The 72,089-nt window shown below is 39.5% G+C and overlaps 2 protein-coding genes across 3 annotated transcripts in view; both read right to left on the reverse strand.

Moving 5' to 3' along the window:
- Positions 1 to 708: 708 nt before the first annotated feature.
- BLMH (bleomycin hydrolase) lies at positions 709 to 48,914 on the reverse strand. Its single transcript, XM_025476231.3, has 12 exons — positions 48,703 to 48,914; positions 48,171 to 48,368; positions 45,313 to 45,422; positions 44,478 to 44,619; positions 43,813 to 43,901; positions 42,281 to 42,373; positions 24,813 to 24,968; positions 23,756 to 23,914; positions 23,572 to 23,639; positions 21,629 to 21,746; positions 18,576 to 18,645; positions 709 to 1,656 (listed from the first exon to the last, which is right to left on the reverse strand). The coding sequence occupies exons 1-12, from the start codon at positions 48,713 to 48,715 to the stop codon at positions 1,505 to 1,507; spliced, it is 1,368 nt and encodes a 455-aa protein (XP_025332016.3). The 5' UTR covers positions 48,716 to 48,914; the 3' UTR covers positions 709 to 1,504.
- A 20,289-nt stretch (positions 48,915 to 69,203) lies between these two features.
- TMIGD1 (transmembrane and immunoglobulin domain containing 1) overlaps positions 69,204 to 72,089 on the reverse strand; it is a 12,538-nt gene continuing 9,652 nt past the window's right edge. For both annotated transcript variants that reach the window (XM_025476230.3, XM_025476229.3), the window contains exons 5-7: positions 70,931 to 71,034; positions 69,871 to 69,911; positions 69,204 to 69,321 (exon numbers count right to left, since the gene is read on the reverse strand). In XM_025476230.3, coding sequence (XP_025332015.3) covers positions 69,318 to 69,321; positions 69,871 to 69,911; positions 70,931 to 71,034 — 149 coding nt within the window. In that variant the 3' untranslated portion in view covers positions 69,204 to 69,317. The remainder of the gene's footprint in view (positions 69,322 to 69,870; positions 69,912 to 70,930; positions 71,035 to 72,089) is intronic.

Below are 72,089 nucleotides of genomic sequence, written 5' to 3' on the forward strand. Positions count from 1 at the left end.
AAGATCGAATCCCATGTCAGGCTCCCGGTGCATGGAGCCTGCTTCTCCCTCTGCCTATGTCTCTGCCTCTCTCTCTCTCTCTATCATAAATAAATAAAATTTAAAAAAAAAAAAAGATCTGTTCTAGGGTTTTGACATGATGTGTCTAGAAATGGGTTTATTTATCTTGCTTGGAACATCAAGGGTCTACAACAATATTGTAAACACTTCGATTAAAGCTTGGGTCTTTATCTAATGTTATCTTGGAAAGTGCTTTACCAGACAATATCCCTGGTAGGACTGAGAAGATTCTAGGAAAGCCAGAAAGGTAGGGGGCTCAGGCACTGATGGAAATGCTGATTAGGATGCTATACTTATTTGCTTTCAGTGAAAGGGAGATGCAGTCTCAGTAAATCACATACTCTCCAGCCAATTCCAAGGCTGGACTCAACAAAGCTTCATTTCTTACTCTTATAGAGACCCTGGATCTGGATGAAAGAAAGGGCTAAGTGCAGGGACGCAAGCTCTCTTAGATGCTTGGAAATCCTCTGCAGAAGCTAGTGAGGATCGGCACCAGCTGGCAAGGATTATCTATACCACAGAGAAACTGAAGCAGGGAAGCCCTGAACTCTCTAGCTGTTTTTCCATTTTGAGGAATATGAGTCACCTGGTTGCCTCCCTTTGTTGCTAAATAAAGAAACTCTTAGATAGATCAAATAAGCCACTTACTCTCATTTAGCAAAGTGTTTTATTCAAAAGCTTCTCAGCACCATCTAGTTGTCAGAAAGAATGGTATCACCTTTTCCTACCCACCCAACTCCCAATTCCAGAGGCAGAAGTTAAACCATTTGGCTAGAGCTCCCCCTAATGATTATAATTCAGATCATGATAAAGTTTTAGTTGTTCTCACACTCCTCTTTCTCTAAGCCTCTACTAACCCTGCTGGAGTAGAGCTGTGCTCCCTCACAGTTCCAAACAATAGGAAGGAATCATGTCAGACTTGATCAACCTCCCTTTCCTGGGTTATTAGAGGCACATAAAATTACCTTGAAAAAAAAAATGAATTTAGTGACTGCCATCTAGGAAGGACAGTGATACTGTCAGGCAGCATGCAGTTTGAAAGCTCAAATCTTAGGATAACCCTCCCCCAACTCTACTCTAGAAACAAGGAGCATCAGGTCCATTTTCTCTCCATATTCAATCGCTCATCCTCTCCTGTCTTATTAAAAGACACTAACTACACCAGACCTGTTTTGACAATTAAGACAAACAATTACATCTGATTAAAATGCGAAGAGATCCTGAGCTGTTGGAGGTGAGGAGAGTACATAGTGTGACCTGATCTTTCCTTTAAGAATATTTTGTTTCATCATAAAGCACACTTCTCCAAAGAGGTTCCTGGAGGAGAAATCCAAGAGTCTGACTGTGTCCTGTGGGAACCTGTGTAACTTTGGCTTCAGTCCTTGGATCTGTCTTTTGCAGCTACTTCAGGTCCCAAAGGAGGAAGAGAGTGCTGGAGGCAGCATCACTTGGCCAAAGCCCCCATGGGGTCCCAGGCTGGCAGGACAATGGGCTCCTGCTCTAACACGGCTAGCACCTCTTCAGGGACATGCTTCCTGTCCACCACCACTTCGTAGACATATTCAGAGAACCACTCATCTGTCATGCACAGGTAACCTGGAGAAAAGAACAGAAGCCTCGTGAATGCAAAGGGCAAGGGGCAAAGGGCAGGAACCCTACTGGCACTATAAAAAAGTGTCTTACAAAACTTGTATTTGCACATGTTTTTCAGCTTTCCCATCTATATAACCTCACTTAATCTAAGTCTTACTAACAATTCTGTGAAGCAGACATGACGGGCATGCCTATACTTTTATCAATAAGAAAACTGGGTGACATTCCAGAGTAAGTAAATGACAGGCTCCAGTCATGCAGGTAAGGTTCAGACCTGGGCCTCAGATCAAAGACGTTACCATATCTGGTGCTATTGCACTGGCCAGGCTGTCTGGGCTGAAGATGAGCACATGGCCCCAGAAGACAGGTGGAGACGCTTCGTGTTCATATAGCCCACACCAAGGGGATTAATCTCTAGGATCAGAAGGGCAAGCACACTAGTTCCATTCTTACCCTCCCCACCCTCTCAGCATTACCGGCTCATCTCCTACCTTCCTCCCTACTGTAAATTCCTACAACCAGTTAATAAGCTGCCAGGGGAAACCTGGGGCCAGATTAGCCACTTATTTGCAGATGATAACACATATGCAAGTTACACAGTCTTTACTTTCCTAGTGGGAAATCTGTGGTGAAGTTCAGGCAGCACTGGAAGGCCTTCCTCAGCAAGTCCCTGGGGTTTCTGGATCTCTTTAGTGGGGAGGGCTGTAGAGAGGCACAGTTGTACAAGCGCCCCAGGTTGAAAGTGCAGGTGGGACAAAACATGGTGTCACCAATCTATCCATCTTAGAAGCCTGCCTTTTCCCATTAGGAAGAATAACCCTGTATCTCAGGCTCCACTAGGACAAAACAAATTCCCCTTCAGGAACATACATCCAACAAATCTAAACAGGCAGGGGGAAATGCTTGGGAAATGCTTCGCTTGAGCCACAGATGATATAAAGAGCAAAATTAAAATGTGAGACTAAAGTGTGTGTATTTAAAACAAGAACTGGGGATCCCTGGGTGGCGCAGCGGTTTGGCGCCTGCCTTTGGCCCAGGGCGCGATCCTGGAGACCCGGGATCGAATCCCATATCAGGCTCCCGATGCATGGAGCCTGCTTCTCCCTCTGCCTCTCTCTCTCTCTCTCTCTCTCTCTCTGTGACTATCATAAGTAAATAAATAAAAAAATTAAAAAAAAATAAAAATAAAATAAAACAAGAACTGGTCAAGGAGAGAGCACAGAGCACAAAAATGTGAATCTACATAGAGGTACTGTGTGCACCTACACATCCAAGGACTCAGGGGCACTAGCAGTTATCATCATCATCATCACCTATCTTACTGTATTTGGCACCTGTTCTGTACCTGACACTTGAGCCATTTTTCTCTCAAACTGTTTGTACAAATCTGTATCTGTGCTATATAGTTTCTCACTACATAGGACCAAAAGAAAGGAAGAAGATATAGGTATTTCTCCCAAGGTAGTCCTCTAGTGCAGTAGTTCTCAAACTTCTAGGTCCCTGAATCCAAATGACACACTCTTAAAAATTACTGAGGACCCCCAAAAATGGTTTATGTAGGCAACAGCTACTGATATTTACCATATTAGAAATTAAAACAAAAGTTAAAAATACTAATTCATAAGAATGAAAAAAACATGAATATAAATAATATATTTTTAGGAAAAAATCATTATATTCTCCAAAACAAAATAAACTTTAGTTAGAAAAGTGGCTTTGTTTTCCAATTTAATGTCTGGCTTCACAGAAGACAGGTGAATTCTTTTATCTGCTTCTGTCTTCAATCTGTTGCAATCTGTTCTCTGGCTGAAGTAGAGGAAGCAAAGTCTGGCCTCACACAGATATGTTGTTGAAGGAAGACCTTGCAACCCTCCTAAGAGGGCCCTAGGGACCTGCACACTTTGACAACTGCTGCTTTACAGGCCAGACCGATTTAAGTACTTAAAATACAACAGGATGGCAAATCTAATTGTGTAAGCTAAATGGTGTAACAGGGGACATTATTTAACATGAAAACACAACTGTTTTGGTCAGGTGACCCGTACCCACTTCCCCTCTTCTCCTCTGACAGAAGCCAAAGACAGCTCCCCGTGATGTGGCACGGGATGTCTATCATCACCAGAAAATGCCCTGGCAAAGTGCTTATGGGCTCCCTCCAGGACGGGTAAAGGAAGGCATATTTGTCCATGATGCCAGCCTCCTGATCCAAAGCTCCTTTTCTCAACGGAAGGTCCTGACAAGGGAACACAGGTCCGTGTTGCAGCCTGGGCGGCTTCTGGCTCCTGGCTTGATTATAGACTCCCAAGTCCCTGGCTTTCCTTCTGTCAGTCAGTCGAGGACCTGGCTGCACTATCACCTATACTGCTACCAAGTTCTATCGACGGACAGACAACTCTGTCTACTGAAGAGCTAACTAGTACCATTTCCTGCTGCATCCTAAGTAACTGCTTCCTGAGAAATTCATTATCTGCCTTCCCCAAAAGGGGCTTTCAGGACAGGAAACCAGACTCCTAAACACCATGCCATTTGAGACAATAGTCATCCTTCCCCTTAACATAACGCAGGCTAAATAAATCCCTGGAGTAGCTCTGGGCAGTGAGGCAGGTGAAGGACAGAGGCAGATTCATGTAATAAAGTTCTGTGTCCTTATGACAATACTATCATCACACAATCAAATGAGTCTTCAAAGAATGCACAGAGAAAATGGACAATAAATACATGTACACTATCTTGTTCCAAAAGCAGATTAGATTAAGTCCTCACAAATTAAAGCTCCTATCAATTGCAATCCACCCTCGCAGTGTCCCTACCCAGAGGACCTGCCTTGATTAGTCTCTCTTTTCAGGATATGAGTTCTTTGGGGGCCCAGAAAAACCTCACGCTCTAGGTGGCTGCCAGGTAATTGCACCCTGAGCAGATAATGAACTTGGGGCTGCTGTAACTGTTGTATACTGTGTGTCTTGGGAGTTTCAGATTAAGATCAGTATGTCTGAAACCCAAGCAAGCACTGCGTAGGGGAGCAGCAAAATACCCATTCAGACAGGGTGTTTGGGTTTTTTTGGCTTTTTTTTTTTTTTCCCCCCTAGGCAGGTTTAAAGGTTAAAATTTTGATTTGAAGAAAGTTGCAGCTTCTAGCCTGTAAGCACTGTGGCCACTAGGAACATGCATTCCCCAGGGAAAAAGGAAAAGAAAAATCTGCAACCAGGATCCCAGGGTTATATTTAGGGAAACAGATAAATGGATAAAGAAATTCAGCTTTAGGAAATAGGTGAAATTACAGTTTGCTTAAGCTTTAAAGTGTTATTTACATACAATGAGAAAGAAATAAGTGAACAGTCCCTTATAAAACTGCCAATGTTTCTGTATTTGTTAAGAGAAAGGGTAGTGTTGGTCTGTAAAGGGAACAACAGTGTTTGTCGATACAGTTCTAGACTGATTAGGCCAAATTCACTCAGAAACAGAATAGTTTTGAAAAGGTTAGTGTAAAAAAAAAAAAAGAAAAGAAAAGGTTAGTGTAAGGGAAAGAAGATCTTTACCTGAGAAGAGTTTTCTGAAATTCTACCAGAGATCTTACATTTCAACCTTTCAGACTTGATTAAAGTGATAAATATATTATCAGTTATGAATTAGATGTATTTTTTGCTATCTTCTATGAGGTACTTTGCCTCACTAACACATGATTTGGGGTTGATGTGGTGTTTGGGGGGGGGGGGACTGTTTTTGAAAAAGGTGTGACAAAATCAAGTTTCTGTTCTGCTCTGATGGATGTGTCTGGCAGAAGGGACCTAAGGAGGTTGGACTCTCATGGCTTCATTAAGTCACTGCCAATCTTTCATCTGATGGTGATAATTCAACGTTGAAGAAAGCCTCCAAGAAAGGAAAACAAAAACCTCACTGGCATTTGTCTCATATTTCCAACTTCCTAATAAATAGTTTGAAACTGGACAGCCCGGGTGGCTCAGCGGTTTAGCGCCGCCTTTTGCCCAGGGCCTGATCCTGGAGACCCGGTTTCGAGTCCCACATCGGGCTCCCTGCATGGAGCCTGCTCCTCCCTCTGCCTGTGTCTCTGCCTCTCTCTTTGTGTGTCTCTCATGAAAAAGTAAATAAAATCTTAAAAAAAAAATTTAAAAAATAGTTTGAAACTACTTCACGGAACATTAGCTTAAAATGAAATTAAACTTAAAATGAAAAAAAAAAAAAATAAACTTAAAATGAAGTTGCAAAGACCATGTAACAACATGGAAAATATTTAAGCAATGAGAGTAAACTATATAAAAACGATATATCTAATATAATTAAAACCATGTTACAAATCCAGGTACACAGGTGAAGAAACCTTACAAAAAATAACAAATTGGTAATTTTATACAACGGGTTAGGTGATTTTCTCCTCAAAACTTCTGAATTAAGTCTTACATTGGTTTTTGACTCCCAAACCTAAAGATTACCCAAACAACGCTTATTAAAGAGATTTTGTAAACATGGGAAGAGGAGGAAGATGAAAAGGAAGAAAATGAGCAAGAGGTGGTTGAGGAGCAGAAGAGAGATATAAATTTAAGAACTGCCTACAATCTCACCATCTTGAGATAAGCCGTGTTCAGATTTTACATACAGTCTTTGATAAAGTTTCGGTGTGTGTAGATTCTATACATTTAATAAAAACAAGACATCACATATACTTTTTTATTACAAAGTACCACACAGGCTGGTTTCCACTTCATCTCTTTCCATATTAATTTAAAGAATACAACTATTTACATCATAATTTTTAAGTGCTGAATTTGGATGAGTAAACCAATGAATTTTAACCCATCCCCTACTGATGAAGTCTGACTTGTTTTTTCATGCTATAAATATTTTTGCAATTAAATCTTTGTACATATCCTTAATTATCTATTTAATTTTCTTAAATCTTCATCAATATTTGGTATCTATAATTACAAACAAATTGGTCTTTTTGGGTCCAATTTAAGCCTTTCTGTGTTTGTGTATTTACTTGTATTTATAGTTTTCTTTTGCAAACTTCCCATCTGGGGCCTCTGCCTATTTTTACCTGGTGTATTTCCCTTTTTCACAGGGATCGGTAATAACATGTCATATATTAATACATTAGCATGGCTGCACACATTTTTTTCTTGTCATGTCATTTTCCTTCTAATGTAGTCTGTGATGCTTTCTAGCCCACTCCACGTTTTTATTTTTATGAAGCCAAATTTATCAATCTTTTCTCCTTTACAGTTTTAACTTTGGTGCTATGCTTAATGAACATGTTTCTGCTATTATAATGAAAAATACGAGAAAAAGGTAGGTTAAGTGGTAGGAAAATATTAGAAGCATAGTCTAAATGAAAACCCATCACTCACTATGGCCTTGGCACAGTCTAGTCTCCAAGTATGAACATACATAATTTCTACAGATAAGTGATGATAATCTGTCAACCACTTCTGTTAGGTGCCCATTGTGTAAAGCAGCCTTAATATCTTTTATTTCTATAGGGTATGCTGTTAATGTGCAAAATGACACAATCCCTATGAAATGGAATTTGGCAATATCTACAAAAGTTCCAAATGCATTTACCCACCTTCACTAATGCCATTTCAAGGACCTTATCCCACAGACATACAATAGTTGCACAAATACTTTATGTATTTATGCACAATAATTAATACTCATTTAGCACTTACCATATGCTAGGCACTGCTCTAAGTATCATATATATATTAACTTACTGCAATATTGTTTGTAACAGCAAAAGACTGGAAACACCCCAAGTTCCATTAGTAAGGGAACTGGTTGAATAAACTATGGTACATCCAGACAATGGAAAATAACCAAGCTGTCCCGTTACGGAAACATACTGATATTGAAATGCCTCCAAGACATGCTGTTTAGTGAAGTGAGAGCAAGAGCAGGGTAATATGGTGTGTTACCTTTGATGCACTAAAACATGCTAAAAACATGAAACAGAAACTAAGAGAAATTGGTAACCTGAAAGAGGGGAAGGGGAAGAGAGTAGAGAGTGACAGGGAAATAAGATTTCCCTTGATATGCTTTCTTGTAATTTGATTTTAGAGCAGTGTGATTTTATTATTTATTAAAAGAATTACACTCTAGAAAGCAAACAAAAGCATAGACATAAATCTTTAGGGAGTTTCATTTCACAATGCAATTTCACATCCACTATCCTTTTTTTGTTTGTTTTTTAAGATTTTATTTATTCATGAGAGACACAGAGAGTGAGAGAGGCAGAGACACAGGCAGAGGGAGAAGCAGGCTCCATGCAGGAAGCCCGATGTGGGACTCGATCCCGGGACTCCAGGATCACAGCCCTGGGCCGAAGGCAGGCACTAAACTGCTAAGCCACCCAAGGATCCCAACACATTCACTATCCTTGTTTTGGTTTTAATCCTAAACAACACTACAAGGCAGAAAGGGTTGGTATGAATTGTCTAAAGTCATATAGCCAGTAAGTAAAGCCCGTATGCACACCTGGGCTTCAATATCAGAGTGTCTGCCATGGGGCTCAGCTTCCTCCTAGAGAGAGCTTAGAGACTTGGTAGTTATGGCTGAAGCAACAAGTAACAGCACGTAATCTAGTTCAGGTACCTGCTTGGTACCAACTCCACCTGCTCACACATTCACATCAATAGCCATGTCATGGCCCAGTTTTTGCTTATGAGGTATTCTGTATCTTTAAATCAAAGAGATGCCATATGATCTGGATGCATGTATTTAGAAGACAGAGAACAGGGTGGGCTGGATGTTAAAAAAGAGAAAAGGAACCAATTATGAGACAGACATTGGACAGTGATCTGTAAAGAGGCTTCTCTTCCCTCGAGTAAACACAGAAGTCTGGCTATATGGTGGGAACACATTCCTGAAATCTTTCAATAATAGAAGGGACACTCTTCTAGCTTGGTATTACCTATGACTTTTTTTTTTTTCCCCAAAAAAAACCCAACAACAACAACAACAACAACAAAAGCTAGAGAATTTACAGAGTGAAAAATATGGTAGGGAAAGAGGGCTGTTTTGGTTTATGGGTTGTATTTTTTAAAACCATCAAATCACAACCAAGTTCAAGTAACAGAAGCATCAAATCACAACCAAGTTCAATTAACAGAAGTTCAATTATTCAATTAATAAAGAGGAAGAGTCCTCTGCTAAGGAGTCCAGAAGGATCCCACCCACCTCTGCACTGAGGAGAGAAGGCAACGTACCAACCAGTCAGATTTCTCCTTCCCCTGGACCAGTAAGCACTATCCAGAACACACACAATTCTGCCAGATTTCTAATGATGGACATGAGAGCAAAGTACAGATTTAGGTGTCATCCAAGGGTTCTACTGTCCACTGAAACTCAAAGACTTCTCTTTGACCCCAAAACTGTCACTACTCCTGCTGCAGGTAAAGCTTGCTTTTTGATATCCTCAAAAGCTCACACTTTCTTGGCCTCATTCCTCAGACTTACCTGACGCATGCTCCACATGCCAAGGGCTACTGGCCTCCCACTTCCTTTCCAAAAAAATTTTTCTTAAAATTCCACTCACCCTTGAAGACTCACTAAGGGGCCTTCACAGTTCTAACCACTCACCATCTACCTTGCAATTTATCCCTCATTTTGCACTTATTTTTGTGTTTGTTTTACTTATTCTTTTTTTTTTTTTTTAAGATTTTATTTATTCATTCATCCAAGACACACAGAAAGAGAGAGGCAGAGACACAGGCAGAGGGAGAAGCAGGCTTCACGCAGGAAGCCCGACATGGGACTCAATCCCGGGTCTCCAGGATCACGACCTCAACCGAAGGTGGCGCTAAACCGTTGAGCCACCCGGGCTGCCCCTACTTATTTGTTCTTATAATAAATTACAAACACTATATATGGAGCAAGATTTACAACCTCAACTGTCCCAGCTCCAATCCTCCTGTCCCCTCCCTGTACCTAGCATTTGGAGGGATTAGTACGGCTGTTGGCTGATGTGGTAGATATAGGACAGTTGGGCTTCCATTCCCATCCCTCCTAAAGTTTCTAAAAACTGCCCAAAAGCCTTTTCCCTTGACTCATTTTCTGACTGCTCTGCTGTAGCACTATTCAGCACCAAGTTCTCCTTGACACCTTGCAGTTCCTTGACTTCTCGAAAAGCCCCCACCTTGGCTTCAGAGTCTTCCTATTGTCTCCCTATTGAGAGGGCTCTCTGCAGTTATCCCTTTCTCTGTCATTTGCCTTCTTGGAAAAATCATCTCTTCACTTCCCTTTCTGGGCCCACTGACCCTGTATCTTACAGTCTGAGGAGCACACCATGAATGCCACTTCTGTCCCATCACAGCCCTCTTCAAACCCCTTTCCTGTGTCCCTGGTGAATATCAGTTCCTCGGAGGGTCAGACATTCATTCCACCATAGTCTGTGCATGGTTCCCTGCATCCCATCAATAAATGTGAGGTGATGCTATTGCTAATGGTTTTTCCTCAGCACTAGGTTTATTCATCCCCACTGCTTTCTCTCACGAAACTAAGCCCACGTGATGAGCCATCCATCTGGTAAACTGGTGATGTAGTGCAATGGTCACACTATGATCCTGAATTCTTAGAGATCTGAAACTGGGGAAGCATGGGCAAGTTAAACAGCCCTCCTCTAGAAGAGAATATTTAAGGGGCCTTCTTGTTCTGCCTTCATTTGTCCAAAGGTAACATTAACCACAATAATAACGACAGCTAATATTTTTGAGCACTCCTTATATGCCTGCCACAATTCTCACAACAACCTTATGAGGGGGGTACAATTATTATCCCTATTTTACAGATAAGAAACGTACAGTATAAGTAGGTTAAATACCATGACCAAGGTCAGACCGCCAACAGGTGGGATTGCCAGGCCCAGGTGGTCTGGCTCCAGATCCTATGTTTCTTCACCTTTATCCTTCTCAAATCAATGCAAATACACCTTGGAGATGATCAGGTGAAAACAGTAGATCCTCTCTACAGGAGAAAGCAAATACATGCACAAAACTCTATGTTGAATGTGAGGAGATTTATCCCTAAAGCAGAGGCCTGTTACAGGTCAAAAGGAGCTATTGTGCCATTGTTTGTCCCCTCTCACAAATGGTAGCTCTTTCCTAGTCACACACTTTGATAAGGAAGAAGCAATCTGAGAACGCACACTCCCTCTGTTCCACATACATGTACTGTTTTTTTAGCCCGATTCATGCAGGCTCTCTGGTTAATAAAGATGGAAGAAAGAACTCTGATACTCCTATTTGGTAACAGCAGCACTTTTCCCAAGCTGGTAGAGACATGAAAACCCTGAGGCAACACAACAAATTTGTACCTTGCCCCTTTCCAGAAAGTTAGAAGCCTCTGCTTTTAGCTTGTATAATTTTCTCTTATTTCAGTATATTTAGCTCAATATTGCCTGTAATTTACGTAACTTGTACAAAACTGAATCTCAAACAGATCTGCATATACTACATTATCTTTTATAGGTAATATACATTTTTAGGGAAGCTGTCTTTGTCAAATTAAGAAATCTGAATCCCGGGGCACCTGGATAGCTCAGTTGGTTAAGCGATCAACTCTTGGTTTCAGCTTAGGTCATGATCTCATGGGTTGTGGCATTAAACTTTGGGATGGGCTTGAGGAGTATGCCTGAGAGTCTCTCCCTCTGCCTCTCCCCCAACTTGCATGTGCAAACTCACTCTCTGGAGAACAATCTTTTTTCTTTTATTTATTTATTTTTTTACAAATTATTTATTTATTCACGAAAAACACAGAGAGAGAGGCAGAGACATAGGCAGAGGGAGAAGCAGGCTCCCCAGAGGGAGCCTGATGTGGGACTCGATCCCAGGAACCCAGGATCATGCCTTGAGCTAAAGGGAGATGCTAAACCACTGAGCCACACAACCATGCTCCTATCCTGAGTTACTCTACCTCCATGCCATGAGGAAAAATAAATACAAATGCATCAACAAATTTTGAGTTCTTATAAAGATGCTATGAACTATATATACTGAGTACCTCTGAGAAAAATATGGAATACTCCTTAAACTCTTCAGAGTTACATACATATGTATGCAGCATACAGTTTGAAATATGCACTCATATATTATTTCATTTGATGGCTATAAACAAACTGTAGGACGTCATAAAGAAATAGAAATTATCCATGTTACTGATAGAGAAATGTGAAACTATACAAAGTTAAGTTATTGTCCAGGATCTATAATCAAGAAAGTAGTAACTGTCTCTTTCGGTTTCACGATAAACATTAGATGAAGGATATGATTTTTTTGCCTAGATTTGGACATACTATCTCCAAAATCATATGGTATAGTTTGGCTGGTGAGGCTAGTTTTCAGGAAGCAGCAGAAGTCCAGATATAACCTGAATCAGCCAAATAAATTTCTTTCCAGATAAATCTCTAATATAATATGACAACATCTCTTTGATGGAAATCAAGACATTCTCTTTTAGAAAGAAGCCTGGAAATGTCACTAAAATGAAGTCAGGAACAGAGAGGCTACTTGTAAGAAAAGATGAAGAATATGGGTTAAAAACAATTGTAAAGATTTATTTATTTATTTGACACAGAAATAGAGACAGTGCGTGCACACGCATGCACACACACAAACAGCGGGAGCGGCAGGAAGAGGGAGAGGGAGAAGCAGACTCTCAGCTGAGCAGGGAGCCTGACCTGGGGCTTAACCCCAAGACCCTGGGATCATGACCTGAGCTGAAGGGAGACACTTAACTAACCCACCCAGACGCCCCTTAAAAAAATGTTAGATGTTCATCTGAAAGGTACAAAAGCAATTTGAAAAATGAAAAACTAATTTTGGTTCAAAATAAAAACTAGGAGAGACAAAATTTTTAAAAGAAATATTTTCAGGATGCCTGAGTGGCTCAGCAGTTGAGCATCTGCCTTCAGCTTGGGGCATGATCGTGGAGTCCTGAGATCGAGTCCCACATCAGGCTCCCTGTGGGGAGCCTGCTTCTCCCTCCGCCTGTGTTTCTGCCTCTCTGTGTTTCTCATGAATAAATAAATAAAATCTTAAAAATAAGTAAGTAAAATATTTTCTGGGGCACCTGGCTGGCTCAGTTGGTACAACATGTGACTCTTGATCTTGGGGTTGTGAGTTCAAACCCCTTGCTGGGTATACAGATTACTTAAAAAAAAAAAAATCTTAAAGAAAAAAAAGAAATATTTTCTTTTCTACAGTGAAAAGATTTAGAAAATAATATTCTCCCTATCCTCACTCAATGGTTGTATTATGTAGCATATTAAGAAACCAGACTAAATGAACATTGAGAACTTTGCTATGATAATTCCATGTTCAGAATTCTGCTGTATCAGACTTTAAAACTAGAATACATCTCATGATTAAGTGAATCAACCATAAAGAAGTTCTATAATGACACTGGTTCACTAGGAAGACCATTCAAGAATTCAATTTATTGACTATCAGAAACACTTTATTACATGCATGCCAGAATTTGATAGTTATTGAAGTTGGGTGACAGGCACATGGGAGGTTCCTTAATACTATTCTGTTTACTTTATATATACTTGAAATTATGCATGATAATAAGGTAAAAAAATATAAAGCAGCATGGACACAATAATTCTGGGAAGTTATAGGTGGTTAAAGTTTTTTACTTGCCCAACGCACAATGTGTTGTTGTATTTCAACATAAACCTTCACAAGATATCCCATCCCTCCCTACTCATTCAGATCCGTAGCCATAATGGTGCTCCTCGGGCCCCTTCCCCTGGCATGGCACATTTACATGATGTCTCCAGATCCTTTATACTTTTATATGTCCCCCAACCACTAGTTTCTGATCACCAAAGATCATGAACTGATTTGTTGTTTCCATGAGTAGACCACATGCTGTTAGGACAGAGAAACTGAGAGGAAGCAAAGTTTAGTGGTTAAAAAAACAGGCTCTTGGCATCAGACTGTCTGGATTATAATTCTGGCTCCATCACTTATTAGCTAGATGACCTGCAGCTTATTTTGGTTTACAGTATACTCTTTTCAAGTGACTTACTAACTGAGAGAAGCACTAAAGGCTATTCTATTTTTAAATTCTTAAATGTTTTACCAAACTATTTTACTCTAACAAATAAGCCTACTGACTTTTCAAAATGAAAGACAATGTAACAAGTCCCAAGGTCTCTTCCTCATCCAGTTGTGAAATCAATTTTTTTTAAGATTCTAATTTTTAAAGTAATCTTTATATCTAATGTGGGGCTTGAACTCACAACCCAAGATCAAGAGTCAGATGCTTTAATGACTGAGCCCCTCCATTTTGTTGTGATCCATTAATGTACAAAATGCACAGCCAAGTATTTTAAGAAGCAAGTGAAAGAAGAAAGCCATGTTGGTAAAACAACATGTTAGACATGTGGTCCAATTTCAGTTCAGCTAAGAATGCTGGACTTCACCAAAAGGAAGTAACCCAAGGGGCCCAGTATGACCAGAATTAATTTCTCCTTTTACATCTCTTGGGGTCAGAAGGTACTTTTGTCCATTTTGGTAAACAGGTTATTCGATTTACTTCATCATCTCTGGCAAGAAAGGCCATGAACATGACCAATGGGGAAGACCAAAGCCAGGAGTGGGCAAAGGGCAACGGCAGCACGCCTAATTATCTCTGCTGTGTTTATATCTACACTGCTTTTTCAGAAACCATCAATCTTAACAGGCAGAAATAGAATAGAAACAAACGGTTAACAATGTTATCTACAGAAACAATCCCAGCAATGCTGCTTAAGATTGTTTTGTCTCCTGAGAGAGCACAGAGGTTCTGCCTCACATATGCTGGTCAATGCCCACCAGGATGACAGACAGGAGGGCCTTGCTGGGATGAATGTGTATCACCAGCATAATAACATACTACACATACTCTCCTAAGGTCAGGCCAAGTGTGCTAATTAATAAGTTAGATACGGTTTTCTTTCTTTCCTTACTGTTAAGTAAAAAGTAACATTGCTAAGGGGGGCCTGGGTGGCTCAGTTAAGCCACTGACTCTTAATTGGCTCAAGTCATGATCTCAGGGTTATGAGATCAAACCCCAAGCCCTGAGTTGGGCTCCATGTTAAGTGTGGAACCTGCTTAAGATTTTCTCTCCCTCTCCCTTTGCCTGCCCTCCCCCCCAAAAAAATTACTAAAAAATACATGAAAATAATTTATTTTGGCTTTGAGAACTACCCCCTACCCCCAATTAGCTCATATCTTTTTGCTCTACTGAAATGCTTTGCTCAGTTATTCAAGAACAACAAAAAAGTTAGTTTAATCTTCATTAGATAGTTGAAGATTTCACCAAGAAGGATTACAGGCAGATTATAGGGTGAATAAGACCTCAGCTCTCTCAATATAATGGAATTACTAAATTAGCAAAAATAAAATTTTTATTTAGTAGTAAAGGGGTACAGTTGATTGGGGAAAAAGAAATAACAAAGTGGCCCAGAATCTTCTTTAAGAGTAGGTATTTAGGGGCACATCTTGGTGGTGCAGGCCATTAAGCATCCAACTCTTGGTTTTGGCAGGGGTTGTGATCTTGGGATCGAGCCCCGAGTTGGCTCTCAAGCTGGCAGAGTCTGCTTGGGATTCTCTCTCCCTCTGCCCTTCCCCCTTGCTCTCTTGCTCTTTCTCATAAATAAATAAATAAATAAATGGTATTTAGGTTCAAAGTAATAAACAGTATTTAGGTTCAAAGTAAGTTCAATAACTTACACTGCAAACAGAACATTTGCCTGACTTAACAAGTGTTTATTCTATCTTAAATGGATATAACTGTGTAGTGTAAAACCTGAGAATTGTTTTTCTTTCTTTTTTTTTGTAATGCAAGGGCCTGACTTAAGCTTTGATTGCTAAGACATCCACTGCAGAGATGGCTATCTCAAATAAACACACTGCCAGCCACATGACTACATAAAGAGCCAGGCCACCTCCTTCCACTGAGGCTCCTTTGTTTTGGAGATCCTAGTTGATTTTGGTAACTGACCATTTAGGCCACTTGCTTCTTCTCTTCCCACACTTTAAGTTCCTGCTCTTATGTTTTAAATTCACCAATAAACAGTGAGCCCACGAAACCCGTCTCCCACCCTCAACTCCCATTAAAAGATAACTCCAGGCATGTGCATGCTCTCTGTCTACCTATAACACTGATGTGTTGGCTCCAGGTGAGCTGTGTAATTTCCAGGTTCTGTAAGCAATAAACCTTTATTTTTTCAAAATTTCCTGATGGTTATTGCTGAAGGGCATCTTGCAAACAAATAAAAACCACAAGGACTGATCAAGCCACAACATTGGTTATTGGCAGGCTGAGACTAACAAAAAACATACTACTAATCTATAAACCGAGTGACTGTTACAGATGGAAAAAATATCATAGAAGCAAGCCAAAAGATCCAGGCTCATCTAAACCATAACTTTAGTCCATTTCCTAAGCATTAACCTTTATGATAACAAACCCAATTACAGGGACCAAATTAGACCAAAAATGAAACAGAAGCTACAGAAGTGCATATGAAGCAATATCTTATGTTTTAAAATGTTACAAATATTGGGACGCCTAGGTGGCTCAGTGGTTGAGCACCTGCCTTCAGCCCAGGGTGTGATCCTGGGGTCCCGGGATCGAGTCCCACATCAGGCTCCCTGCATGGAGCCTGCTTCTCTCTCTGCCTGTGTCTCTGCCTCTCTCTGTGTGTCTCTCGTGAATAAATACAAATCTTTAATAAAATAAAATAATAAAATAAAATATTACAAATATCAAATCCTTCCAATTCAAGGCAAGCTATCCCTTTGCATTCATTTCTTTACTACCAATTTGCAGATGTAACTATATCATGAGTTATCTTAATCTTTCTGCTAGGTTTGTTAAGCTTTCTAACCTTTTCCACCTGATCCCAATGTGTATTTGTCTTAAAACTCATCATATAAGGAATCGCTAATTTTAAAAAATACCTTACTTTAAGTCATAATATAACAAGCACCATATAACCATAAAACAATCGCAGAAATCACAGAAGTACACCCAACTGCTGATGAACAGAAATGCACGAATAGCACTTGTATTTGTTTACACAGAAACACTGAGCTGCTGAGTTTCACAGCAGATCCCAAGGATGGTCAGCCAAAATTCACAAGGATCACATCACGGGGAGATGAAAAGACTGGGAATGACAAATTATATGGCTTTCAGGTTTTGGCCTGTGCTGCTGAATCACAGCATACTCAAGTTCAAAGCTCAATTTCTAAAATAGCAGTTTTCAAATAAAAATGACTGATGTCCCATGTGTTCACCCCCAAACCTCTGCACTCCTCCTCTTCTACCTCTTACCATTGGAAATACTAAAAAACACAACTGGGAAACCACTATCTAAACAGGTAACAAAGAGTTGCTGAGATCTCTATTTTCTTTTTCTTTTTTAGTAAGGAAATTTCTGGCTGATTCTTGATTGGTGGGATGTATAATGAAGTTTGATTCCAAACGTTTGGGTATCTCACTCAATTTCCTACCTATTTCTTCTCAGTCTTCTAGCTAGTCTAGTAAGCTGTGGTTATTGCATTTTTCCTAGTCAGAATCCACTGGCTAAATGTTAAGAATATGGACTCTAGGAAAGAGCTGCTACAAAATACCACCAACACAAGTGAATATACACGCTCACTTGCATAATACTCTATGGTGGTTGCCACTTTGGGTTAGAAACTGTAAAACTTAAAGCATAAAAACACCTTGCAGCTCCCAGGTGACTCAGTCAGTCAAACATCTGCCTTCGGTTGAGGTCATGATCCCGGAATCCCAGAATCAAGTCCCACATCAGGCTCCCTGCTTAGTGGGGAGTTTGCCTTTCCTGTCCCTTGGCCCCTCCCTCTGCTCCTTCTCTCTCTCTCTCTTTCTCTCTCGTGCACGCACAAATACATAAAATCTTTTTTAAAAAAACCAACAATACAAAAAAAAAAAAAAAACCTTAAAAGGCTTTTATCTAAACTATGAAAAACTGTCTTGAAAAGTAGGGTCTCAAAAATTTGCAAGAATATACCCTAAGCTGTTAATTGATGGTGATCTCTGGGTGATAGGATTACTTTAAATTTTTATTTTCTTCATTTTGCTTATATATGTGTTTTTTTACTTTTCTTTTTTTTTTTTTTAAGATTTTATTTATTTATTCATGATAGTCACACAGAGAGAGAGAGAGAGGCAGAGACACAGGCAGAGGGAGAAGCAGGCTCCATGCAGGGAGCCCGATATGGGATTCGATCCCGGGTCTCCAGGATTGCGCCCTGGGCCAAAGGCAGGCGCCAAACCGCTGCGCCACCCAGGGATTCCTTTTTTACTTTTCTACGACTCATATATCACAACTGTTTGCTTTTAGCCCAATCACTATAATCTCCTTAAGACTTCTGCCTGGGTATTGATTTGTCAGAATAGAATAGTTCTAAATGGTAACCATTAGAAGTCTTTGGACTTCACAACGTCTAAGGAGACTCCAACAAATGCTTAAGGTTTCTTGCCAATCCCATTCTCCCATTCAGAAGGTTCTGACTTTCTAGAGAGTTTGTGCAGTAGATGAAAATACACCAGATGCATTATAGGAAAGCATCCTGGCAAAGGGAATTCAACCTTCTCACTGGTCAAGTGGTTTTGGTACAAAGAGGTTTGGTAGGGTCAGCATGATTTACAATGAAGACCAGCACATACTGGTCTCAGAATCAACTTGGGGGTTTCAGGCATACCATGTCGGTCAGAGATCAAGGGGGCAAACGAGATCCTCAGGTTTTCTGTGCAATAGTCTATGCAATGGATTAATTACTAAAAAAATGCTCTACACCAGAGCAGCTTTTACCCATATCTCTTAGGAGGCAGAGAGTAGTGAAAACTCCAGTCACCCTGAGTTAGCATTGTTAGACTAAGCTCACCTTTGTGGCCATGATCTTCACCCCATGAATTCTCCACTCTCCATTTCACAAATGCACCATCCTGATCATCCTGCAAAAGAGTGGATAACAGTGTATAGTCTGAAACAGATCCCTCCTGCTGAAGTATCATATAGTTTCAGCTCTTCTTCAGCCACTCAGAAGAAATAGCCTTCTCTATACAGCTATGATATACATGATCAGGGCCATATATTCTTTACTATAACTAAGGGGATCTAATAAAAGTGGCGTTTAACTCTCTTGGGAGTAAAAATGCAATAAACCTAACAACAAATACTATTTTCTCCTTTATATTCGATGCTAAAAATAAACATATTAAAGTGCTACTTAGCTGACAATATGAAATATCAAATTACTAAAAGTGGTCAACACCATCTGAACCCAGGGACCCTTGCTTTTAACCAATCAGCAGTCTCTGTAAAGGCTTCCTACTGTATTCATCTTAGAAATGACTCTAAGACCTGGTCAGAGTTTTAAAAGAAAACAAACACATTCTCATCATACTGTCTAATTTTCTACTCAATGCAACCAAGTAATGATATTCCCCAAATGTGTGCTTTTATTGATTCAGTTACATAAATATGGAATTTAATACAATAGAGATTAAATGGCAAAGCGAAAGTAAAAAGACTATTTTCATAAAACAAAATCCAGACAGTTCTTCTATTGTTCTCCCTCTTTTATCTTCATTAATAAAATAAACTCAATTATAATCTTCTTAAAAGGACAATGATAGTTATCATGATAACCTTCATTTATAACCTTTACTATAGTAACACAGAAAGGGACAAGAGGAAGGCTCCATTTGGGAAAAGACTTTTTTCTTTTACATTTACCCAGGGCATTTGCTGATGTCAAAACAACTCAAATCTTTGAGAAGAGCCCTGGCCCCTAATGATTTCATCTGTCAACTCCCACTTGCATATAACTGCATGAGTCTCATCTACATGGGATCTAACTCTACTCTTTTCTTAGCTCTCAATAATTTTCAGTCTCAGAAATAGCCAACTATCAAACTAACAAGTTTCAAACACTCTTATCTGTCCTACCCCTTAATCTTGGCCCCGGGTACCTTCAAAACCAAATAATTAGGGCAGCCCCGGTGGCATAGCAGTTTAGCGTCGCCTGCAGCCTGGGGTGTGATCCTGGAGACCCAGGATCGAGTCCCACATCAGGCTTCCTGTATGGAGCCTGCTTCTCCCTCTGCCTGTGTCTCTGCCTCTCTCTCTCTGTCTCTATGAATAAATAAAATCTTAAAAAAAAAAAAATAACAACAATTAAACTATATATTTTGGGCTAGCCTACCAGATGTCTGTTTTGGTTTTCTACTTCCCCATTGTAGTACATTTTTACTTTCCTTTTAAATATCACCGTTAGAATCTATACCACCTAAGGTCATTTACTATGAGTCTGCAATTGATTCCTCTTCTTTCCTTTGCCTGCATGACCTAGATAGAGCTGTTCTCTGTGTCATCTACAAATATGGTATAATACCTGGACCTCCAACACAGATTCCAAGAAATCAGCAACCAAGAAAAATAACCTAGAATATAGCTACTACCATTTACCTTTGCATAATTATTCAAATGTAGTACAAACTAGTATTGGTAGCCAAAAACACAAAGTGGCGGGATCAGAGAGATCTCAATATAGAATTCCAGTTATGATAACATAAATTCAGCTCTATACTATTAGCACATAAAGTAGCTCCATTTCCCTGAGGAAAAAAATGGCACGTTAATAAGCCATACCAATCAAAGAATGGAAGTTTCAGAGAAAATGACATGGTGTGTATGATTTTTATTTCTCAAAATTAGGAGTATAATAGAGATGGAAAATGATAAAAAGCTGAACCTCTCCTGGAAAATACTGGTTTTTCATTTATTTTTGTTTTTTAATAATTCTCTAAATAATTTGAGTATATTATACATACACTGAATTTTACAATATGGTAGGTCCAAATATATAAATATAAACCACTTAAGGGACACCTGGGTAGCTCAGCGATTGGTTGACCATCTGCCTTTGGCTAGGGTTGTGATCCCAGGGTCCTGGATCAAGTCCTGCATCGGGCTCCCTGTGGAGAGCCTGCTTCTCTCTCTGCCTATGTCTCTGCCTCTCTCTCGGTCTCTCTCATGAATAAATGAATAATAATAAGAAAAGAAAATCTTAAAAATAAATAAATAAATAAAAGCCACTTAATATTTTATTTTAAGTATTTTAGTATTTTACTTACTTTGGTATTTTGTTCTATTTCTTATAGCATTTTATGAAAAGTTCCTTCTAACACTTTGCTTCTAATATCAAGGTAGTTACTCTTTAACTTTCTATCCAGTAATTTGGCTGGAAAAAGAACACTTTTGCTTGTGTTGGTAAAGAATTAAAGTAGTTTTAAGTCTTTTCTTCCCATGATCCCTGAGCACAGGAGTGAAATATATACTCTACAGCCTAGAAATGGGAAAGCTTATTTATGAAAGATAAAATTTCAGTTATTGTTTCCAATACATGGTTCCAGAAATAGCGATACTACTATTCAGAGTATTTCATAGGAAATTCTAAATACTTTACATCCAATTTTCTGAATAGCTCTGTATAAATCCTATAATGGGCAAGGAGTCCACAAATTACTGTATTGACATTTTATTGCAGAAGAATCTGAATGACAAATGAAAAGAAGGTAAGTCTGAAAACGTAAGTCATCAAAATATGAACACTTTCAGGGTACATTTTAATTCCTTATAAATAGAACTTATCTTTTCCCTCAGGTTTTCTCTTCAAATCAAGAACTTCCAAAGTCACAGAAAAGCTGTTACTTCCTTACTCCCGTTTGACCCAAATTTTACTCTTCATGGAAAGTTCCTATTTTTATTACCTCTGAGCATGCAGCCAAACCCCAAGTGACGCATGTACAATGTCTTGCCTGGAAGCTAACTTTTAACAGAAATCACATGAATGAAGATCTGTTGGATAACAGTCTACAGAAGAACGTAGGTCCATCTGGGCAAACACTGCAATAAGCATGCTGAGGGTCATACCTTCTCTGAGACAGCGGTGAAGGTCATGGCGTGGGTCATAAGTGACTCACCAAAAGTCAGCCTCTCAGCTTTATTCATGTTCTTCAAGGAGACACCAAACACTAACTCATGATCATAGCTGTAAAAAAGCATGGTAGTACAAAATAAGGACAGTATAATCATGGGGAAAACTGACTTCTGGTTGCAAAAGGAACATAAAAGAAACTGAAGGAGTTCTACAGTCCAAATATGGGCTGTGGCTCTTCAGAGAATATGGTACACATGCAGAATTTGGTCTTTCTTTTTTTTTCTTTTTTTTTTTTTTAAGATTTTATTTATTTATTCATGAGAGACACAGAGAGAAAGAGAGAGAGAGAGCGTGAGCAGAGACACAGGCAGAGGGAGAAGCAGACTCCATGCAGGGAGCCCGACATGGGACTCAATCTGGGGACCCCAGATCACGCCCTGGGCCAAAGGCAGGGGCTAAACCGCTGAGCCACCCAGGGATCCCAGAATTTGGTCTTTCAATGGGATTCCATTCTCTACGTGTGGCAAGAGTACTGAGGAAAATATGAAGTCAACAAATTTCCCATCTCAAAGGCTGACAAGTTTGTGATGATCATTTGGCAAGAAAACCTCAAAAAAAAATTTTTTTGAAGTAACCTCTTTTAAAAATGGTCTCTTCTGTGGGGTGCCTAGGTGGTTCAGCTCAGGTCATGATCTCAGGGTCAGGAGATTGAGCCCCTCATTGGTCTCATGCTGGGTGTGGAGCCTACATAAGATTCTCTCTCCCTTTGCCCCTCCCAGCCCCTCCCACTCTAAAAAAAAAAAAATCTCTTCTGAGCTGAACCACCCAGTTTCTGAACTCCTTTAGACCACTGCTGACAGTAAAATTTAAATAATGTCAAAAAGATTAGAGAATATCTGTCAAAGTTTAAAAAATCATGAATTCTCTCTTTTAGCAGATTTCTCTTCTCTGTTGTTAAATGTCAAATTATTTACTCAACTTCTTAAAAGTAACAATAAGAAACCAAAAGGGGCATAATAGGGAATTCTGTATGATTTAGTTAGCAAATGAACCTTCACTGCCATAAGCAAACAGGAGGCATGCTTTAAAGTATGCACGTAAATTAGTTCTAGTTGCCATAAAGACAAAATATATAAGGCATCAAAGTAGGAGAAGTAGTTAAGAAGGAAGAAATAGCAAACAAGAAGTGTAGAAAACCTTTCATCGCACCTCAAATGTACTGAGCAGATTTACACAGTAATCAATTCTTTTTTAAAAGTGCTTTTCTCAGCGGCCCTCGTGGCTCAGTGGTTTAGCGCCGCCTTTGGCCCAAGGCATGATCCTGGGGACTAGGGACTGAGTCCCACATTGGGCTCCCTGCATGGAGCCTGCTTCTCTCTCTGCCTGTGTCTCTGCACCTCTCTCTCTCTGTGTCTCTCATGAATAGATAAATGAAATCTTTAAAAAATAATAATAATAATGAAAGTGCTTTTCTCATATAGGATAGTTTTTTAGGAACATGCAATAATTTCAACTCAGATATGAAGTATGATATTAACTTCCCAGGTTAGAGCATATACATATGTGGAGCTTATGCAGTGAGTCCTTAAACTCTACAAGATGGAAAAGATAGGGGGGAACCCTGGGTTGCTCAGCGGTTTGGCGCCTACCTTTGTGTGATCCTGGGGTCCCGAGATCGAGGCCCACAATGGGCTCCCTGCATGGAGCCTGCTTTTCCCTTGGCCTGTGTCTCTGCCTCTCTCTCTCTCTCTCTCTCTGTGTCTCTCATGAATAAATAAATAAAATCTTAAAAAAAAAAAAGATGGAAAAAGATAGAACCGCCCTCAGGCCAACCTTCATCTTTGGGTGAACCTCAGCTAAGTCATTTCATACCAAGAGTGCAATCCAACAGCAATAGCCCACAGATGATTTTCTATTTTAAATCTCTTGTACTCACACATTCATGTCACTGAGGCCCAGCTTGCCACTGAAGTGTTTTCCAACATCACAGCCAAACCACACAGCCTAGAAACAGAGGAAAGAAGAAAAAAGAGTCAACATAAATCCTGCCTGCCTATTACATCAAATAAGTAGAGAAGAAATTTTAACCCCAATGAGGAAGACCCAGAAAAGACACCAACCTCTCCATCTTTGATGGAGGCAGCAACCATCTTTTTCAAGAAGTCAATGGGCTGGTTGTTATAGAGAGTTTTTCTCCCGCCAACCATATTGCTTAAGTAGTCCACTGTGTAAACTCTGTTGTACTTGTGCTGCGGCCGAGGGTCATTCACTAAACAAATCTATTGAGATTAACGCATGTTGATTAGAACATAAAACCAGGAATGTCAAACAAGCAGACACCTTTCCTCTATATTCATACATGGGCATCAAACTCATCACTTCTGCCTACAAGAATAAAACACTACAAATACCTTGTTAAATAACAAAGAAACAAAAGGTGGCAAAGTCATGTGAAGAGAGATTTTTGCATAACCTAGTTAGTGCAAGGGACACCCTTTGGGAGCTGCATCTAATTGTTTTTCCTACTAGAACTACCTCCAAACTAATTCTGACGAATTGTATGCCCTGAACATGGCAAGATAGAGATCCTGTCACTATAAGACTCCTGCTCTCACGTTACAAGACAGGCTCAACTCCTGGCAACACAGCAACCAAGCTGAGTTTCCACTCCTAAAACAAAGCCACTTGTAAGAGGGTCGAAATGCCAATAGAGTAAGAGGCTCTGATCATCTTGCTAGTTAGCTGGAGAAGACCTGAAGAGAACAGGAAAAACCTGAAGAGAACAGTGCTTTAAGGACAGCGCTCCTTTCTATGAGAAAGTCCCCAGTGAGGCCCACAGTACAGAGATGCTCGGAACTCATGGTGAGAAACACTTCATCTCCTTTCATTGGCTTGCACCTTAGAATAATTCTGGGACCAAACTGGAGGAGTGTGTGGGAATTAAACTGACCGCTGGCCTTTAGTTAGAAAAGTCTCCGAAGAGGAGCAATGGGGAAAGATGACAGATCCTCAGATGACCAACTTTATCATTACATACATAAAATACCTCAAAGGAAAGGAAAAAAAAGTTTGTTCAGTGTCTAGTTTGATGACCAAGCAAAGAATCTTAGACCTTTCCTTGTAGTCAACAGGTATTTGAAAATAAATAGCCAGTGGCTGCCAGTGCCAGTCTCCAACCTTATTTTCCATATTGAAGAGTGGCTTGACATGTTCCCTGTAAAACTCCAATGGTGTTATGGGACCAATCCTCTGATAATTTTTATCTTTGTCTCGATACTCCCAGGTGAATGTCTCTGGTGGATTACCCAAACAAATGCACACCACTCGGAATATCTGGAAGAAAGGAGAAGGACAAATGAGCAATGGCTGGGGAAAAGCCTTACTTTTTACCTCTTTGCTTTCCTCAAGCTTGGGAAACACTAGAAATTAGCAGCTAAATCAAGCTAGAAGTTTCACAGGAAATCTAATATTGTTCCAGAAATTTGAAGGTTGAGGTCCAGGATTTGATATCAGTTGACTTGTGAGTTCATAAACACTGAACAATACAATTCTGAAATGTTAATATTCAGTACTTAGTATTTGCCCTGCAAATTAAACTTTAGTCAAGAAACCACTCACCACTGATACCCAACAAGACCTGGGTTGCTACTCTGCTGATTATATTTCAAGTGACAAATAATGACACATATCATAAATGGATTTTCTTCCCTTTAGGTATCTAGGTTTTGCTTTGATTGTGACGGGGTCTCCACTCATAGAAAAGGCATTCACTTTTCAGTTGGAGCTTGGAATAACTTTCAAGGGAAGATACCACTTTTTGGGTTGAGACCCTACCAAAGTTTTTAATGATGTCACACCTTCAAGTTAGCATCATTACAATCCAAGGATATATTTTGTATCATTTTCATCTTATAAAAAGACAAAAATAGAGGCATACAGAGATACCTTATAAAAGGTCACAGTATAGAAAGGCTTCTTCTGCTATATCAAATTTGCTGTATCTTTTTAAAATATAACAAGATCAGCTTCTTCTTCCACCCCACAGTTACTACCCTGATTCAATTTCATCACTTATTACCTGCATTATTTGTACTACACATTTTTTTTTAAGATTTTATTTATTTATTCATGAGAGGCAGAGACACAGGCAGAGGGAGAAGCAGGCTCCATGCAGAGAGCCCAATGTGGGACTCGATCCTAGGACTCTGGGATCACAACCTGAGCCGAAGGCAGACACTTAACCACTGAGCCACCCAAGTGTCCCTGTACTACACATTTGTATACTCCATTACATACAAGAGAAATGGTTCTTATATTTATTTAGCATGCTTCTTTTGTGCTAGATACTGCATATCCGCTAGGTTCTTTTAATTCTCATAACTCTCTCTTAAGGTATAATCTCCCTTCCCATTTTTCCCTCCTAAAAGATTGAGAGATTAAGTAAACTGCCTAAGGCCACATAGCAAATAAGTGCAAGAACCATGATCTAAATGAAGGTGATACATTGTTTTAAAAAAATATGTATCGCTGTATAAGTACAGGGTTTAAGAAAAGGGAACATTTACTAAATGTCTACTGCATTGTACTATAATCTTTGAATATCACATCTCTGAATCTTTTCAACAAAAGTAGTAGATATTATTCCTATTTTACAGATAAGGAAACCAACATTCAAGGAAATAAATAACTTGACTGAAGTCAGAAAACTAATAAATGGCAGAACTAGGAGTTGAACTCAGATCTGATTTCAGTGGCATTTCCATACCCCCACAAATCAAGCATTTATCACTGTAACTTTCTGGGTTTCAAATAATTTGTCTCCTCCAAAAGACTTCAATTCTTAAGGATAAGGACCAGGTCATGGATATTTTGTCTCTCCTATAACATCTAGCACTATATTTGATCTAGATATGATAGCTGACCTGAACACTGTTCTAGTCTCCATATCATTAGAGGATGAATAATTTTAGAAGCACTAGTTTCTTCAAGTCATTTCCTATTGAAGATTCCATAATGCTTCCGTATTACCTCCCACAACAAATCTAAACTCTGAAACTTATTATTCTCACTTTTTTACTAAGACATAACATATTCAGTAGGTATGTAAAGTGGACTAATTTGAAACATACAACTCTATTCAACTTTTCACATACACTTATACTCATATAACTACCATTTAGATTAATATATGAAACATTTCCAGACTCCTGAGGTTCCCTGGATCCTCTGCAATCAATAACCAACACTTCCCCCAAGGTAAGTGGCATTTTAACTTATATAACCAATGATTAATTTTGTCTTTCTTTAAGTTCATATAAATGGACTCATATAGCACATTCTTTTTTAAATTTAAATTAAATTAATTAACATATAGTGTATTATTAGTTTCAGAGCTAGAGTTCAGTGACTCATCAGTCAGCATATTCTCTTTAGTGTCTGATTCTTTGGTTGACATAATGCCTACGAGTGGGCTTACTAATCCATTCTTCACTGCTCCGTAGTATTCCGCTGTGTAAACACATTATGGTTTATCTACTCTCCTGTTCATGAGACATGAGAGTTGTTTGCAGTTTGGGTTAGTATGAATAAAGCTACTATGGACATTTTTATCCAAACAGTTCTCAAAATGGTTGAAGGAACTTATATATTCACCAGTATGAGAGAAAAAAAAAAAAAAGTAAGGAAATTTCAATTGTACTTCATTCCTCCTAATACCTGACATTCTATTTTTAATTTTAGCCATTTTGATGGTTATGTAATTGAATCTCAATGTGGTTTTAATGTGCCTTTCCCAGTTTTTAAAGGCCCCTTGTAACTTCACCAAACATTATTTCCCACCATGGACCCTGCTCTCCAGTCAGACTTGTCTGGGTCTCTTTACTGTCCACTGAATGCACTCAACTCACTATCACCTTCATAATTTTGTTATTTCCTCTGTTCCTGAGATCCCAATCCTACTCCCATACTTTATAGCTCAGTACAGAATACTCTTCCCTCAGAAAGTTTTCAGTTTTCATTAATTATTCCAGCTCACACAAACCATTCTTTGAACACTTCTGGCATAAAATTTTTTTTTAAAGATTTTATTTATTTATTCACGAGAGACAGAGAGACAGAGAGCGAGAGAGAGGCAGAGACACAGGCAGAGGGAGAAGCAGGCTCCATACAGGGAGCCCAACGTGGGACTTGATCCCAGGACTCCAGGATCACGGCCTGGACCGAAAGTGGCGCTAAACCGCTGAGCCACCCGGGCTGCCCCTGGCATAAAAATTTAACATTTGATTCCATAGAGCCATTTATGTTTCTCTAAGGTCTTCCCCACCACTAGACTTAATCAGTACGGACAGGAACTAGGTCTTAGACATATCCCAACAAGCCCTAGAAGAACCACATTAAAACAGTTTTCTTAAATCAAAAGTTCTCTAGCAACTGGCATGAAATTTGAATTCAGTTCAAACTCAGCTTCTGCTCTCTTTAAAAACATTCTGATGGTTGAGGCCTTATTCACAGGTATAGACAATATTTTCCTACACTCCAACATCCCAGAACTCGGTAATAGTTAAGTCAAACATGCCAGCTCCAGGCCATTTCTGACAAATGGACCATGGACTCACACCTGTCACAAGCTGATTATACTAGGAAATCATCATCTATCAATTCCATTTATAATTAAGGACATTTCTCGTTTTCCTCCAGTTAAGGGAAGAACAATGGCTCCCAAAATAACACCGGTTTTTTTTTTTTTCTCATTTCATCTACTAGAAACTTATACTTTGGAAAATTCTCTGTTAGAATGAAAATCTCTGAACTTTGTCCTTCTAAATTTTAAAAAAAGGTGTACTAAATATGGATACGATTAGGGTAGCCTATCCTATGTTGCAGAGTCATTCCTGGAAGCAGTGGAGCTATTTTATTTTTAAAATAATGTCCTACGAATTCTATGGGCTCTTTCCATCACTGTGGTCTCAATCTAGGAAGATGACTAACTCAGAGGATGACCTGTGCCATATCCCAAAGGTACCCGAAAAGCAGGCAAAAGCTTAGAGAACAAAACAAAGCTATAGCCTCTAAGAAACACTTCTCTTTCCCCTCCTTCTCCTAGGACCTATTCTACTCTGGAGAACCCTGCTGTCCTTAACCTGAACCCACATTCTTTTTTCACTTTCTAGTCCTTCCCCTTCAGAAATATCTGCTCCTACCTTTGTTCTAGTGAAATCACCAGATAATCTATGCCTCTCCCATCCTCACCCATCACTTTTACTCTGAAAGACCACGTTAAAAGCTTAGTTTTGGGTACTCCTTAGCTGTACTTGAGTGGTTGATTTCAGAAGCCAGAACCTTTTCCAGTTTGACCTTGAGGGAAATTTATTAGATACCCTCGTCCCTATCTGACTTCCTCATCCATCAGGGAACACATTCGTAAGATCTCCTAATGCTTAGTTTGCATTTGTATTTTATCATCAAAACCGAAATTGCTATGTATTTATTTCTCTTCATCATCCCCACTGCATTTCAGGCCTCAAAACACTTGGGAGAGACTGGAACCTGATACCACGGTTCAAATTTATGCTCTGAACCAAAGCTAGAAAACAAGGAACAAGCCTGCTTGTTACATTAGGCCAATGATTAAGGAAAAAGAGATTCTTAATTCATGGGTTATTATAGAAGACAGAGCAGGATTCTACCATCTTAATAGAAGCAGATTAACCAACGGAAGAGGTTATGCTTGCCTTTCATTTTGTTATGTTCTGTTTTCCAAGAGAGAATATTCCTTTACCAGTATTTACTATATGGGCCTGAACAGTTGGTCCTTAAACCACCTCTCTCTTAAGGCTGTATCATTCTCAGGTTGGTTTCTACTACTGAAGAGGCAGGGCATCATATGAGCAACTGTAATTGAACTACTCTAACCATGGATGAATGAGTTGTTTGGGATTCACATGGACTAGAAAATCATTTGTATTTGCTCAGCACCAAGGTCACATATGGCAACCGTACGAATCTGTCATGAGGAGGACACTGTCATTGGTAACTATGCTCAAGACAATGACAATGAAAGTGTACAGCTAGAACACGCTTTGATGAGGAAAGTTTTATAAACTTAAATGATGTGTACTTTTTTTTACAGCTTTTATTTTAATTCCAGTTAATGTACAGCATAATAGTAGTTTCAGGTGTACAATATAGTTAATTCAACACTTCCACAGAGTATCCTGTGCTCATCATGACAAGTACACTCCTTAATGCCCATCACCTATTTAACCCATCCTCTTATCCCCTTCCTTCTGGTAACCATCACACTGTTAAATGATGTGTACTATCAACTTAGTATTTGTTACACGTGTATGGCCATATATCAGTGAGACCATTTTGATCAATTCTTAGTCAACCAAGGGTGGTTTATCAAGCTCTGCCAGACAGTGGCCAATAAAAAGGAAAGGCTAGAGCTAAGCCCATTGATATTAAGACAACTAGGTGAATTTGTTTACTTTTAAATACATTTTAAATATAAATACAGATGTTTTACACTATAATTTACATAGTACCTTACTATTTGGCTCTATCTAAAGTAAAAAATGTTAAATCATTTCCTCCTTCTCCCCAAAAATACATTAGTGGAAATTCAAATTTTTGCTATCTAAATGGATTCTATGGTGAATCCTTCTGCAAGATAAATGCTTATGCCCTATTGCATATGTTTTATAAATCTGAAATTTTATTAAAGATGCCTATAATGCATAAATGAAAGTAAGAGTGACATCCTTTTTTCTAGAATTTTAGTAAAACCATAATTTGAGACATGTTGCTTTGTTTTATATTATTTGTTTACCATGATTATAATTATCCAAAGCCATTCACATTCACGTCAGTTTGTAACACTCTGGAAAGAGTACCGGGCTCGAAGCCAACTAAAATAGTTAAATGAGCTCTAACTTAAAAAAATTTTCCAAAGTATAATCTCCAGAGTCCCTGATACTATATCTTCTTGATAAGAGGATCTGCTGTTCTAAAATAACATTCCCTGTTCTCAAAGGTACAAAACTGACAAGAGAGCTTTGGACAGCCAATTCTGCTCTCTGGTGGTCAACCTGGGAGCATCACCTACTTCTCACGAGATACATTTGGCTTTCAGAACAAAAGAAAGATACCAGACATTGAACACAAGTCATTACACACAATTGAATACAGTTAAGACTAAAAGCATATTCCTCAGAATATAAGTACATATGTAAAGCCACAATTAGCCCATTTAGGAAAATATATTTGTGACTTCAATTGAAATTACCCATTCCCCATCCCAGCACTTCCTATCTTTCCTTTATTTTTGTTCATAGCACTTACCTTCTGGCATATTATACTTTTTACTTATTCTATTCATCTCTATTAGAAAGTAAACTATACGAAGGCTGGAATTCCTGTCTGTATTGTTGACTGCTAAATCCCCAATGCCTAGCTGGACAGTATCAGGTATATATGTTAAAAAAAAATATTTACTGGATAATTACTCGTAATTGTGATTTTATATTACACTTAGCATCAGAACCAATCCAATAAAAAAGTATTAAAACAGAGTCAAGGGAGTGCATCCAGGGAATATAGGTTTTCCAATATGCTAGAAAGCTGAAGGTAGAAAGATCTATTCCTTAATGTCACCTGGGAACTGAGTCTGCTTTCCTCTGAATTGCCCAACCAAATAATAAGGTGACCCTGCTGATTCTGAATATAGTTTTAAAAATGACAATAAAATAAAATAAAAAATAAAAAAATGACAATAATAACAATAACCTGGAAGAATCCAAAGTTTGTAATTATTCCTTTAAATATAGACTATTAGAGGATATTGTCTTAAAATTGTGATGTGGACCAAATATAAGAGGGCAGGGCAGCAATATGCCAAAAATTGATCTTGGTGAAGGAGTCACTGAGATCCTTCCCTCGCACACTTTGAGGAGAAAAGGGAAGCTCCGCTGCCATATGCCTCATCTATAGCTGCCTCTTGTGGTCAACTGGCTTCTATGATTTTATATCCTTGGCTAATTAAAATTACTGGAAGTTGAAACTAACTTCACAATGTGAATATGAGGACCAACTTGTAATGCATCAAAAAGCTGCAGCTGGGGTCAGAAAGGCAAAAGTCTTATTTCCAGTTTATATTCATTTTGTATTTGTTGCCTATATTATTACCTATTATATTGCCTATAAGTAGGCAGAATGTAAATTATAAAGAAAATTCTGCCTCTCAAGTCTAATTTTATGAAGAAAGGTCTATTGTAATTGGTCTCTAAAAATACTTTTCCCAGAGAGATCTGTTCATTTTCAACGATTTGCTGAAATCTAACATGGTGAATAAAGGAATGGAAAAAGAAAAAAGGACACAGAAAGCATGAAGCACGGAACAGGAAGCAATGGATGTGTGGATCTCAAAGACAAATGATGTGGCTGTGAGTCAATTCCCATACACCTGGCTCAGTGGGAGACCGACGTGGGGGATGGGGGAGTAAAGTGGGGGCAACAGCTGAGCGAGTCATGAATCTTTACAAGGGTGAGAGCTTAAAGTCGGCTACAGGCAGACATGGAATGGAGGAAGGGTTACAATGGAAAGGCAGTTCAAAGATAACCTAACAACTTGTAATGGAGTAAAACTAGTGAAGGTAAAAGATTTCAGGGCTTGGAACCACTACAGAAGTGACAGAATCTTGGAATCTTTATTTGTATTTACAAAACTGGGTTGTTGAGAGAGTGTACAATAAAATTTGAAGCACTGTAGAAATACTAGTTGCTACTATTGTTATAAAAGTTACAAAGTTACAGTGCCCTTAAGAAATCATCTGCTCCTGGGGCAGCCCAGGTGGCTCAGCGGTTTAGCGCCGCCTTCAGCCCAGAGCCTGATCCTGGGGTCCTGGAATCAAGTCCCTGCACGGAGCCTGCTTCTCCCTCTGCCTGTGTCCCTGCCTCTCTGTGTCTCTCATGAATAAATAAATAAAATCTTAAAAAAAAAAAATTCATCTGCTCCTTACTGACCAAGGAATTAAGCTCAAAGGTAAATGGACCTATTGATCACAGAGTAGAAAAGTCATACGGACACAAAAATGTAACAGAAAACAGGTGAACTATGAAGAAAGAAAATTCAATGTGGAAGTAAACAAGCTAGTTACAAGAGGGAAGGAGTAGGGACCTTGGTGACTGCTCATGTGCAGAGCAGAGAAGACAGCTCTCTACTGCTTTCTAGTGGAGAATGAAAGAAAGGCAATGATTAAAAACAGAATCAACGGGTGTCTGGGTGTTGCAGTCAGCTAAGCACCCAACTCTTGGTTTCAGCTCAGACTGGTCTCGGGATCCTGGGATCAAGCCCTAAGTTGGGCTCTGCCTGCTTAAGACTCTTTTTCCCTTTCCCTCTCCCAGTCCCAACCCTCTCTAAAATAAATTAATTAAAAAAATAAGATAAAAACACCTACCTGTGGCAGAGGAGATATTTTCTGGAGGCATTACATATATTTTTAGGCAGGGCAAGACATTAAAAAGTATACTTAAAAGCTATGTGCCCTTCTGTGATGTTAAAGGAAATGAGCTCATATAGAGAGCTGATAACTAATAGTCAAATGATGACTTTGAGGATACTTCTAGAGTGGTGTCTGAATCAAAGAAACAGTAAGAAATCTGCATTTCCAGTTCTATCCAGACCTGAATCAGTCTGCATTTTAATAAGATCTCTAGGGAACTGGTAAGCACATTAAAGTTTGAAAGCACTACTTTAGACCACATCTGTTCTTTCCCTTCTCTAAAACCTTAGTATTTATTATTTTTCTCATTTGCATTTGCTAGCCCTTTCCACACACGGGTTCCCTCACACTCCCTAACTGCCAAAAGACCTTCTTTCATATCTGCAAGCTCTCCACCTCAAGCTACCATGACATCACCAGATTCTTCCCTTTTACCTGTCCCTTCCATATTAGCAAGTCCTGACAACTTCACTTCAGAAATACACTCCAAAATGTATTTACTTCTCTCTATCCTCACTGTCACCAGCCTGGTCCAAATCACTATAACCTCTCATTACATAACCACTAGAGCCCCCTAACTCACCTCCCTACTTTCTCTCTCTGCTTTACTATCCATTCTCAAAACACTCAGAGGGATTTTTTCTTTTTTTAATACTGTCATAGTTACCTCACTACCATGGCTTGCAGGCCACATGTAAGCCAATTCTCCTTTCCTCTACAAGACCCATTCCAACCATTTTCACCTTCTTTCCAAGCCAAGCCACACTGTCTTCTTTTGTTCTTCAAAATACTAAGCTTTCTCCCATCTTATAGTTTTTGTACTTACTGTCCCCTGTGTCTGGTATGCTCTGTATCCACATCTCTGCATGGGTGGTCTTCCTGTTTGTCATGTCTTAGCTCAAATTTGACCACAGAAAGGCTTTTCCTGACCACCTCAACAATCATCATATTATTTGTTCTTCAAAGTATGTGTATCGCATTAGATAGTTTCTTGGTTCATTTACTGTGTATTGTGTGTCTCCCTCCACCAGAACGTAAAGTCCATGAGAGCAGGGACCATGTCTGTCTTGGTCATCACTGTAATCCTAGTGCTTAGATATGATTAATATTTAGTAGGCATTCCATTAATACTTAATGAGTATCAACTTTTTTCCTTCTCTTCATTGCCAAGCTTCTTGAAACTGCCTTTCTTTTCTTGCGTGGTCTGACTCCTCTCCATCTAGCTCCTTCCCTTCTCCTTTCTGCTGACTTTTCCTGACACACCCCTATTCAGGAAATCAGCAGCCTTTTCTCAGTCCTCATTATTATCTGACCTATCTGCAACATCTGACACTGATGACCAATGCCTACATCACAACATAGTTCTGGCACTCACTTTTATAGAAATGGGTATTTTCCAGAATTCTTTACTCACATCTGTTCTATTCCCCTGGAGGAAGCAAGATGGAATCATTCACATCAAGCAGTGACTTATGTTAAGCAGTGACATAAGCAGCTAAGGGTGTTGCAGTGGTTAAGACCAGATATTGCCAAAACCAGCAAAGGCTGACAACCAGAACTGATAGCACAATCAGAGGAAGCCTGCAAAAGGCTCACAGCTGATTAACTCTAAAAATGGGAGGATTTTTGCAGCAAACTGTCAGACCCTACAACAGATGTTGACCCTTTCACAACTGACCAAATCAAAAAGGCAACTGCCACCAAAGCTCTGCCTGACTCATCTCTGAACAGATTCTCCACTGCTTGAACATAACAAGTAGCACATGTCTAGAGGTGACCCTATCCAGGCCAAGGCCCCAACTGACTTTGCATTTGTTAACTTCTTACCCTTGCTGTATCTTGTCTGCTGTATGACTTTGTGTTGCACTTTCCTTTGTGTGATGTGTATGAAGCCAAGTTAAACATACAGTCAATGAATTTGGAATCCTGAACCTCCTTTACAATTATTTTAACCCTGCTTTATGACTGAATAAAGTTGACAACGTAGAAAGACACAACTTACATGTGTGTCTTCATAACATGCTCAAAAATACCTTCTATTCTCCCTCAGGGATTTGAATCATTCCCAAAACTTTAGCCATTTGTACTATCATCATTATCACTTGATCATTCTCTTTCCTGAGCTCCAGAATTGATTCCATATGCTTGAAAACCATCTCCAACTGGACAGTGAGTGCCTTGGGACTAGGCACTTTAAAGCCAATTATTTTTCCTCTTCACAGGTCTCTGAAAATAGTTTCTCTGACTTGTGTGAACCACAAAAGCATTCTCCCAGATTAACTGTATTCTTTAAAAAATTTTTTTAATTTGAAAAAAAAATATTTTTTTAAATTTGAATATAGTTGACATACAATGTTACTTTAGTTTCAGTTGTAAAACAGTGATTCAATACCTCTATACATTAGGCTACACTCATCTCAAATGTAGCTACCGTCTGTTACCATATATCATTATTACATTACCATTGACTATATTTCCTACTCTGTACTTTTTATTCTCATGACTTATTCATTCTATAACTGGAAGTCTGTACCTCCCATTCCCCTTCATCCATTTTGCCCACCCCTCCAACCTCCTTCTGTATGGCGAACATCAGTTTGTTGTCTGTATTTTTGGTCTGATTCTGTTTCCTGTTTGTGTTTATTCATTTCCTTAAAATTATATATATATATATTTAAGATTTTACTTATTTATTTATGAGAGACACGGAGAGAGAGAGGCAGAGATACAGGCAGAGGGAGAAGCAGGATCCATGCAGGGAGCCTGACGTGGGACTCAATCCCAGGACTCCAGGATCATGCCCTGGGCCTAAGGCAGGCACTAAACCACTGAGCTACCCAGGGATCCCCTCCTTAACATTATTTTTAATGATGAATTCTTGGCAGATAAGCTGCCAAGTTATACAGATTCTCCTCAATTTCTCCACTCTTTTCCATTTCTCTGGTCACTACCCTTGTTCAGGCCAAATTAGTACCACCTGAACTGCTACAACTTCATAACTAGTCTCCCTAACTCTCCTCCTTCCAACTTCACCTAATTAATCTCCTAAAGTCCAGCTTTATTTCACATCACTCTTCAAAAATCTTCCTAACGTCTCATTTCCTACTAAATTAAATTCTCATCCTAGTATTCAAAACTCCTATGATATTATATCTAATTCTAACTTTCCACATTATTCTAGCTTCAAACTTCAATGTGCCTCAGGATCACTAATTTAATGCAGATTATACGGATCATCTCCAGAGATTCAGATTCAGTGTATTTGCAGTGGGACTCTGAAATATGCATTTTTTGACAAACTTCTGATCATTCTAATGCAGACTTCAGACTACTTTTTGAGAAATACCATTCTAGCTCTGCCCTAAGATTCTAAGTAAACTACCCTACTCACTGCTCACCAAATCTGCCTTGAGTATACCAAGAATGCTTTTTACTCCAAATTCACTTCATTCAAAGCACATCTCAAATGCAACTTTCTCCAGGAAGTCTTTCTTGATCACCAAGTAAACTGTAGCAATTCTATCATTGTAGTTAAATATGCTTGCATATCTCTCAAGACATTTACTTCACTTTGTATTACTTATTTTATTTCCCTATTAAATGTAAGTTACTTTACATGTATTATCTGCAACTCTTCTCATATAACAGGCACTGAGAAATATTTGACTGCATGCTATGGAGGTCCAGAATGCTTCATACAGTATGCCTCCTGAGTGCTATCATCAGAAATAGAACCTTGGGCTGGATGGATCCAAGTCTGACTCAGTAAGCAATTTTGAACATTCTTTCAAGTCAAGAGTTAGAAGGATAAAAGTTTTTCATCTACTGTGAGAAGGAAACATGTTCCTGGGCTTTTGTCTTTCTTTTAACAGCATCCATTAATTATGATAGAAGACATACAAGTTTATTTTCAAAAAAACTTCTGATCCTCAATGAGCTAAAAAGAAAAATGTGACTTCAGATTCAATGAAGACATTTAAATGATAGTTTACAAAGTTAAGGAATAAAGATCTTCATTATATTTGGTTTTCAAGACAGATAATGATGTAAAATGTATTTAGGGTTGTAAGCAAACATGAAAACACAATTTATCTCCATTTTAACTAAGGATTTTGTATTGTTTGGAGATGTGAAATTTTCACTTCTGAAGTAATTCAGTCAACTAACTTTTAGCTCCAGAATACTTAAAAGAGGCTACCTAAATTTAAATATTTAATTCCTATTACTCAAGAATTTTAACTATTAAAGAGAGTCTTTGGTTGAAGTACTTATTAGTTTTCCTATTATATATCTCTTTAGTAAAAAAGGAAACATAATATGTGAACATTATCTATTCCCTTTAAGAACCTTTAAGAATTAACCTGAGGTTAGTTCCTTATTCAGTGTCAGAGATGTCCTCTAAGGCTATCAAAAAAATAATTCTCTCTTCTCTTCCAGAATCCAAAAGAGATAATCACACTAGAAAATGTTACTTCTTTGCAACAGTTGATCTTAACCAGACATCTGAGAAGCTTTTAATAGACTTCTTTTTGAGAAATACCATTCTAGCTCTGCCCTAAGATTCTAAGTAAACTACCCTACTCACTGTTCACCAAATCTTTAATAGTATAGATGCCTTAATTAGACCAATGCCAAAACAGGAAAACAGAGAAGAATGAGATGGGACTAGCCTCACAAATATTACATTATAAGTAGCTTCAGCAAGTAAAATAGAGTTATTGGCAAATGAATAAACAAACTGATAGAACAGAACTGAAAGCCCAGAGGCTTTAGAATGATAAAAATGGCATCAAATTAAGGGGCAGAGAGAGGATAAAAGGAAAAATGTGTGTAAACCAGGTAGTCTCTCGGGGGGAAAAAAGTTAGATCTATACCTTATACCCTATGCCAGGATAAATTCTAAGTGGATTAGAGATTCAAATACAAAAATAAAAACCCTGCAAGCATTAGAAGAAAAATGGAAGAATTCTTTCATAATTAGAGAAAAGCCTTTCTAATTAAAAACCATAGTTTTCAAATTTGATCATATATAAGTAAAATATGCTGCACAGAAAAAAACATAAACAATAAACTATGAAAAAAATTGCAATATATCAAAGAGGGCTAAGGTAAAGAGTACCTAGAAATTATAAAAGAAAAACAAGCTAAAGATATGAATAGTTCACAGAAATGATGCTCAGCACCACTCAAAGAAAGAAAAATATAAGTTTAAACTACAATGAGATACTTTATCTATCAGATTATCAACTCTTTACCTATCAGACTGGTAAGTATCCAGTTGTTTGATAAATATATTGCCTTGATAAAACTAATGGGAAATAGGTTCTATCAGATATTGCTGATGAGAGTATAAAATGGTATAGTCCCCAAAGAGGATAATTTGGCATTACATATTAAAATTACAAATGAGTATTTTTCTCTGACCCAAAAATCCTACTTCTTGGGGCACCTGGTTGACTCAGGTGGTAGAGCATGCCCACTCTTGATCTCAAGGTCATGAGTTCAAGCCCACATTAAGTAAAGTTTACTTTTACAAAAAATTCTACTTTGAGGCAGCTCAGTCGGTTAAGTTCCTGACTCTTGATCTCAGCTCAGGTCTTGATCTCAGGGTTGTTAAGTTCCAATTCTGCACTGGGCTCTATGCTGGGGATGGAACCTACTTATTGAAAAAAAAAAAAAATCTACTTCTAGAAACATAACCTACACATATACAAGCATGTATGCAAAATGATGCATGTACAACATTATTTACAATATTTTTAATAGAAGCTTGAAAACAATGTCCATTACTAAGGACCAAATAAATCAATTATGGTACACTTATATTCAATAGACATAGATACATTAATACATATTAAGTTAAATAAAAGGATGTGCAGAACAATATAAGTACAATACTAACATCTCTGCAAAAAAAAGGAGGAAAATAATATAAATTCATATTGGATTGTGAAGAAAAAAGGTTTCTGAAAGGATAACTAACAACTAATATAAGAACAGAAACTAATAAAACTGGTTGCAGGGGTGTATGGGAACTAGAAGGATGGAGAACAGAATGGGAAGAAGACTTCTCACTATATACCTTTTTATATTCTTGATATTTAGAAAATGCTTTTTATTCAAAGATGTATTTAATATAAAAAACAAAAGAACATAATTAGGCTCCAGTCTCAGGGAAACTGATCTTGCATGTCTGGAGCAAGCCTAGGCCTATATTCTATTTTTAAGAGCTGAGAGCCACTGCTACAGAATTTCTTAAGCAAACCACAATGGCTTCCTATCTCTTTTATGGGATTGATATTATTTCTACTCCTTGTTTCATGTTCTGCTTTTAAGAGAGTTTTGAAAGAATACATTAATAATCCTAAAATCTGGGAGTAAAAAAAAAAAAAAGGGTAGATACACTGAGAAAACTTGTAACAGAGGTGACTACATGTTTCCAAAATGGAGCTGTCTGGTCTGTCATCACAACAAGCAACCTGCACTTCTCTAAATAATGCCTTTAGTACAAACACATTTCATTCAAAGCTATCTGAGCTTCACAGCTGTTGATTTTGATGTGCTTAAAAGGCTAGGCAAATCATAGGTACTAATTTGTGGTTTTTAAAACCTTAGTTAGACTCTTCCATTACCAAAGAGTCAGGATCAATAAAGATGGGTTTGAGAGACTGTAAAAATCTAAAGACCTACCACACAGAATTCTGTAGTCAACAATTTAGGTAGAATCATTAGGTAAATAATCTTATAAAACATCCATACTCAGGACTTAATAAGGTTATATTTTATTATTTTTTCTGAAGTAGGAGCAGGGAAGGAAATATATGTGAAATATACCTGCCCTAATTCTTACCAGCCAATCCCAGATCTTACATACATCATTTGAAAGATCATTAAAGCAAACTAAAGCCAACAGGATGCTTATTATTGGCAACAAATATTATCTAAGCCTTTTTCCATAACTGTTTACAGAATTTTCATCCTTATTACATCCTACCATTTTACTTCATCATAAATGAAGGCAAATTATGCAGGAAATATGGTCTCAACGAGAGAGCATTCCAAGTCAGAAGGAAGAGAAGACTTACTAGACAACTGCCATGTGCCAGGCACCATGACTTGCATTCTTATATTTGATTCCTTATTTGATCCCCTCAAAAATCCAATGAGGAATATATTTTAAATCCCAAACTGAACTCAGACAGGTTAAGAATATTACCCCAAATCTGGGACACCTGGGTGGCTCAGTGGTTGAGTGTCTGCCTTTGGCTCAGGGCATGATCCCAGAGTTCTGGGATCGAGTTCCACATCAGGCTCCTTGCATGCCTGCTTCTCCTCCCTCTGCCCATGTCTCTGCCTCTCTTTCTCTGTCTTTCATGAATAAATAAATAAAATCTTTAAAAATATATATATATTACCCAAGTCAAAGAGCTATAAGTGGTAAAGCTCAAACTATAATCCATATCTAACTGCAAAGATTATTTTTTCTACTATACTTAGATACTTCTCTAAAATAGGAATCCTTAAATGAGGTAAGTATGAAATAATTTAAATGCTTTTGACAAAATGAAACCAATGAATATTTAAGAAACAGGGTCACCTGAGTGGCTCAGGCAGTAAAGTGTCCAATTCTTGGTTTCAGCTCAGGTCATGATCTCAGGGTTGTGAGACTGAGCCCTACATCAGGCTCCGCACTCAGCAGGGAGTCTGCTTGAGATTCTTTTTCTCCCTCTCTCTCTCAAATAAATAAATAAATCTTAAAAAAGAAAGAAAGAAAGAAAAAGCAAGCAAGCAAGCAAGCGAGCTACTGTGTTAAGCACTGGGCTAGACACATTACACTTGAACAGACTTGAGAGCTTAAGGAACTCTGTCTCTGATCACATATCTGTTAAATAATGAGAAGATTAGAACTCAGACAGTCTGACTCCAGAGACCATGCTTTCAACTATACTTTACTGGCTCTCTAAAATTCAAAGGAAAACATGAGTGAAGCACTAGCTTTGTCCAAAGCAGTGAAAAAATTAGATCATTTTAACTCTATACAAATAGTTTTGAAAGGAAACAGTTGACTGATTCCTAGTAACGGCCCACTGGATGAAAAAGGGAAACGCTTTTCTTTTTTCAAAGTAATTCATACTTTTACACAGTCATCTGTATTATGGATGGTCTTTTTTTTTTTTTTTTAATTTTATTGATCTTTTTGAGAGAGAGCACACAAAGGGAGAGGGAGAAGCAGACTCCCCACTGAGCAGAGAACCCAACACAGAGCTTAATCCCAGGACCTTGAGATTATGACCTGAGTTGAAGGTAGATGCTTAACCAATTTTGCCACCCAGGCACCCCTGTATTATGGATAGTCTTAAGTAATAAAGATTAACTGCATATATAATAAATACTACCACATAAAATTTGCTTAATGCTTTTTATGTTTTCCAAAATATTTTTACATATGTTATTTTAACTAAAATAACCATCAACAGCTTCCCATCTTTATTCCTACAAAATAAAGCCAAAAGTCCTGGCAACTACCTAATATCCCTCACAGCTCTGCCTTTCTAGCTTTATTTGCTACCAATCACACACAAGATGTTTTGTTTCAGCTACTCTATTCTCTGAGGATTCTGTCCTCATGCCCCTGTACATGCAATTCCCTTTGTCTGGAATGGCCTTCCCAATTACCCGTCTGATAAACTCCTATTGCTATTTCAAGACCTGGTTCAAATATCTTTCCCACAAAACCTTCAGCTCACTGAATTAGTTACTCCCTCCTCTAAGACCACCAAATCCTTTTTTCACACCTGTGGCATAGGATTTACCATATCTCTTCCAAGATACATACTCTTGGAAGAGATTGAACTCTGTAGAGCTGTCTTTCTCTCTTTTGTATCCCTAGTGCCTTAAGGTCCTAGTGGGTAATCAATACTTATGAAATGAATAAAAGAATAAATTATATAAAACACTAAATTGAGAATTAGAAGATGAAAGTATAAGTCCCATACTAAAATGCAATGTATACCTCAGTTTTTTCAGCTGTAATTTTCAATTCAATTCTATACTTACTGCAATGACTATGCTTAATTATTTTAACAGTTGGAAATATCCTGAGAGCTTTTTAAAACAGTCACCAAAAATCCCAATTGTTATTACCTCCTCCATCATGACATCTTGTGTGGCTGAGATTTCTCCTTTGGTCGCTCCACTATGTACCAGGTTCCGTAGTCGTATACAGAATTCTCTCATCTATGACAGAAACTTATTCAGTACTCCAAATAGTTAACCAAACTTCAACTGTAAATGAGCCTAGCAGACCAGTGCTAGTTCTTTTGAAGTATAACTAGGCCAAGACCCAGGGCAAAGTTCATAAAAACATATATGTTTTCCCCAACCAGTCCACTTAAACACATAGTTAAAAACTTTCCGTAAAGGGAAAAAAGGGATTATTCCCAAAGAATTCTATGTGGAACTGCTACTGCTTTGCAACTGATGATATGCTCTGTGACAGTCTGTACCTGGGTATGAGGAAAATGTCTGATCCCATAATGCCTATCACCCTTAGGAAAAGCAGGAGACTTAAGTTGATTATGCTACTAAGTCATTCTAGTAGATTTTTATTTAGAATTTTACTGGTTATTCACTTTTTCTCTGCCAAATCTCTTTAACAATGGCTATGCCCACCCCCCCCCCCAATAGTTTTCATTTTTTGTTTTCAATTTTGAAAGGACCTAAGATAAAGGTGAGTCTTAAATCTAACCACCGTGCTAAAAAGGATCTTGCTCTCCTCTAAAATGAAATCCAATAATATGTTATTAAAGATCTTTTAACCTGTGGATAAGAATTCTGAGTTTCCTGAGTGGAAAATAACCTATCTCTAATATTGGGGAAACACATGTATAGTTTATTTTAAAATGTAATCTTTCTCCCAGTGGTGACAAATCCAATTTCAGCCTCATAGATCAAGAGGACAGATTCTGGCAACTCCCAGTTCTCAAAAAAGATGTCTGGCTGGTAGAACAGCATCCCTTTAAGACTTATACTTATAACCTCCTGGGGGTGCCTGGCTGGCTCAGTCAGTAGAGAATGCAACTCTTGATCTTGGGTTCGTGAGTCCAAGCCCCACGTTGTGTGTAGAGTTTAATATAAAAATTATATATATATTTCCCGCCTTGGGAAAATGGGTTATGTAGAGAAAGAGAATGATTCATTAAGATAACTGAAGCAATGAAAAGCAGTTCAATGACTACATCAAACGTTTAGTGGGTGGATAAACTACACTGATGTGGTTCGGGTCACCTCAGAACTCTACATACTCTTTAAGACAGTCTCACAAATAGTTCTCTCTGGTTTTACTAGAACATAAAGCTTTCCCAGCCCACTCCCACTAGAACCCAGCGGGCTTATAGCCCATATTAAGCATGAGACTTTTCTTTCCTCAGTACCTATAAGAAAACATTTAAATCAATAGAAATAAAAGTAGAAGGTTTTTAGAAAGAAAAGAAAAACTCCAGTCTCAATTATTTTTATAGTTAATATGTAGCTACATTGCCTTTGATAGACACTGAGCAGCTACCTTGTACATAGACTGTGTATACTGAAATGCCCAGGAATCCCCATGGAAAATCAGTTAAGAGTTTTAAGGTAAGTACACTAAATTCAATCCCACCCTGCTCCATATGTTGCACCTTGTGATTCAGAATATCATTCATCCTTCTGGTTGCCTCTGTTGTGTAAGATTCAGGGAAGCACTTCTTAGGGACAACACCATATTTTTCTAAAAGAAAACAAAGTTTAGTGATCGATAAGGTAAAATAAACTTCAACACTAAAAACTGGGGCAAAAATAGCTTTTTGTTTTAAAGAATAGGCCGTATTTTTCTGGCCTAAATCAGAAAACTTAACAACCTTATGCTTCATATTAATAAACAGATCATTTAATCTGGATATTTATCAATATATCTAAAAATGAATTGTTCTTTTGATCTATCATACTTTGTAAAGTGCTCAGCATGATGAGGTTTTTCCAAAAGGCACTACTTTTTTGATTGAGGATATTTTCAAATAGTTGCAGTTTCAATATGTTTCTTGATTATATCAATGGACAAGAAATAAGCTTTTTCACAGAAAGTTAGTTCTACTTAATACAACCAACTCATCACAGTACCTATCTCCTTACCTCTCATTTAAGAAAGGTGAGAGTGTGAGATAAAAGTTCTTAGAGTTAACTGTATACCCTTCTGGGAGACTAATTCTATTCTACTCTGTACATAACCCACAAAGAAATGGCCATGCCCAATCATAGACTCTTGTTTGACCACACTATTTCAGTTCCATTAGAGAAATGCTCTTACCAACAATATTGACAAGCATATCCCACTGTCCGCCATCATTTGCGGGATTCATAAGCAAATACTGCACCAGCCTACCATCCTCAGGCTCCTTTTTCTGGGCTGTGTCCACAAAAGCATTTAAGAAGAAATAACAACGTTCAACCTAGAACAAGAGAAGTTAAATAAAATTAAAGGAAAAAAAGAACTAATACTTTTATAGGCATTAGCAACACAATAGGAATCTTGGGCCTAGCATAGACCCACCATAGTAGGTATTTTTAAACTAAAGTTGGTAATTAAATACGAATATCTGGCTTCATAAGAATATTTATTTTCTTCTTATAGCTCTACAGATACATTCCAATAGTTTATCCAAAACAATGCATTGCTTTATTTTGAAACAAAATCTGATATTTAGAGTCTTAATCAGTAAACCCCTCATGAACACATCTAATGAGCACATTTTAAAAATTAAAAAACAAATAAAATTATTTACTGTTTTTCAAATAACCAGTACCCAGAGATGGGAAATTTGGTCTTAGAAAGACCAAATAACCTAAATAAAGATGGTAAAAGGAGAAATCATTAAAAACAAAACAAAAAATTTTAAATAAGAAACAAAGAAACAGTAGGGTGAGTAAGTAGACTTACTATTTCATTGTAAAAAGTAGCCTCCTACCAACCAAAAGCAATTCTGCCTTTGAAGAGAATCAACCTTTGATACTTTGAAAATCAGAATAAGTGATGTCCCATCTATAATGGAAGGCAAACTACAACTGGAAAAGCAAGAAATGAAGGGATATTCCCTACCAACGTTGATACTAAAACAAAGAGTCTTGCAAGATCAGTCCCCTACCTTGTCCCAGAAAAAGAGGTAAGATTGACTAAACTCAAATTCTTCAATATTTAATTTTTTCATGAATGGAAGTCTCATAACATTCAGACAAGAAAAGATCCAGCATCGCCCTGAAACAAGAAAGCAAACCAAGAAATTAGAATTAGTGTTCACATAGATTACATTGTTCTATCTCTGTTTCCCAAAACTGAATGCATGACAAGATCTTGAACAATTTAAAACTAAATTAGAAAGAACAAAATAGGAAAGGTAAATTAGTATTTGAAATATATATGCAAAGACTTAATATCCTTAACATATGAAAAAAACTCTTTATATATCATTTAAAGAATCCAATACAAATCACCTAAGAAAATCACATTAGAAAAAGAAATATTGGGCAGCCCCTGTGGCGCAGCGGTTTAACGCCGCCTGCAGCCCAGGGTGTGATCCTGGAGACCCGGGATCGAGTCCCACCTCAGCCTGTGTCTCTGCCTCTCTCTCTCTCTCTCTCTCTCTCTCTCTGTGTGTGTGTGTCTCTATGAATAAATAAAATCTTAAAAAAAAAAAGAAAGAAAAAAACAGATATATTGCTAAAGACATGAGCAGAGATCATGAATAGATAATTTAATGGCCAAAAAAGATACAAATGGCAAAGAAACATTTTTTGAAGTTCATCACAAGACACCTGTTAGGTGAGGATACATTATTTTTTAACTGATAATGCCCAATATTGGGATGAATTTGGGAAACAGCATTATTATACAGTCTGGACATAAATCCAAACAGGTAAAAGATATCTGAGAGCAATTTGGCAATATATGACAAAAGTTTGAAAAAGTTCTACCCTTTATTCTGGAACACAAAGTATATGCTTCAAAATAAGGTAACCCTAACATAAGTCAACTTCCATTCTCCCAAAGAGAAGTAAAAAGAAAAAGTTGTTGGAATGCCTGGTTGGCTCAATCTGTAGAGCACGTAGCTCTTGATCCCAAGGTTGTGAGTTCCAGCCCTGTGTTGAATGTAGAGATTTCTTAAAAATAAAATCTTCAGGGGTGCCTGGGTGGCTGTCAGTTAAGCAACTGACTCTTGATTTTGGCTCAGGTCATGATCTCATTATGAGACAGAGCTCCGCTCTGGGCTCTCCATTGGGTGTGGAATCTGCTTAGGGTTCTCTCTCTACCTCTCCTTCTGCCTCTACGCTCACTCGTGTGCCCTCTCTCTTTAAAATAAATAAATCTTTTTTAAAAATAACAATAATTTTGCAACAAGAGAAAACAATTTAAAATAAGTAACTACAGTGTTTCTTAAAAGTCACTAATTACATAGTGCATCTTTACCTTAGGTTTGTCTGTATGCCACCTCTCTCATATATACTATATTATTTTCCAGTAAAGAAGATCCAGATGAACTGTTAATGTGAAAACTGCATGAAATAAACTACATAGCTTATGTGCTACTTGAATCTCTTGTAAATAAAAGTGATACTACAGAATATATAAGAAGTGATCTATTCTAGAGGCACATTTCCAGGCTTTTCCCTAAGAGATCACTGCAATCTGAACTATGTAAGACCAGTGTGACATTACTAACTGGATCATTTGTAGCCTGACAGTCCACACCATCAAGCACTTCTTACTATGGCACAACAGTAACTATGGCAAGGTCATGGCTTTTTTCCCCTTAACATTTAAAAATCAATTTTACTGAGGTATAATTTACATACAATGAAATATACCCATATTAAATGTACACTTTGAGTTCTGACTGGTCCTCAGCAAGCACCGATCTGCTTTCTGTCAAAACAGACTGGGAGTGGGGTGTCTAGGTGGCTCAGTCGGTTAAACATCTGCCTTTGGCTCAGGTCATGATCTCAGGGTTCTGGGATTGACCCCCACATCTGGCTCCCTGCTCAGTGGGGAGTCTGCTTCTCTCTCTGCCTCCCCCAGCTTGTGTTCCTGCTCACTCTCTCTTTCAAAAAAAAAAAAAAAAAGACTGAGAGTAGTTTTTAAATGGATACAATTTAAAAAGTTATTTTAGTATGATTTTGTTACAAGAATGTCCTCCTTATTTAGATTCCTGGATAACCAATCTTTTACTGTAGCTGTTTTTCTGACAGTGGTGCTAGACAACAAAATAAGAACTCTTAACAGGTAAAGCATGAGAACTGAGTGTTTTTCTGCATTACAAATTGGTCTAGTGAGCCCAATAGCACATCTGCTCAAACTGCAACCAAAAAGCCTTAAAAACAACATTTGGGGGATCCCTGGGTGGCTCAGTGGTTGAGCGTCTGCCTTTGGCTCAGGGCGTGATCCTGGGGGTCCTGGGATCCAGTCCCACGTCGGGCTCCTGGTGAGGAGCCTGCTTCTCCCTCTGCCTGTGTCTCTGCCTCTCTCTCTCTCTCAAATAAATAAATAAATAAAATCTTTTTTTAAAACCCCACACATTTGATATTTTGATACAATTACATTGAGTTTTTTCCATTGCAGACATTTGTGTATGGCCTTCAGGGCGAGAACACTTTGGGGAGTTTTCTAGAGCATGAACGTATTTGGATGGTCCGTTTTGTACCAAGAACACATCTCTCCAAGACTCCAGGCTACAATCACATGACTTCAGGGCGGAATATCCTCAATTACATTCAAACAAATGACCATGGACTTGTCACTTCGGTGTTCGAAGCAAATACGCCACCAAGCCACGGGGGGCCAAAATAAGTCACAAGGTACTGTCCTTGGAGCTGCCTTTCCTTGTGTCTGTTTTCTGAAATTCGCTACAAGTTCTTTCAAACAAACTTCTGCTCAAGACCATCAAGACCTCGAAACGGGGCGCTGTTAATAAGGTCCAAGAAAAGTGTGCAAGGAGCCGTGAGACCTCACCTGAGCTCTTCTGGTTGGTGACCGGCTTGCCTTCCTGAGTCACAGCGTGCTGGAACACATGCTGGGCACCCTGCACCGTGGCCCTCTTCAGGCAGATGTCCAGCAAGTCGTGGGTGGTCCCCACATTCTGGGCAAGTACGAACTGAGGGTCCGAGTTCAGTTTCTGAATCAGAGCAGCCACCTTCTCCGGGTTCAGTCCTGTTGGAAGACCACACGGGATTTGCGACACCAAAAGGGGGCTGAAGAGGGCTGACCCGGGGCTCCCGGAGCCCTGCTCTAACTTCGGAAGACCCTCCGGAGGGGACCCTGGCGGCGGCGAAGCCCTTCACCGGCGCCCTCGCCGCAGGGCCGGCCCCCTCCAAGAGCGCTGCAGCCCGCCCAGAACGCTGCGTTCCCGCCCGCGCCCCCGGGTCCCGGGTCCCGGGTCCCGGGTCCCAGGCCCGGCTGTCCCCGCCGCCGGCCTCCGGCGCCCCCGCCCCCGCCCCCGAGGGAGGACCCGGGAGGGCCCCGGCGGGGAAGAGCGGCGCCTCACCGGCGTTGTTCATGGTGGCCACGGCGCCCGGCTGGGGGACGGTAGTTTCGGGGTTCTCGGGGGGGAGCACCGGAATTACGCGGGGGCTCGCGGCCTCAGCTGCGGGACCTGCCACTCGCAGCCGGAGCGCCGGAAGGAGCGAACCGGCTCGGTGGCGGCGGAGGGCTGAGGCCCGGGGAAACGGGGTCCGCGGAGGGACAAAACTCCCCCTCGCGTTGCTGAGTCAGCGCCGAATGGGCTGGCCCCGCCCGGGGGAGGGCCGAGCGGGCGGGCTCACGATCGCTGCGTGCCGCCTGCGCCCCTGCCCACCTCCGCGTGGCCGGCAGCTGCCCCGCGCGACGCCGGCACCCTGGCCCACGGGGAGGCCGAGCCGCGCCGCGCCGCGCCGGCCCGGAGCCCGAACACCCTGGCTTTGGGGAATGCACCCAGGAAGCCTTTCCAGAGCCTGAAGGCAGCTCGAGGCACGAGGGCGGAGCCGAGGGGCTGCAGAATTAACGCGGGGCTTGGGGTGCGTGGGCTCGCCGCGCGCGCACACGCACCCACGTGCACGGAATGTGCCCAGAGGCTCTTCCTATAGGGCATCCTTCGCTGACCATTCGCTGCATTTTCGATGGCAACTTGTTGCTTGGATTCGAGTCAGAACCAAGTTCTTGTGTTTGAGGGAAAATTGGAACCAAGCTCTTTCCCACCCACTCAGAAGCTACTACCACGGTTCTACAAATATGCATCTGCTCGTTTCAAGAAAACTGCCCATTTTGGGCTTCATGGAGTCAGTGAGTGTTTCCTGCTTAGCCCAGCATGTTCTGTGGGCTTAACTAAAGGGGAAGCCGGAGGTCAGTAGGATGCATCAACATTGTATTGCCAGGCCCTCCACAGAGCCTGCAGATGGGCGCCCCTGTCCTTTCTGCAGGCTTTCAAGAGAACTCAGCAGTTTTCGAAGGTTTTGAGATTTTCAAGCCCTTTATGTGTTGTTGTTGTTTTTTTGTGTGTGTGTGTGTGTGCTCTGAAATCTCAACCTTGTTTTCTTTTTACGATTTTTTTTTTTTTTAATTTGAGAAAGTGAGCGAGACAGAGAGAGAGAGAAAGAGAGAGCTCAGGAGCAGGGCCAGAAGGAGAGGGAGAAGCAAGCTTCCTGCTGAGCAGGGCGCTGCCAGGCTACACACATCACAGGACCCTGAGATCATGGCCTGAGCCATGGCAAACACTTAACCCACTAAGCCTGCCAGGTGCCCCTCAAACTTTTTTTTAAAGATTTTATTTATTTATTTATTTATTTATTTATTTATTTACTTATTTATTTATTTATTCGAGAAAGAGAGACAGCATGAGTATGAAGGGTAGAGGGAGAAGGAGAGAGAAAATCTCAAGTTGATGTGTGGGGCTGATCCCAGGATTGAGATCATGAGCTGAGCTAAAACCAAGACTCTGGGGCTCAACCAACTGTGCCACCCAGGTACCCCTGAAATCTCAACCTTTAATGAGATTTTGGGATGACGCCCACAGATGATAAGGCAAATAACAAATATATCTGCCTTATTGAAAATCCTTTCTGCTACTCAGAACAGTGAGAAACCTACTGTGGAACCCAGAATCTAGATCCTAGTTTGAAAATCATCGCTGATTCTAAGGAACCCTATTATCTGGAAAAATCCACACTCAGATACAAGTTATTTGAGAAAACACAATTTCTATGTCCCCACAGAGACCTACCTAAAGTTTGGGGATATGACATAACTATCTCCAAAAGAGCCCATCAACTGTCCTATTTTGAGATTCTTCTGATGTCTGAAGAAAAGGAACAGGCTGAAACTATGTTGAAAAAAGTCTTGGCTCTTTCACAAAATGATGTCCAAGCATCCTGCCCAATTCAAGTGACAAAATTTTATTCAATATCTTTCATGTACCAGGCACAGAGCAAGCTGCTGATGATATGGAGATCAACAAAGCTTAAGCTTACCCTTAAGAAATTCACAATGCAGTGGGGAAGATGCAAAATAACCTTTAGACAATCTATACTAGTATACCAGTAGTACTGTAGAACCAATGAGGAGAGAGCCATTAATTAGGGCCAGAAGTGCCTGAAAAAGGGGATGATAAGTGAGCATAATCTTAGAGTGGATGGGATTTTACAAGGAAAAAAACAACACCAAAAAACAGAGGAAGGGCATACAAGGCAACAGCAAAGGCACAGAGCATTAAAACACATGGCAAAATCATGTTGAAGAAACTGTGCATCATAGTCTGATGTGGTTAAGAGAAAGGAAGATGTTGAGCTCAGGGGCAAGGTATAGAACTGGAAAGGTAAGTTTGGTCAGGATATGAAGGGTTTTATATGCCATGCCCAAGCATCTGTAGTTTATTCTATGATTAATTAGGAGAATTGATTTTTAAACAAAGGAGCAATGGATAAAGAAAGAAAGCCAACAAGCAATGAGGAAGATGACTTAGAGGGGACGGATTCTGGAGATAGAGAAAGTAGTTAGGAGAATGTTCCAGTAGTGCCTTTGAGAGACGATCCTTGAACTGAGGAAAGGAAAGAGATACAGATAACCTGGAAGTCTACAGTTGAATGAGAAGCTGGATGGTGGTGTCTAACCCAGAGGGAATATAGAAAAATACATATTTAGAAGTATGTGAGTGAGCAGGTCATGAATTCAGTTTGGGCCTTGGCAAGTTTGGGGCACCCACAGGATCCCCAAGAACAGAATTAGAGGAAGCAAATGAAAAGATGTCTAAAGATTAAGTAAGACATGCACTTCTTGGAACCATGAAAGTCAACAAGGTTGCAGAGTGAAAGAGAATAAAGCAAAAAGGGAATGAGGAGTGAGGATAGTACCCTCATTGACAGCATGCAGTTTTATCTTATTTTATTTTTGAAAAATGTTATTTATTTATTCATGGGAGACACAGAGAGAGGCAGAGACATAAGCAGAGGGAGAAGCAGACTTCCTGCGGGGAGCCTGATGCAGGACTCTCTCCCAGGACCCCAGGATCATGACCTGAGCCTAACGCATATGCTCAACCACTGAGCCACCCAGGTGTCCCTGCATGCAGTTTTATAGGGTGTTTGAGGAACAAGGATGCCAGGCTGAGTGGGGTGAATAGAGCCTGAAGCTCAGTCCAAGCTCTGCTTGCCAAGCCATGCACCCTGGCCCAGGACTGTACTCAGCATATGGTGCATCTTTTACTGTTTATTACAAGGAAGCCATATGAGGATACCACTAATTCTAGAAATAGCAACATTTAAGGAATGGGTGAAGACAGAGGAACCAGCAGGGAAGGACAGAAAAAGCAGACAGAGAGGTAAGAGAGGATATAGAGTGGTATGTCTTGGAATCCAGGAAAGCAAGGAGAAGATAGTGAAGGGGATGGAAAGGTTCAGAGCAGTTGGCTCACCACCAGATCAGAGGTGAGCTTAGAGAGGAGGGCTTTAGCGGAGGGCAGAAGCCACACTGCAGTAAACTGAGGCGGAAGAACTAACTGGGAAGCTCTTTGGGGAGAAAAGGAAATCTTATGTTTATGAGGAGGATGAAAGGCAGGGACCAGTACAGATGATGGATGCCAGAAGTGTATAATCACTAGAACAAGAGCCCAGAAAAAAAGGAGAGATGGAATCACTGGAGAAGGTGGAGGGGCCAGTTTTACAGCTACTGCCACCCTTTTCATGGCAATGATTACATTTCCCCACCCCATGCCCAGAGATTCCTATCATCACTTTGCCAGATCTCCTGCTCTACCCTCATTGTCAGGGTGGCACCCTTAGTACCAGCTTTCCACCCAGCAACTCACACCCAAGTATTCAGCCCCCATGTGAGCACAGAGAAGAAGGGCAGAATAAAACTGGTTTCTCAGTGGGTTCACTCCCAAATGACCCACCCAGAAAGATATTTCCCCAAGAATAGAATTCTTAGGACCTACCCCTCTAACTCCATCCAGAAGAGATGTTGTTAGGGCCAGTGACACCTCATAGAACAAAACAACTGAAACAATTCTAGGATGAAGTCCACAATATTAGAAATGGAAGCCTTTATAACTCCTGTGAAATGATGCCACCTGCCATTGCAGATGTGCCTAGCACCTGCTGCTTCCTTGGGTTCCACCCAGTTAAAGCAAACAGGACCAGTCTCCAAGCAAATTCTACATCCTGGCTCCCTCCTGTGCTGTCCACCAGTATTGACATCTATTGGTCATTTGCTTCCACTGTGATGGAAAAGAACAGATTTTTATGTTGGATGGAAGTCTGGATTAGTATCTAATGTAAGTATTCTGAATTTAAGTGTTGCCCTAGTTAACGCTGAGATTTGCTTTGATCAGAAAGCCTTCTGATAGTTCACCAGACCTGACAGTAAACTTCAGAGGTCACATACTGCTGTTCTGCTGGCCCAAATTCAGCTCCTAGATGTATCATTTGGCCTACATGGTGTTTTAAAATTTTTGAGCCAGTATTTAGAATTGGGAAGTTTTATATACAAATCTGGGCTACTGGCTTCTTTTGAAAATATTTCCCCACAATAGTCATTTCTCTATCAAAAGTGAAAAAAAAAAAAAAAACACAAGTTAAGGAGGCTTGCCTCCTTAACATTTTTTTTATATCAAGCTTGTTTCACTCATTTACATTTATTACATTTATTTATATTTGGGGTTTTCATCCCCTTATTTCAGGTGACCTAGGCAGAGTTTGGAAGGACTACTTCTCTCCTTCTTTTTTTTTTTTTTTTTAAGATTTTATTTATTCATTCATGTGAGACACACACACAGAGAGAGAGGCAGAAACACAGGCAGAGGGAGAAGCAGGCTCCATGCTGGGAGCCCCATGTGGGACTCGATCCTGAGACTCCAGGATCACACCCTGGGCTGAAGGCAGCGCTAAACCGCTGAGCCACCTGGGCTGCTCTACTTCTCTCCTTCTATACCCATCCCTACCCTTAACCTGCAAATTCCTGCCTCCCTGAGATGAGTAAAGTTAGCAGGAGCTGACTCAGATAAGGCTTTCAGATACTGGATCTTGGGACTCTTGGGGCCCAAAGGAGCCCATGTCCCTTCACTACACTTTTTCTCCAGATGCACTCATCTGAGTACAGATAATTGGCAACTTCAGGTCTTCTACAGTCTCTGCCATTTCTAAACTCCATGTAGGCTTAATCCAACCCTGTTACCCTTCCTCCAGATTCAGATTTTAAGTGTTTGACATATTTGGCATCGGTTGTAAATCATGTCCATGGTTTTTTTTTAAACATTCTCCATATTCTAGAATGACATTGTTTTATCAGTAATATTATTCCTTCCTCTGGATATGACATTTCTGCCACGCACTCCCTGTTCTGGATGCTACCCATTCACAGAGCATTCCAGGCAGAGGAAACAGCATATGCAAAGGCAAAGAGGCACAAATGGGCTTGAATGTGATTCAGGAGAAGTAAGAAAGTCTGGTCAAGTTTTGTGAGTATGTTATTTATACACATCTGAAATAGTTCATTATAAACTATCAGTAATACCTTGCTGCATGCACAAAATTTGCAGCAACATGAAGCCTTCACGATGTTTAACATTTGTCAGAAATGGCATACTTTCAAAGCTAGTGGTAGCTCAGTAAATCAGAAAGTACTTCTGTGGAAGGAAAGAAAAAAGAAAGAAAGAAAAAGAAAGGAAGAAAAGAAAGAAATGAAGGAAGGAAGAAAAAAAAGAAACTACTTATTCTGTTGCCACATGGAGGAGCCATTTTAGCTAGTAAAATAGTATCTTCCCTTCAATAAATTTACATTTATCATGAAACAGTCTTGCTGAATACTACTGCTAAATAGTCTTGAATTATGGATGTTTTTAACTTTGTGTAAAGTTTCAGGAATGTATCCCTTGTATAAAATTCAACTGCAAACAAAACAAAACAAAACAAAACAAAAAAAACTCAACTGCGGGGCAGCCTTGGTGGTCCAGCGGTTTAGCACTGCCTTCAGCCCAGGGCGTGATCCTGGAGAACCGGGATCGAGTCCCACATCAGGCTCCCGGCATGGAGCCTGCTTCTCCCTCTGCCTGTGTCTCTGCCTCTCTCTGTCTCTGTGTCTGTCATGAATAAATAATTTTTTTTTAAATCTTAAAAAATAAAATTCAACTGCACTAGAATTTGGTGTGGCAAGAGTAAATGACGAGGAAAAGAAGACATATAGGTAGTAAGAAATAAGGTTGAAAAGATCATTTATAGTCAGATTGTGAAGCACTATGAAGGTCATGCATCTTTTATTCGCGAGAATATTACTGTATCTACAAAATTCCCCCAAAGGTAGCAAGAAGACTGGGAGAAAATTATCTTCAAGTAATATTGCCCATAAAAGCAATAGGTTAGTATTATATTTCTCCTTATTTCCTTCCTTCCTTCCTTCCTTCCTTCCTTCCTTCCTTCCTTCCTTCCTTCCTTCCCTTTCTTTTCTTTTCTTTTCTTTTCTTTCTTTCTTTCTTTCTTTCTTTCTTTCTTTCTTTCTTTCTTTCTTTCTTTCTTTCTCTTTGTCTCTTCCTCTCTTTCTCTCTTTCCCTCTTGTTCTTCCTTTCTCTCATTTATTCAACAGCTTATTGAACTATCTACTATTTGGCAGCTACTGAACTAGGCACTTGAAACACAAAAATAAATAAGATATTGGTCCCTGACCTCAAGAAGCTTCAATCTAGGGATCCCTGGGTGGTGCAGTGGTTTAGCGCCTGCCTTTGGCCCAGGGCGCGATCCTGGAGACCTGGGATCGAATCCCACGTCGGGCTCCCGGTGCATGGAGCCTGCTTCTCCCTCTGCCTCTCTCTCTCTCTCTCTGTGTGACTATCATAAATAAATAAAAAAAAATTTTAAAAAGCTTCAATCTAGTAGAGAAAATTAAAAAACAAAATTGATCATTATTTTTTGATTAATAAAAAAAATATTCAGTGAGTACTGACTATGTGTCAGGCACTGTAGTTAGATAGAGAAATATGCAGGAAAACCAGACAGACAAGGTTCCTGCCCTCATGGTGCTTACATTCCAGTGGGGGAAACGTCATATACAGATGCAGATAATTTCAATACTGATATAAAGAGAGTAAAACAGCATGATGTGATAGTGACTGGTTAGAGGTAGTGGTAGCATAAAAAGCCCCTCTGAGGAAGTGACCATTTGGGCTGAGACTGAATGGCAATAAAGATCTGACCATGTGAGGATCTCTGGGAAAAAGTAGCAAGAAACGAGGAAAATGAAGGCAAGGGCCTCATTAGAGAAATAAGCAGTGGCCAACAAAGTCAGAAAGAACCCAGGTGCTGGGGCACCTGGGTGGCTCAGTGTTTGAGCATCTACCTTCAGCTCCTCTCATGATCCCAGGGTCCTAGGAGTGAGTCCCACATCAGGCTCCCTGCATGAAGCCTGCTTCTCCTTCTACCTATGCCTCTGCCTCTCTCTCTCTGTCTCTCATGAATAAATAAATAAAAATTTAAAGAAAGAAAGAAAGAAAGAAAGAAAGAAAGAAAGAAAGAAAGAAAGAAAGAAAGAAAGAAAGAGGGGAGGGTGGGAGGGAGGGAGGGAGGGAGGAAGAAAGAAAGAAAGAAAGAAAGAAAGAAAGAAAGAAAGAAAGAAAGAAAGAAAAAATGAAAAAATGAACCCAACTTCTTTCTGGCACTGGGATCTGCCATCCTCAGTATTGGCACTGTTCCTGGCCTTGTTCCCCTTGTGCTTACTTCTTCAAGTCTAATGGATAAAAACCTGGCTTTTTCTTACTTCCTTCTAAGAGTTCAGACCATCTTTCTCAGGAGCTTCCAAGAAATTTCACCCTGGATTGTACTGTCTACAATGAGGTCATGTGCCTTTTCCTGAACTGACCATTGATTAAGGGAATGGGATTACCCCTACATCCATCTGGCCTATCCCTAGTGCAATAGTCAATTCCCTAAACTACGTGGCTTCTTTGGAGTGCAGGATGGGTGGGATGGCTGTGGGGCATCAACCTCAATGCTTACTACATCAGTAAGATGTTTAGATTTTATTCTAAGTGCAATGGAAAGGAGCGAAGCACATGTCCTGGTTTATGTTTTTAAGGATACACTGAATGTATATGTAACACATTTAATTAAAAAAACATTAAAATATACATGAAGAATTCCCAACTATAAATAGGAAAAAGACAAACAACTTAATAGGAAAATAGACTCAGTCATTGATTTTGGCCCAGGTCATGATCTCAGGGTCATGAGATTGAGCCCTGCGTCAGGCTCTGTGCTAGGCATGGAGTCTGCTTAAGATTCTCTCTCCCTCTCCCTCTGCCCCTCCTCCCACCGTCTCTCTTTCCCTCTAAAAAAAAAAGAAAGAAAGAGAAAAAGACAAAACAGGCATTTCACCAAAAAAAAAAAAAATTATAACTAGCAAATAAACAGTCATGATAGTAATTCAAAATAAAATTATGATAAGATGCCACTTAATATGTGGACAGGTAAAAATTTTAAAGGTGGGGTGTTATAAAATACTGTTGATAATTCTTACATACAGCTTGTGAAAGCATAAATATTACCACTTTGGAAAACATCTGTCAATATTTATAAAATTGGAGTCGCACACACTCTATAACTCAGCAATTTTATTCTTGGGTGTAATATTCTAAAGATACTCCATCCACTATGGTAGCCACCAGCCACCTGTGGCTGTTTAAAATGTTTTAAATTAATTTCAATTAAATGAAACTAAAAACTCTACTTTCTCAGTCATAGTAGTCACCTTCCAGTGCTCAGTAACTACACATACAATCATATTATATGGTATAGATATGGAACATTTTCATCATCACAGTAAGTTGTATTGGACAACCCTGCCCTGGAGAAATTCTTGTATACGTGCACCGGAAGTCACAGTCAAAACCATTTATCTGAGCATTGTTGGTGATTGCATAGCACCTGGAAGAATTCCAATAGTTCATCAACAGTAATTTGCATGAATTGTGACATTCATACAATTGAACACTGCACAGAGTGAAAATCAACATGGATGAATTTCAGAAACAATGTTGAGTGCAAAAAGCAAATTGCAAAGCAAATGGCATGCAAATCTCAAGATTCAAAAACAAGCAAATTTAAATAATGTATTGTTTAGAGATGCCTACATGGCAAAGGAATTAAAAAATAAAAACAAGGGATACCTGGGTGGCTCAGCAGTTGAGTGTCTGCTTTCGGCTCAGGGCATGATCCCAGGATCCGGGATCGAATTCCCCATCAGGCTCCTTGCAGGGGGCCTGCTTCTCTCTCCTCCTCTCTCTCTCTGTCTCTCATGAATAAATAAATAAGATCTTTTAAAAAATAATAATAAAAAATAAAAACAGGGTCATCTGGGTGGCTCAGCAGTTAGGTGCTTCTGCTTTCAGCTTGGGGCGTGATCCTGGAGTCCAGGGATCGAGTCCCACATCAGGCTCCCTGCATGGAGCCTGCTTCTCCCTCTGCCTGTATGTGTCTCTGCCTCTCTCTCTCTCTCTCTCTGTATCTCTCATGAATAAATAAATAAAATCTTTAAAAAAAAATAAAAACAAAAATAAAAACAAAAACAAAGGAAGGGGCATCCAGCTGGCTCAGTCCGCAGAGCATGGGATTCTTGATCTGAAGGTTGTGAGTTTGTTGGGTGTAGAGATTACTTAAAATAAAATCTTAAGAACAATTAAAGAACAAGAGAAAATTAAGCACCATATTCAAGATAGTGTTTACCTTTGGGAAAGAGACACAGTCTGCTTCAAAGGTATAGGCAATATTTTATTTCTTAAATTGGTAGCTGTTCACTTTATTCATTATACCTAATTTTATACATTATCTATATTTTGTATATATGAAAGGTTTCTTCTTAAAAAGATTACTCTAGGGGCACCTGGGTAGCTTGTTGGTTAAGCATCTGACTTTGGCTCGGGTCTTGGGATTGAGCCCTGCATCAGGCTTCCCTCTCAGCAGGGAGTCTGCTTGTTCCTCTCCTTCTGCCTCTTCCTCATGCTCGATCTCTCAAATAAATAAATAAATAAAATCTTTAAAAAAAGATTATCTGTAGTGTAAGTGATAGATTGAAGAGAGACAGGAATGTAAGCAGGAAACCTGTTAGATGACAAGAATTTGTTCAGGCAAAAGGTGAATGGTGACATAGATCTAGAAGGCAGCCATGGAGAAGAAAAAGAAGTAGATATATATGGGATATATTTTGGAGGCAAATCACCCTAGCCCAAACCAACTCTAAGCCTGATCCTAACCATTATGCTCTGGTAGAGGTTTGCACCATGTAATGTAGAGCATAGAAAAGGAATATCTAAGTTAGACTAGGAGCTTCGTGGAAGAGATGACAGATCATCTGAGTTTGGGACAATTAGGAGTTCCTTAAGTGATGATTGAGGAAAGGCATTCTAGGTGGAAGTAAGATTTATTCAAAGATCTTAAGGCTAAAAGTTGCTGTTTGGGAACTGAGAACACTGAACATAGCTCAAGCTAAGAGTAAAGGCAGGAGTCAAACATGGAGGGTCAACTGTGCCCACTGAGAGGTTGAGACCTTATTCTGAAAATGCAGGAACACTGCCTCCATTTTCTTTCCCTTTGCTGGGAAGAAAGGAAGATGCCTGTAAACAACAAAGCAGAGCACTGATACAATGCTCTCAGATAATCTAGCCACAGGAGGTCCTGATTAAGCTGCTCTGAAAAATGCTTCTCCTCATGCCAATTATCTTTATAAAATGATCACCAAAACCTAAATTTTGTCGAATTACTAAAAGATTAAAATGAAGATGAAAGGAAAAAATAGGCATAATGGAAGAGAACATGATAGAGATGAAAAAGAAGAAATTAGATCTGAGAGAACATAATTAAATATCACTGGAAGAAGACATACAGCTGGCTAACTGACACATGAAAAGATACTCAACATCACTCATCATCAGGGAAATCCAAATCAAAACTACAATGAGATTACCTCCTCGTCCCTGGCTAAAATTAACAATACAGGGGGAAAAAACAGGTGTTGATGAGGATGCAAACTGAAAAGGGTACCCTTTTACACTGTTGGTATGAATGCAAAGTGATGCAGCCACTCTGGAAAACGGTGTGGAGGTTCCTCAAAAAGTTAAAGATAGAACTACACTATGACCCAGCAATTGCACTAGGTATTTACCCAAAGAATACAAAGATACTGATTTGAAGGGACACATGCACCCTGATGTTTATCAGCAGCATCATCAACAATAGCCAAATTATGGAAAGAGCATAAATGTCCATCAACTGATAAATGGTTAAAGAAGTTGTAGAATATATATATATATATATATATATATATATATATATATATATATACACATATATTTTCCAACCACTGAGCCAAACAGGCAGCTCTGATTTTTTTAAAGAATCTATTTATTTGAAAGAGAGAAAGAGTGATCATAAACATGAACAGGGAGGAAAGAGAGAAGCAGGCTCCCTGTAAGCAGGGAGCCCAATGTGGAGATCAATCCCAGGACCTGGGAATCACAACCTGAGCTGAAAGCAGAAGCTTAGCTGACTGAGCCACTCAGATGCCCTGAAAAGCCAATTTTTAATGTTAAATAAGAAACGCAGCATGGAGTAAAGGTTTGAAGCCCATTAAATCTGATTTTAGTCTCAACTACTATTTATAGGCATAAAGAATCATTTAAACTGAGTGTCTATTTCCTTTTCTGAAAAGTAAGATACTAGTTATAATAGCCAAAATTGAGTGAGTGCTTATTATGCCAGTCTTACATGTACAAATCTTTGTTCCTTTATTTCCTCATTTACAAAATGCGGATAGTTATAGAAGCTACATCCTAACTCAGGGTCATGGTAAAGATTAGATGATCTGAAAGGATAGGTAATTTATACAGCATCACATAGCTAGTGAAGTGGTAGAGTTAGGATTTATACCCAGGTAGCCTGATTCCAGAGACTAAGAATATAAGCTTGAAAGATAAAGTGTAAATGAAAGCATTTTGAAATTCAAGTACTTTAGGTGCACCTGGGTGGCTCAGTGGTTGAGCATCTGCCTTTGGCTCAGGACATGATCCCAGAGTCCTGGGATCAAGTCCCACATCAGGTTCCCCACAGCGAACCTTCTTCTCCCTCTGCCTATCTATGTCTCTGCCTCTCTCTGTGTTTCTCTCATGAATAAATAAAATCTTAAAAAAAAAAAAAAAGAAAAAAAGAAACTCAAGTGCTTTAGACATGTCAGCCTAAACAATAAACCTGCAGATTTATAAATTATTGTGTGTCGTATGTCATTTTTCAATTTGCAACAAAGCAACCATTGTGGATATTCAATTTGTGGATGGTTTAGGTTTATGGGTGCTTTTATTTTAGGTTTTGACAAATGAGATAAAATCAGGAAGTTTGTCTTAGGCATTTACATATAACACTTACATGTTATGCTTTTACACTGGCCCATTTTAATTTGTCTGACAAAGTAGAAAATCATGAAGACCACGCAACAAGACAAAGAAGGATCAATGGCAGAAACCTTAGATGATTAATAGCATTACAGAATCATAAAATAAGTTATGCCCGCATTTAGAGTAATCAAAGGAGATTGTACAGAAATCTCTAGCAGAAATATGAACTTGGGGGATCCCTGGGTGGTGCAGCGGTTTGGCGCCTGCCTTTGGCCCAGGGCGTGATCCTGGAGACCCGGGATCGAATCCCACGTCGGGCTCCCGGTGCATGGAGCCTGCTTCTCCTTCTGCCTATGTCTCTGCCTCTCTCTCTCTCCCTCTCTCTCTCTCTCTGTGACTATCATAAATAAAAAAAAAAGAAATATGAACTTGTTAATAAATCAGTAAATATTTTCTTAAAAAGAAATATAATACATGTCTCAAATGGGGGCAAAGTCCTGTAGCTTAGTAATTTCCAAGTGAGCCAAGTTTGTTATTAAACACTTTTATGAGTACCATAACTATAAAATTCAGGAAGTCAAGGCTATACTTCTTTAGCAGAAGCAAAGTTTATACCCTCTTGGGTGGAATGTTTTAAATTATGCCCTTGAGCTGCCTATAAAGCCTACAAATGACAGAATGAAAAATGACCTGTTTGGGGCTGAGAATCTGTTGCAAAAGAAGCATACAGTTTGCAAAATGCCATACAAGGAAGTATAGGGCCTCCGAAGAAGTGTTTCATTATCAAATCATTTAATATGAGGACTCACAGGATCTTAGAGATTATCTTTTGGTCTAGAACCTCAGTTTAGAATCTCTGGAAGATTATGGGACACCCTTGAACTGAGCAGCTCATTAGTGGCCGAGCCAAGAAAGGAGGCCTTTTTTTTCCCCAAAGCAACTGTTCATACATCTGGTAGTTTCATGTACATCTGATAGCTAAAACTCTTCTATGAGCAATGTTGAATATACACAGCAGAGTTGCATCACAAACTACAGAATTCAGTGACCTCCTTCAGCACCAGTCAGGATGGATGATACAAATGGGTTTTGGTGTTACTCAATTAAGTTCCAAAGTCAGGCAAAAAATGGATTATAACCAATATCCTTGGAAATTCGTTAGGGAAGCATCACTTCCAAGACCCAAACAGCTCCTCTTCATCAGCATAGCAGAGTGGGTTTTCATTCCAGGATGGGAAGAGATTGCTGTTTCTTTGGTTGAGAACCAAATTAAGTAGTTGGCTTGCTTTAGGAGCCATGTTGTAAGATAAATGCACATCCTTGAACACTAGACTCATCCTCAGCTCATGAGATGCTCACACTTTAGGAACCGTGAAGAAACTAGAACTGGCTGGGAGAGCTGATTCTCCTCCTCATCCTCTGCTCACGTCAGGGCGCAGGTTCTTTGCATTGAAAGGCCAGCCTCTCACAGGCACTTCTACATTGTTTTCTTTCCTCCTCTTCTACTTTCTCCCACCTTCTTTTCCTTCCCCCCCACCCTTCCTCACCTCTGCCCTTTTTGTCCATTCCCCCCTCACTCTGACACTCTACATCTACTTTTAACCTGAATTCAAATGTTAAGTGTAATAGGGTTTAAATCAGTCTATGTATGTTTGTTCCTGCCATATAGGAAGTACTGTGCCAGTCAGTTTTTTTTTTTTTTGCCAGTCAGTTCTTAATGTAAAGGTAATTTTTCCTAGTGGTTAAAAACTCAGAAACCATACTACCCAGGTCTAAATCTGGTTCAGCCACTAATAAGCTGTGTGACCCAGGACACACAGGACTTAAATTCTCTGTGCCCTTGTTTTCCTCTCCTGTATAATGGGTATGATAAAAATAGGATCTTTGTTGTGTGATTGTTATGAGGATTAAGCGAATTATCATATATTTAAAGTGCTTAGGACAGGGATGCCTGAGTAGCTCAGCAGTTGAGCATCTGCCTTCAGCTCCAGCTCCGGCTCTGGCTCTGGCTCCGGCTCCGGGTGTGATCCTGGTCCCGGGATGAGTCTCACATCAGGCTCCCTGTGGGGAGCCTGCTTCTCCCTCTGCCTATGTCTCTGCCTCTCTGTGTGTCTTTTATGAATAAATAAATAAAATCTTTTTTTACAAAAGTACTTAGGACACAGCAAGGTAGGTACATAGAAGAGTGTATCTATTGTTTTGTGATGCCTGGATATTTCAGGTTACCTAGACTAGGAACTCAATTTTGACAGTTCCGAATAATTGTGTATGCTAGTTTAGTTTCTCCTCTTCTGTCTCCCTTCTTCCTGGCATACAGTGATCACTTACAAGGCTCGGAGGGCTGAATGACTGTCCTGTACAAAACTGAAAGCAACAGCAGTACTGACACAGAGCCCAAAGGCAGGGTGATAAGAGGGGGTGACTCTTCTTACTAGTTGTGTGACCTTGGACAGATGACTTTAACCTTTGAACGTTAGTATCTCTGGTTGCAAATCATATAGGAAAAGAGCACTACCTATGTCACAGAGTGGCTATGAGGATCAAAAAAGATACATGTACCAATGTTCCATAAATTATTAGGTAGCATGAAAGTATAACAAATTGTTATTAGTAGCCATAATTTAAGTAGAGGCTGAGGCTATTGTTGTTGCTATCATGAGTGTCTGAAGAAATCAAGACAACTATTTCCTGAATTTCCACAGCAATACTTTACCATAGGAATCTGTTGGCAGGGGTGACAGATCTCCACAATTTTTTTCTTAACATGTGCATAATTCTCTGAGAACTCAAGTGTCGGGGAATTCACAGTAGTGTCCTCCATGTCTTTCCATATTCTGTCAGTGAAAACTACCCGTGCTCTATGTTGTTTGCTCTGGAATCACCTTGTGTTGCAGAGATAGGCTCTTGAAGAAAGCTCTCCAGAGTGTTAAAGAGTTTGTGGTACACTATGGATGCCCTATTTCTTTAAAGATGTGTTGTCTTCTTTAAAGATGTGAGTTTGTTCAAAGGGGAAAATGTGATTTTCATTTCAGGCTTGTCAGCATTTTAAATAATGCAGGGTCTCTGATAGGAGGGAATGGGGATTATGATTAACTTGTGCCTGATATTAAGCATCATTTCATTAAACTAGATTAAATTGTCTCTTGATTTCTTATTATAATGAAATGCCTGCATTAGTCAGGATAGGCTGAGTTATGCTGCAGTAGCAAATTAATCCTAAAGCCTAGTGGTTTTAATACAAGGGTCTATTTCTCACTTACCTGTGAACAGGTAGCTCTGTTCTACATAGCTACTCAGAATCCCAGGCTGGCAGATGCTCTAACATCTCTCCACAGTTGCCATGTCAGGGAAAAAAGAATCTAAAGAACATGCACCCATTCTGCTTTGCTTTGCCCAGAACTGACACTGTTATTTCTACCCATAGCCCCTTGAATAGGACTAGTCATATGGACTATCTAGTAGCGGGCAGGGAAGTGTGAGAAGAACAAGGATATTCAGTTAATGATAAATATCTTTGCCACGACCCTCAAGCCCCCAGTCAGTAAGATGCTCTCAGTCACATTCCAGTATCTTTACCCCTGTCCCCTACCCCAGGACAGTGCAGTGTAGAGAAGCAGTGTGGACTGTGAAGTCAATTTGAGGCCACTGAATCCCAACTCCACCCTATTCTAATTGTGCAAGTTGGAACAAGCTATTTTGTTTCTCTAATCCTCAATTTCCTCATCTATAAAATGAGGATTCCAACGCCTACCTTTTAGGATTGTTGCAATGATAAGAAATTATCTAGGCAAACCCTTTGGCAAAGAGTAATACTCATTGATTATAATCAGAAGAAGAAGGAGCAAATATTTAGGGCAGCAATTCTCAGCTCCAGTGCTGCAACACCGCAAGACATATCGAATGATGTCAAGGAGTGTTGTAACATCTTCAAGATGCTCCCCAAATAAGTTTGTTTTAAATTCCCTTTACTTACTCAAATAAATTGTCTATAGGTCACTAGAAGTAGGATTGGACATCATTCTTGGTGACATATGAGAGAAGTGAAGTTTGTCTTTATTATTCAACCTTTGCCCCTTCTTTGATATCCTCTCCCCTATTCCAGGCCCCAGGCTTTGGATCAGCCCAATAGGAATCCCATCTTAGCCACTCCCTATAAGTTAGTTAGCTCCATTAAAGTTGGGACAGCCATGAGTATTTTGTAAGGGTTGTTTACAGGATCAAATAATGCAGGTAAAGTCCTCAGCACGATATAACTAACTGTCCTCTGGCTTACTTCTTCATGGTCATGCCTGAGCTTTGGAGAAGAGGATAGGAGTGAAAATTACAAGAGCTGTTTCATAAAAATCTCCACGAAATAATGAAAGCCCAAGACAATGCTGGGTTGTAACTTAACTAACAGAGATCAGCATGTATTGGGGTAAGAGGATTCTTCTACTCCTAGACATCCAGGATTTAAATTTAAAATTTTTTTTAAAGATTGTATTTATTTATTTGAGAGAGACAGAGGGAGCACAAGCAGGGGGAGGAGCAGAGGGAGAGGAACAGCAGACTCCATGTTGAGCATAGAGCCTGAAGCAGGGCTTGATCCCACAACTGTGAGATCATGACCTGAGCAGAAACCAAGAGTCATATGCTTAATCAACTGAACCACCCAGGGCACTCCCCGCCAAATTTTTTTAAGTAAGAAAATTACACATTTTATTTTTTTTTTTAAAGATTTTACTTATTTATTCACGAGAGACACAGAAAGAGAGAGAGGCAGAAACACAGGCAGAGGGAGAAGCAGGTTCCATGCAGGGAGCCCGACGTGGGACTCAATCCGGGGTCTCCAGGATCAGGCCTTGGGCTGAAGGTGGCGCTAAACCGCTGAGCCACCAGGGCTGCCCAAAAATTACACATTTTAATTCAGAGTTCTGACTTCTCTTAAAGAATCAGAAAATCTGTGCCCGATGGTAGCAATTAACCCTTTTTTAGACAAAGTTGTGTTCTCCATTTGCCACTGTTCCCACCACTTCCTATTGTTTTACCACTTGCCTATTCCACTGAACTGCTTAACCTCTGTAAGAATTTGACTTTATGACCTCCTGCCAGTAAGTTCAGGAAGTTGGTGATGGTGGCCATAACAGGGGTAAAATTGGCAAAGGAATTTGTAAGCTATTTTCAGTGATTCAAAAAACCTAATGGCAGTGATTTTATTATTAACCTATAAAAGATTGCCCAGGTTAATTAAGTCAAGCACCAGATTTCTTTGCTTTGAAATGGAATTACATCAACTGAGTAATTGTGTTGTAATCATAAAAGAAGTTCAGACTGGCAAGTAGCTATCACTGATGTTTTATTTATTTCTTTATTTTAATTTGAGTAGGCTTCATACCCAGTGTGGAACCCAATGCAGGGCTTGAACTCATAATCCTGAGATCAAGACCTGAGCTGAGATCAAGAGTCAGATGCTTAACTGACTGAGCCATCCAGGCACCCCAATATCACTGATGTTTTGAAAATTGGGAAAGCAGATTATTATTACCTAATAAATTCAGGTGCTTGATAGACCAGTTTTGTTTTGTTTTGTTTTGTTTTGTTTTGTTTTGTTTTCAAAAAATGGGGCCCTAGACGGAGAAAAATAATTATTGTAAAAGGTTCCTCTATTGATAGAGGTGGAGAAGATAGCAACTGATAGAAAGGTGGAGAAGATAGCAACTGGCTTTGTCTGTCACTTCTCCACTGGTATTTGTCAAAAACAGACTATTAATGTTGGAATTTCAAGTAGCTTATGGTAGATAGAGAAGACACTTAGGGAAAGGTTATGGGGGCTTCTTTTAAGTTCTAGAATTTCATGACCTTTTAAGTCAGGTTCTAGGCTGAACTTCTCATTTTAAATAAGAGACACAGTTTGGGGCTGCTTGGGTGGCTCAGTTGACTAAATGTCCAACTCTTGATTCTAGCTCAGCTCATGATCTCAGGCTCATAAGATCCAGCCCCACCTCAGGCTCTTGCTGGGTGTGGATTCTTTTTCTCCCTCTCCTTCTGCCCCTCATCCCCCTCAATAATAATAATAATAATAATAATAATAATAATAATAATAACACACAATTTTTATTTTTATTTTTTTAATATAGATTATTTATTTATTTATTTATTTATTTATTTATTTATTTATTTATGATAGACACACACACACAGACAGAGAGAGAGAGAGAGGCAGAGACACAGGAGGACAAAGAAGCAAGCTCCATGCTGGGAGCCTGATTTGGGACTCGATCCCAGGACTCCAGGATTGCTCCCTGGGCCAAAGGCAGGTGCCAAACCACTGAGCCACCCAGGGATCCCCCAGACACAATTTTTAATAAAGGCTCTGTGTTTTTTTCAAAACCGAAACAAAATGAAATGCAGTGACTGTTTATGATATTGCCATGCTCTGTTAAAACCACTTAATGTCCCTTGTCTGTGCTAATGTACAAGGTCACAGTAGTTTATAAGGGTGAAGAGATTCTCTACTGATGACCTGTAATACTTAAGGATTGCCATATGTCCTAGAACAAAGCTGATTCATAATTCTACTAGGTAGGGCAAAGGTATTACGTTTTCATTTTTCTTGCCAACTCCTTTCAGCATTTAACTAAACTATTTGGGAATCTTTTGAGCATCACATGCATTAACATGAAATTTAACATGAAAATTAATCCTAATCCTTCTTCTAATTCAACCTCCTTATTTTCCAAAGGCCCAAGAGAGCTTAAAGGACTTGTCCAAGGTAACACAAGCAAGACTGGAATTCGGGTCTCCTGATTCCAAGACCAATTTAATAGGTTTTCCCCATTTCCCATTCCACTTTAAACTATCCCAATCATTGCCTGAGATCTAGTTTTTTCCATGTAGTCTCTGGAATTCTCCTTAATTGTCTAAACTTTCAGATTTTCACAATCCTCCTACTTTGTTCTTACACTGTTTTCACAAGGCTTCCAAATTCTACTTTGAGAAATCCTGAATGAGGAGCAAGATCTGAAGGCTTCCCCACAAAAACCTGCTGGGGCCTCCAGGAAGACTGAAAAACCTGTAAGTCCCAGTCTTTAATGGTCTCTCCATTCCATGCAGAAGGTTCCAAGGAAGCAGAGAGAAGCCTAACAAGGAGGATGTGTCTGGGTCCCTCTTACACACAACACTGTTGGGATTTCATACAATCTGCTCATTTCCTCTCTGCTTCCGTGTCAGTGAGAAACTTTTAACCACTTGGCTGATAGCAGATCTCTTGCTTTCTCTCTTGCTGTGGCACATTTAGCTACTGCAATATTAGACCAAAAATTCTGGTTTTTTCCCCCTAAGTTAGAGGGTGAGCACAGCAGATATCAAAGGTGGTTCTGAGCAAGAGGGCTTCTTCTCCTAACCCATCCCACTGTGTGGGACAGCAAAGCAGAGATTCTCAGGGAAAGAGAATGAAGAAATAATGGAAGTAGTGAAGGTTGATGATAAATCAGAAGAGCTGCAATTTATAACAGAGGTATACGAGAAGAGTATAGGCTGATTCATAATTAATGTTGCTGGATCTAGGCAAACAACTGTGCCAAAAGGGCAAAGGCTGCTTTGTGTGCAGAGCCGTTGGCTAGCCCATGTCCCCGGCAGTTTTCATCTCCATCCCCACATAGAGCTTACAAAGTCAGCGACTGTGTCACCAAACCAGGATGAGATGAGAAAAATAAGGACATATGCTGACTTTTTCATAATGCTAAATTTATTCTGTTTAAAGGAATGCCTTATATTCTGAGATTATATCCATCCTTTTTTTAGTCCTAAAACATTTCATTTATGAGACGACAGTGAAAGTAGATGATAATTGATATTATTTATGTACTTCTTTGGCAACTCAAAAATTGATCACTCTATGTTCAGCTCTCCTTTCCATTTTGGTATTGCACTTATTCATGAAACCCAAATGTCTGCCCATTTCCTACCTAGAAAAATACATACTAAATGGTAAACGGTGACCAAGCTTTTTGGAGCAAACCTCCATTAAATAACATATGCTTCAAGGAGAAGACAACAGAATCTTACTTTTCCTTCTTAATAGTTTTCTCCATAAAAATGTTCTGCAAGAATATCAAATTAGTCATCACAGCTACTGTTAAGTGCCTAATGAAACACTTCTTCATAACCTCTGACAATTTGACAGGAGTGAATTTAATAATAACAATAAATACAGATGGGACTACATTAAATCAAGGAAGTCCTGATGCAAAACTCTTGTTGTGTTGGATGGCATCTCAGCTTTCTCATCTGAAATGAACCAAGAAATCAATTATAATGATGATCATGGCAATAAGAAAAAAAATTCAAAACAAAATCCACACTCTCGGAAAGAATGCCTTCGTTCTTTTTACTGACTGCTTACTTCTCCAAGGCTGGGGCCAACAGAGTAAAAGGAAGCCCCACAGAGAAGGCAGTGTTCAGAATGAGGACTGTTGCTTCTGACGTCGTTGTGAAGGAGAAGCCGCATGGCTTCCCCCAGGGTCAGCCCTCTCAGTCATTTACATTATGTAGCTATACAATGCAGGAGCTGGACAGTAGCCCAGAACTTCCTAAGTGGAAAACAGGCTTAAGAGCAAGGGTAGTATTCTCAGTTCTAGGCAACCTTCCAATGGAGCCTCACCTGTCTTCTTCTAAAGTAGAGGCAGATTCTCCTCCACCCTCCATTCTAATCTGAACCTCTTCACCTCCCAGCACCTCCCATCTCAGGAGGAGTTTGCCCAGGATGGGCTTTATGACACACACCACTGTTACCTGTCTGCTCATGGAAAATCATTGGCCCCAGCCCAGAGTACTTACAAAGCGGTTTCTCTTTGAGGATCTTCATTCTTTATGCAGAGCTAAAAGCAAACACAGGGGCAATGAGTTTGCCTGCTTTTCTAAGGCTGTAGATAAACATTTTGAATGTATCAATGTGGCTCAAGGGATAGGAAGCCCAAATGTCTGTTAATCTCCTACCAAGAAAAGTACTCATCAATACAGAGGTAGCTGGAAATATAGAACCTCTGCACTGGTGCAGGTCTTATGTCTTTGGCCATACTAATTATTTCTACTGATCCTACAAAGATGTAATTCTTAAACCAAAATGCTTCCAGGATTCTTAGGTAGTTGAATATTTCTTTTTCCTTTCCTTTTCTTCCTTTCTTCCTTTTTCTTTTCCCAGGAAAAAATTTTGCTTTGGATTGGCACCAGGGGGTGGGTGAATTTCTTCTTGGGAGACGTTGTTCCCCTGAATCACACCCAGTTACCATATGTTTCAAGAACACCTCTTGCTGCATAACTAACAGCCTAGATCATACAGGTCTTTCCTTAGAGGCTTTCTGCCACATTTGCCTCCCTTTGGCACTGGGTGGAGCCAAATGCATGGCATTAACCTATGCATACACATACTCGGCATCAAGCTAACTGACAAGGTTAACCCTTCAACAATTCAAACTTTAGCTCATTACTACCAGGGACTGTGGCTATACTCAGAGGTGAACTGCTGTTCAGTGTCACTTTTTTCATGCAGATCTCTGAATCCACAGTAGATGTTTCTCTGTATGTTTATTTATTGTACCAAAGGTACCATAGCAACAATAAAGGGAAATTTAAAAGAAAGAAATATCAGCCCCAAATCCCCTATTCCTAACACCACAGCTATTTTCATACAGGTTTTGTCCATATGTATTTCCATTCTTTGCTAAAGCTGTATTCATCATATGTGTGCCATTTTATTCCTTTGAGCTACTTCCATTTTGGTCTTTGGAGAGACCAGATTGTCCAACTATGGTTCCCAACTCTATAGTCATTTAGATAGCCAGTTTCCTGACTGGATTTAGATGAATTTATACCTCAATAGCTTAGAATATTTAGATACCTTCATTATTCTTTTTCTTCTAGCAATCAGTCCAAAGCACAATGTCAGAAAGACCACAATACATGCGGCAATAATGGGTTCTTTTGGCACAGTCACAGCTCTATCTGTTGGAAATGCAAACACAAGGAATAGCAACTAACATTTACATGAGTCTAATTTACGTACTTCTATGTCCCAGCCATGATGCCTTGCACTTCACATATATCATCCTCTTAATTAAATCCTTCAAACAAACCCAATAATACCTACCCAAGTTTTACTCTCTTATTGGTAACCAGATTTGGTATTTTTTCCTTCATATTTATTAGGCAAGATAATCCCAACACATAGGATAAACGCTTGTGCTCAAGATCTGTGCTTTCACTTCTAGCTTTGTGTGGCCTCATTTAGAAACTACTCTACTGAGCTATGAAGCCCGGAGAGGTTCATGGCAAACATAGTTAGCCTGAGCACCAGCAGCAGAGCACTTAAAGCTGTGAAGGCAGCCCACAGCCAAGAAAATAATAGAGCAGGAAAAAATAAGAAAAACAAGTTGGTTTGGAAGAGCTCCACCCAAAACAGGATCCTGCCCACTTGAAAGCCAATTTGCCAAACTAGCATCCAGCTTGCCATATGAGTTGTGTATATATATATTTTTTTATATCACGGAGCACTTGTGATTCCTTCGTAACCAAGAGGGATGATATAATTCCCTAATCTCTGCATGTAATTTTACAGCCGGTTAGAATGACAGGGCCAGGGGACTCCTGGGTGGCTCAGTGGTTGAGTGTCTGCCTTTGGTTCAGGTCATGATCCCAGGGTCCTGGGATCAAGTCCTGCATCAGCCTCCCCGCAGGAAGCCTGCTTCTCCCTCTGCCTCTGTCCTCTCTCTCTCATGAATAAATAAACAAAATCTTTGAAAAAAAACACACACACAAAAGAATGACTCGGCTAGGGGTCCCTACCAGCCATGCTTTTGTGGAGAGGTGAATAGCCTCAACTTCAATAAGCTGCCTCTTCTACCCCTTCTATCCTAGGAGTACTTGGGTTATTTGTGGCTTTGGTTTTTAAAGCAAGCGGCCCCTGGGCATACTGTCACTCTGCAGGACAAATTACTGAACACGCCAGTAATCACAGTAATGGGCATTGAACTGCAGTGGCTCTTCCTCCCCACCAGCCA

The sequence above is a fragment of the Canis lupus genome, chromosome 9 (assembly GCF_003254725.2).
Source record: "Canis lupus dingo isolate Sandy chromosome 9, ASM325472v2, whole genome shotgun sequence".
Lineage (NCBI taxonomy): Eukaryota > Metazoa > Chordata > Mammalia > Carnivora > Canidae > Canis > Canis lupus.

Coding starts and splice junctions, on each gene's coding strand:
- BLMH (XM_025476231.3), bottom strand. Junction 43,902..44,477: donor TATGCTTGTCAATATTGTTG/GTAAGAGCATTT, acceptor GTTTTCTTTTAG/AAAAATATGGTGTTGTCCCT. Junction 1,657..18,575: donor TGAAGATCATGGCCACAAAG/GTGAGCTTAGTC, acceptor TCTTTTCTCCAG/GTTACCTGTGCATGACAGAT.